The 72,089-nt window shown below is 38.5% G+C and overlaps 4 protein-coding genes and 1 long non-coding RNA gene across 15 annotated transcripts in view; 4 read left to right on the top strand and 1 right to left on the bottom strand.

The window, feature by feature from the left end:
• The window catches only part of epb41l4a (erythrocyte membrane protein band 4.1 like 4A), an 88,854-nt gene extending 81,853 nt beyond the window's left edge, over positions 1 to 7,001 (top strand). For all 3 annotated transcript variants that reach the window (NM_131223.2, XM_087268836.1, XM_087268837.1), the window contains 6 exon segments: positions 1 to 43; positions 2,027 to 2,074; positions 2,163 to 2,231; positions 2,579 to 2,689; positions 4,598 to 4,676; positions 6,396 to 7,001. The exon segment at positions 1 to 43 is cut by the window's left edge and continues 77 nt beyond it. In NM_131223.2, the coding sequence (NP_571298.2) occupies positions 1 to 43; positions 2,027 to 2,074; positions 2,163 to 2,231; positions 2,579 to 2,689; positions 4,598 to 4,676; positions 6,396 to 6,506 (461 nt within the window). In that variant the 3' untranslated portion in view covers positions 6,507 to 7,001.
• Positions 7,002 to 18,776: 11,775 nt separating this feature from the next.
• Positions 18,777 to 32,272, top strand: gal3st1b (galactose-3-O-sulfotransferase 1b). 8 transcript variants are annotated; one of them, XR_015500697.1, is made up of 4 exons: positions 18,777 to 18,960; positions 26,073 to 26,213; positions 30,287 to 31,513; positions 31,661 to 32,272. XR_015500697.1 is itself a non-coding variant. In XM_087270034.1 (4 exons), exons 3-4 carry the CDS (start codon positions 26,104 to 26,106, stop codon positions 31,431 to 31,433), a joined length of 1,257 nt encoding a protein of 418 aa, XP_087126160.1. In that variant the 5' UTR covers positions 24,673 to 24,773; positions 24,978 to 25,081; positions 25,450 to 26,103; the 3' UTR covers positions 31,434 to 32,272. The 8 variants fall into 8 exon arrangements, 4 of the variants coding, with proteins under 4 accessions (XP_087126157.1, XP_087126158.1, XP_087126160.1 ...); XR_015500696.1 differs by having other exon boundaries at positions 30,287 to 31,597; XR_015500694.1 differs by having other exon boundaries at positions 30,287 to 31,605.
• A 2,903-nt stretch (positions 32,273 to 35,175) lies between these two features.
• Positions 35,176 to 40,935, top strand: linc-epb41l4a (linc RNA epb41l4a). Its single transcript, NR_036690.2, is given in 3 exon segments — positions 35,176 to 35,434; positions 40,018 to 40,066; positions 40,156 to 40,935. It is a non-coding gene; the product is annotated as a linc RNA epb41l4a (long non-coding RNA).
• Positions 40,936 to 53,015: 12,080 nt separating this feature from the next.
• Positions 53,016 to 63,112, top strand: srsf9 (serine and arginine rich splicing factor 9). Of its 2 annotated transcripts, none has more exon segments than NM_001312899.1 (5): positions 53,016 to 53,150; positions 55,303 to 55,486; positions 55,575 to 55,753; positions 61,076 to 61,248; positions 62,462 to 63,112. In NM_001312899.1, coding segments are annotated over 4 exon segments (732 nt in total). In that variant the 5' UTR covers positions 53,016 to 53,150; positions 55,303 to 55,328; the 3' UTR covers positions 62,684 to 63,112.
• Positions 63,113 to 65,106: 1,994 nt separating this feature from the next.
• On the bottom strand, positions 65,107 to 69,607 carry triap1 (TP53 regulated inhibitor of apoptosis 1). Its single transcript, NM_001159820.3, is given in 2 exon segments — positions 65,107 to 65,895; positions 69,309 to 69,607. Coding segments are annotated over 2 exon segments (225 nt in total). The 5' UTR covers positions 69,456 to 69,607; the 3' UTR covers positions 65,107 to 65,817.
• Positions 69,608 to 72,089: the final 2,482 nt, after the last annotated feature.

Here is a 72,089-nt window from a genome sequence, read left to right as displayed (position 1 = left end):
CCAATGACCCGAACCAGCGGCGCTCTCGACACCGCTCACGTTCGTAAGTTTTGAGACCTGTGAAACCTGACACTCTAATGTCAAACGTTTCAAGACACCCCTCCAAATCCTCCAGGGGTGCTTTTCTAAAACAACAACGTAACTCGAGGCTGAACTAGTACAATGCAGCGTTTGGGAAAAGAACGATATAGTGACGAGTGTTTCCCAAAACCGTAGAACCACGATAGTTATAACGTAAAACAACCATAATGATCATTGTGGAAACGTAGCCCCGCGGACGTTTCTGCGGACCGCGTTTTACGTCCCGGGAGGTACGTATTCGAGCGTTTTTTGTTTTTGCGGATCGGGAGCGTGCGGCGTTCGTGCCCGCACCGTTCTCGCGCAAAAAGCCGCCGGATCAAAAAAAAAAAAAAAAAGCAAAAGCCCTCGTCTTCGATTTCGACCGTGTTTTCGGATCCCGCCGCATTCTCGCCCTTATTTTTTAGGATTCCGTTTTTCATCTTACCTGATTTCCGGAACCTGCTGTTCCCCGGACTCGATCCCGGTCGTCGTCCACCGCGGCCGGCTCCGGCTCCTCCTCCGGGGCCTCCGCTCCGCCGACGCAACACTGTGAGCTAAGCGGACAAACTGATTGCATCGGGAAAGCCCTCCACTCGGAGGCGAGCCGTCGGCCGGCGAGCGCGAAGAGGAGGGGCGGAGCGGCGCCACACCGCTCCGCAGCGTTCGCTCGAAAAAAACCAAACGCGGCCTTTACGTACCTCCTGCCACGTAAATCGCGGTCTCCAGAAACGTCCGCGGGGCTACGTTTCCAGAATGAACTTGGGTTGATAATGATGCTCTAAACGGGTCGGAGGAACTACTTCTTTAGAGAAGAACCCCTTCATTTCTTTGTGCAAATGATATTGTTTTACACGCACACACATAAAAAAAATCCAATATTAGTTTTGGTAAAAACATGCACTCGCTTTCTATATTAATTGAAATATATGTAAATGGCCTGTGTTTCCTTTACAAATATTATTGAGAACATTACATATTCTATTCTAAAACATAACATCACTTAAAAAAGTGAACACATACTCTAATATCATATATATATATATATATATATATATATATATATATATATATATATATATATATATATATATATATATATATATATATATAAATATTTAAAAAAAAAAAAATATATATATATATATATATATATATATATATATATATATATATATATATAAATAATGAGGCTATTTATTAAGATATAATAATAATAATAATAATAATAATAATATTAATCATGATGATGTTGGAATATCTAGCCAATTCCATGCATGTTCAATAAGAAACGGTCTGGAGAGGGTTTTCTTCAATGCCAAAAATATTAGTAATTTATTAGATACAAATAAATAATACAATGACAGCACTCTGGGTTACGTTACCCCAATGCAATACAAGAATTACATTCAAGAGGTTCTCAACTAACATACATTTCCCTGACTCCAGTATATATACACAACTGATATTAACAGGTGGAGTTTTGGTTTAACGTCACTTCTCAGTCATTCTGCAGTCCTTTGGCTCTTTGTAGCCCCTAGACATACTTCCTCTTTTTGCAACCCTTCTCTGCATACCAGAACTGAACAATTACATGCATCTTTAATATATTTCACAACATCTACAAAGATCATGCTCCTTGTGACATGTGCAGACAGAAGTCTGGAACAAACGCTACATTTATTCTTATTCTGCTTTTTCCTCGGGTCAGCCGTTTTTCTAAAAGTATGCAGCACAGTAAAAAAGAGGAAGTGCGTCTGGTCAAGATGTGTCATAATACAATAGAAAAGATTGATTAATCTGTTGTCTAAACATTTTTTCTAATAAATAAAAACACAAAAGTAATAAAAATAAATTCCTTTTCTCCAACATTAATGATGATGATGACAGTAGGCTTTTTGAAATTAAAATAAAGAAAATCAGTGATAGATTTTGACCCTTTTGCACTTTCTCTGATTGTCTATCCTAGACGCAGTCCTGATGTCCAAGCCAAAGAGCAGCTCTGGAAACACATTCAGTGAGTTTAACTTCACCCTTAACCATTGATCTGATTATCAGAGCAGAAAAGCAGACACTGATGCACACGTTGTGGTTTTTTTGTACAGGAAGGAGCTGGTCGATCCCTCAGGTCTCTCAGAGGAGCAACTCAAGGAGATTCCCTACAAGAAAGTGGAGTGAGTCAAATCAATCTGAAAAAAACATGATCGCCTATATAATATCCCTGAACCGAACACTTATCATTAACATCAGTAATTATCAGTAAACATTTGTGTACTCATGAATATTTGATAACAGGCTAAACAGAAAGAGTCTCTGTCAGCGTGTAAAAATCTCCAGTGCACATTGTCCATAATATAAATCATGCATTATTATTCTCACTGTCCCTGATGAGCCGCATGTAAATCTGAGGTTTGGGATATTAGTCTGCTGAATGCTGAGTTTGCAGGAACCCAGAGAGGCTTTTAAAGACTAGGGCCCCAGTGGCACTGAAGTGCAAATCTCTGGCTGTATCTGCTTTCAGAACACAAGGTGACCCGATCAAGATCCGCCATTCCCATTCGCCTAGGAGCTTCCGGCAGTACCGGCGCTCCCACTGCTCGGACGGAGAGAGGTCTGTGCTGTCCGAAGTCAAGTAAGTCCATCCGTAGTGTGGTTCGCGGTTCTCAGATCAGCTTCAGTTTAAAGTCGCCATGAAACGGAAGTTCAGATTGTCCGTTTTTCCTCCATCATGACGTACATCCTCTTGAAACAGTCCTAATATTAGTAAAAATGGAGGGTGGTGCATGATTTCATTCGTTGGGAACTGATTGGATTGTTGGTAGATGGGTGTTGCTAATAAAATGGAAAAGGACTGACGAATGGATGTAGAGATAGCAAGACATGCCTTGATAGCCCTGCGCTAAAAGATTGATAGCCCCTCCCTACATGCCTGATAACCCCGCCCTAAATGACTGATAACCCCGCCCCTAAATGACTGACAGCCCCTCCCTGCATTACTGATAACCCCTCGCCTAAATGACTGCTAGCCACTCCTTACATTACTGATGACTCCACTCGAAATTACTGATAGCCCCTTCTTAAATGACCCACACTACAGGACTGATGACCCTGCCCCTAAATAACTGAAAGACCCGCCCTAAATAACTGATAGCCCCTCCCTACATTACTGATAACCCCGCCCTAAATGACTGATAACTCTGCCTTAAATGACTGACAGCCCCGCTCTGACATTAGTGATAACCCCGCCCTAAATTACTGATTGCCCCGCCCCTAAATGACTGCTAGCCCTTTCTTACACTACTGATAGCCCCACCCTAAATTACTGATAGCCACGCCCCCAAATGACTGCTAGCCCCTCCATACATTACTGATAGCCCCACCTAACATTACTGATAACCCCGCCCTAAATGATTGATAACTCTGCTCTAAATTGCTGATAGCCCCTTCTTGAATGTCCCACTCTACAGGACTTACACCCCATCCCTAAAAGGACTGATGACCACGTCCCCACATGATGGATAGTCCTGCCCTTACAGGACTGATAGCCCCTCTCTAAAAGGCTGATAACCCCCCCCCCCCCCCCCTAAATGACTGAGAGCCTCACCCCTGAGTGACTGATAGCCCCTACATAAATGACCCACACTATAGGACTAATAGCACCTCCCTAATGGACTGATAACCTTGCCCCTAAATGACTGGTAACCTCGCCCAAACAACTGACAACCCTGCCCCCAAATGACTAATAGCCCCGCCCCTACATGACTGATAGCCCCTCCCTAAATGAACCACACTATAGAACTGATAGTCCCTCCCTAAATGGCTAACAGCCACACCCTCAATGACTTATAACCCCGCCCCCAAATAACTGATAGCCCCTCCCTAAATGAACCACACTATAGAACTGATAGTCCCTCCCTAAATGGCTAACAGCCCCACCCTCAATGACTTATAACTCCGCCCCCAAATAACTGATAGCCCCTCCCTAAATGAACCACACTATAGAACTGATAGTCCCTCCCTAAATGGCTAACAGCCCCACCCTCAATGACTTATAACTCCGCCCCCAAATAACTGAAAGCCCCTCCCTAGATGACTCACACAATAGGACTGATAGCACCCCCCTAAATGACTGATAACCCCGCCCCTAAGTGACAGATAGCCCCGCCCTCCCTGACTGATAGCCCCGCCCTAAATGCATTCTATGTGACAAGAATTAAAGAAAAGTTTGGGGAAAGTTATGATATTCCATTAAAGATTCTGAGAACAGTTTACTCATTCATTCATTTTCTTGTCGGCTTAGTCCCTTTATTAATCTGGGGTCGCCACAGCGTAATGAACCGACAACCTATCCAGCAAGTTTTTACACAGCGGATGCACTTCCAGCCGCAACCCATCTCTGGGAAAGAGAACAGATTAAATTTAGGAAAATAAGGAAGTGCACGATCGCATCGTCTATAACAAGCACTGCGATACACATATAAAAACAAGAAGAGTACGTTTTGATTTCATTCTGACTTTAACATTGTCATCATGTGTGCAGCTCTCGCACTGATCTGGTTCCTCCTCTGGCTGTGACCCGCACCGCAGACGTCCCCGGATCCAGCTCCACCCCTGCTCAGGTCAGACCTCCCCCGTCTCATTATTAACCAATCATCTGTTTATTCCTGAATGGCGAGGCTACTACCACTCATCAAATTCATTTCATATTCGAAGTTTGGCCTGCATTGAATTAATAATATGGTATGTTTACACTTGTGTTCAAAATAACAGCAGCGTGTTGGGAAAAAAACTAAACGTGCAACTTTTGTTTTACTTTCATACACAAAATGTTCTCTTCTAATAATATATGTCATTACTTTTATATATTAGATTCCTCTTCTGCAAGTTTTCTATTGGGTTAATGTTTGGACACTGGGCTGGCCATGCCATAGCGTTAATCTTGATGGTCTAAAACTAATATGCTGCTTGCTCTCTGGTATATTTGGTGTGGTTGTCTTGTTAAAACACTCATTTCTAGGGCATTTCCTCTTCAGCATAGTGCAACACGACCTCTTTAAGGGTTCTGATCTACTCGGATTGATCTCTGGAATGTGATAAATAAGCCCAACACTGTCGTAGGAGAAGAATAACCATATCAGGATGCTTGCGCCACCATTCTTCGCCATCTTCATAGTGTACTGTGGATTGAATTCAGTGTTTAGGGGCTACAGATGGATAGTTCAGCCGAACTCATGGGGAAACATAACTGTTTACGTTTTGTCAGTTTAGTGCAGAGATGGCCAAAGTAGGGCCAACCATTTTAACCTTTGAATTTGCCCACCATCACATCTGAGAAGAGAGTGAGAATGATAAGAGAGGGCTGGGGTTTATTTATTTAGTGGAGGAAGTGTCTTGCGAGAGGGAAGTCTGGAGTTCTCACCTAATGCTGTGTTCACACCAGACGCGGAGCGCGCGGATAAATCAAGCTATTTGCGCGTAAATAGCCGTGTGAACATTTGAGTTTACTCGCTTTATTCGCACGTCAAACCCCGCTTCATTCGTGTGTCAAATTCTCTTCAGAAGAGACGCGGATTCGTGTGATGAGCAGGGCTTCTGTCTGCCCGAAGACTTATAGCTAAATGGCTAACATGGATTTCATGAAGAAAATAACAGTGTTTATGTGCTTTATGAAGACTGAAAAACAGCATTGATACGTTTAGTGGTTGTGTCTGAGTCCACTACATGCTTTCAGAGATGCATCCAGCTCTGTGAGCTCATAAACTCCTCCAGAAACTGAACCTGGATGACGGAGGCTTTCAGCGGTGCTTCTGACTGAGCCAAGCCCAGTTTGATGACTTGTTGTCGGTGAAGGCTGGAGGATTTCCCTTGGAACACCGACAACAGGTTCTACGTCACAATCACGCCCCCACAAGAGCAAGCTTCTGATTGGTTAACGCGGCGCAAATGTACGCTGAAGTTCAGATTTTCGAATTCGAGAGATTCGCGCGAAACGCGCATTAAGCGTGCCAAACGCTCAACTCGCCCCGCGCCATTCGCGCAATTTGCGCTGCGCCATTTGTGCGTATCGCGCTGCAGGATGTCTATTCGCGCGTTTGCATTGACTTAACATGTAAATTGCGTCTGGTGTGAACGCAGCATAAGACTGCTGCCCCCGCGAACCGGCCCCGGATAAGCAGATGACATGTCATGACTATTTACTGTGAGCCTTTCAGTAGAGTTTACAGATGCATCTTTATTTTTAGCGTCCACAGTTTATTCCTCAAATGTAACCTTTGATGTCTCTTTTAGTCACATAAAGCAAACTAAATGTGTGCCCTTTTTCAATTTGCTGCTTTCAGAAGAAGAAAGGCTCTAAAGACACCCTGTCAGAGAGCTCCGAACAAGACACAAAAAGCAGCGCCAAGGTGGTGAAAACCGTACACACATCTCGAATGAAAGCGGAGACGTGACCAAACGAAAAGTCAAGCCTGTAGAGAAACACTGAACGAAATCTCCTGCTATTCTTCCATGCCATACTTCAGTTTATTACCACAGTATATGTCTTTCTTCAGCAGTCTGGGGTCGGCACACGAGTCTTGAATGTTACGCAAACACTTAGACATTAGATTAATTTCCTACTGACAATCAAATGAAGGACGATGGACGGGTCGGCACAAACACCTCAGTCTGATATTGTCAAACAAACACGTTTTCAAACAGTATTAAAGTGGAAATGATGGTAAACAGTGCTTCGTATTATTATTATTATTATGATTATGATTATGTATGTATGTTGTGTCCTCAGATTTTAGAGTCGGCTCTGCTGTAAGTGTTGCTGCTGTATTTCCACTTTCGTTTTTTTGCACATAGACTCATTTGTGTTTATTAGGGATCACTCTAGCTGTAACTGGAAGCTCAGTTGTTAGGTTTTAACAACAGCTTGTCAATAAAAGCCTTCTAGCCTATTTTTGTTGGAGTTGTTTTGGCTGTCTGGTGTTTTTAGAAATGCACAGTGAGTGTTTAATAAGCCATATCTCGTCCTGTACGCAAAATAATAGCATGCTGTCCTATGAAGTGACACCCTGCAGCCTGTAGAGGGAGGCAAACCGCTGGAGTTTTGGACCCTTGGTAAGTAAATTTAAGCCTATTATTTAAATTTCATTAAATTGATTGCTAATATATAATAGATTGCACATCTTTAAGCATTTCTTTCATTGAATTCATAGTTTTTATACAGATTTGGCCAAACATTATATTATATGGCCTTAACTAATATGTATTAGTTCATTCATTCATTCCTTTTCTTGTCGGCTTAGTCCCTTTATTAATCTGGGGTCACCACAGCGGAATGAACCGCCAACTTATCCAGCAAGTTTTTCACGCAGCGGATGCCCTTCCAGCCACAACCCATCTCTTCCAGCTGCAACCCATCAAACATACACACACCCATCCACTCATCAAACATACACACACACTCATACACTACGGACAATTTAGCCTACCCAATTCACCTGAACCAAATGTCTTTGGACTGTGGGGGAAACCGGAGCACCCCGAGGAAACCCACAAGAACGCAGGGAGAACATGCAAACTCCACACAGAAACGCCAACTGAGCCGAGGATTGAACCAGCGACCCAGCAACCTTCTTGCTTTGAGGCAAACGTGCTACCCACTGCGCCACTGCATTGCCTAGATGTATTTGTATTGACATTAATCATTGTACATTCATCAATGTACTTATTGTGCAAATACATGATTTTACATTGTACTTATGATTGAATAAATACATGTATGTAATTACATCTGTAGTTCATTACATTTCTTTTTACACTGTTGATCACCCCCTACACCTTAACCCACCCATACCACCAAACCCGTCCCTGACCTGACCCGCATCCCTCTTCAGTAGTGCTCTGCAATACATTATGACCACAGTAAGTACATTGTATTTATGTTTTGATGCAAGTACACAGGAGTTAAAGCCACTTAATATACAGTGGGACTTTTTTTATTTTATTTTAGAATAAAATAGGGCTTTTATTATTATTATAACCTTACTTTACTAATTAAGTTAATTTCATGTTACATTATAATAGTGGTGTTCATAACTTCGCCGCCAAATGCAGAAACAGTTTCTGTTTGGATCAGTATATGAAAACGTCATCATCAAAACACACAAACACACACATACATTTCCGTCTTTCGGATGAGACGTTAAACCGAGGTCCCGACTCTCTGTGGTCGTTAAAAATCCCTGTAAAGTGCTTTAAGTACCCAGAAAATGCTATATAAATGTAAGGAATTATTATTATTTTTATTATTATTATTATATAACCCCAAATCAGAAAAGCTTGGGACAGTATGGAAACGCAAATAAAAAAAGAAAGTAGTGTTTTCTACATTCACTTTGACTTAAAAATTATTTGATGCTGTGTCTGGTCAACTTGATTTCATTTGTAAATGTACATCATTTCCGATCTGCAACACGCTCCAAAAAAAAAAAGTCAGGAGCAGTTTAGGGCTAGTAATCAGGTCAATTGCATTGATGAGATGTGAAACAGGTGATGTCAACAGGTGATTGTCATAATAATCTGGTACAAAAGCAGCATCCAAGGAGCTAGAGCAGGGGTCACCAATCTCATTCCTAGAGGGCCGGTGTCCCCGCAGGGTTTAGCTCCAACTTGCCTCAACACACCTGCTTGGCTGTTCCAAGTATACCTAGTAAGACCTTGATTAGCTCATTCAGGTGTGTTTGATTAGGGTTGGAGTGAAAATATGCAGGACACCGACCCTCCAGGAACAAGTTTGGTTACCCCTGAGATAGATGATCACCAGTTTGCCAACAAATACAGGAGAAAATGCCCTATGTTAACAGTGTCCAGGGGTGTTGTCACCTTTTTTGGGCTCGAAGGCATCTGGGACGTGTACTGTGGTTGGATGAATCCGTATTTCCGGTATATTTTGAGAGAAATGGACCCTGTGTGCTCTGGACCAAATAAGATGATACTATGTAGAACGGCCATAAATGAGGTTGGTGTCGTGATCTCGTTCTTTTGGGGTGCGCATGTGCATTAGCTCTGGTTCCTGACTCTCTGTGGTCATTAAAAATCCCGTAGGACTTCTGGTAAAGAGTAGGGGTGAAACCCTGGTGTCCTGGCCAAATTCCCTCCATTGGCTCTTACCCATCATGGCCTCTCAGTCATTCCCCTCCACTGAATTGGCTCTATCACAGTCTCTCCACTCCACCAATAGCTGGTGTGTGGTGAAGCACTGGCGCTGTTGTCCTGTGGCTGTCATCGCATCATGCAAGTGGAGCTGCACACTGGTGGTGGTGTGGAGAGACCCACTACATGACATTACACAACAGGGTGATAGCGCCAACTACTGGCCTGCCATCAGTAAAAGAGCATTTTTGGCAGATCTTGTATGCGTAAACAAATCATTTTAAAAAATGTTGTTGTGTATACAAGAAATTACAACAAAATGCAGGTCAAAACACTTCAGTGTTAGACTAGGCTGTTGTGTAAACATAACCCTGACAGACATGGCCTTGATACTCCCATTACCTTTTACCTGATGACAGGAGCTGGAATTTGCGCGTGGGGAAAATGTCCAGGATGGAGGAGAGAGGGGGACTGATGATCTTTGCAGTGGTGTTCACTATAGACCCAATCCCAATTCTATTGTTTTACTCCGACGTTGGCCCCTGAAACAGAGTGTGAAGAGGAAAGGCTTCAAATTTACCCATAAGAAATGAAACTCTACTACAACACACACATCATCAAATGTCGTCGCAAGCTCGTAAAAGATCGACGATGGCGACCGCTGTAGTTATTCCAGTTGTGTAATTTGTTGGCATTTGTCTTCAGGAAATCACTGGAGGCATATATCATGTCATCATGACGAGATAAGAGTGGCGCAGTGGTGGTGCTGTCGCCTCACAGCAAGAAGGTCGCTGAGTCGCTGGTTCGAGCCTCGGCTTAGTTGGCGTTTCTGTGTGGAGTTTGCATGTTCTCCCTGCGTTCACGTGGGTTTCCTCCGGGTGCTCCGGTTTCCCCCACAGTCCAAAGACATGCGGTACAGGTGAATTGGGTAGGCTAAATTGTCCGTAGTGTATGAGTGTGTGTGTGAATGTGTGTGGATGTTTCCCTGAGATGGGTTGTGGCTGGAAGGGCATCCGCTGCGTAAAAACTTGCTGGGTAACTTGGTAGTTCATTCCACCGTGGCGACCTCCGATTAATAAAGGGACTAAGCCGACAAGAAAATGAATGAATGAATATTAAGGGGGAAGGGGAGGAGGAGGGGGGTTACCGTAAAACACAAAAGCAGTTATGAATATCTTTAAAAATATGCTTGTTTGTTGTGAATAAAATGTAATAATGCCAAACTTGTGCACCTCCTGACTCGCGTGTGCAGCCATGTTGCTATTGTACAGTAGCTGGTGTATTCTAGGAAATGTTTGTACCCTTGGTTTCTAGTGTGGTCCTGGAAAATCTCAGGTTCGAGGGCTATCCGGCCCCTCCCCTTAGCCCTATGCCTTCATGCTACAGAGAATTGAGAGGTGACAGAATTGAACCTGTGGGACTCCACATGTCCACCTCGACCAATGGTCACCTTTACTGACATAACCTCTCCCTTCAAGGTAAAATCTGAACCATTTGAGGACCATTCCAGACAGTCCAACCCTGTTTTCCAGCCTATCCAGAAGTATGCTGTGATCGACAGTGTCAAATGCAGCACTGAGATCAAGCAATACCAGCACTGTTAGTTTGCCTGAATCTGCATTTAGGCGGATATCATTGATTATCTTTATAAGAGCGCTCTCTGTACTGTGATGTGCTCTGAAACCAGATTGAATATGTTAACCTGGTTAAAAACAACTTTTTTTAATGATTTTGCCATTGAAAGGGAGATTTAAAAACAGTCTGTAGTTACCCAATAAGGTGTTATCCATGGTTGCTCTTTTTCAAAAGTTTAGAAAAGCCCCTGAAAGAAGTGAACCATGTAGTTAGTGATGGCCTGAATGAAGCAAGGGTTGTTTTGCCTTCTTGATGCCATGAAAAAGATTAGTTCCGTCCCAAATGACACACTATGCACTTATACCCCTAATCACATACTGCATGAGTTTAAGGTCGTCACAGATACGGTAACGCTTTTTACCAAACGGAACTTCAAACCGTTTCCCAGTCGAAATTTAATTGTGTCCAAATTAGTGAACCAAACTAGCAAATAATTCCTGTCATGAGTAGAACCGAAAGCGTTGTAGCGTCCACACTTCTTTTTATAGGTTAAAGTGCATCAACAAGATATATGTAACTCAGGGCTTCAAGCAAAAGTCCACTAAAGGAGGTCGAGCATTCTTCTTTATGGCCCCTAAACTTGGCAATAGCCTTCCTGATAATGTCCAAGTCTCAGACACACTGTCTCAGTTCAAAACCAGATTAAAGACCTATCTGTTTCAGTAAAGCATGCACACAATGCATCACATAACGGTATGATGCATGAGTGTGTGCATGCAGGTGAGTGGGCTTTACAACCACCTGTAGAACACACTCCTCCTCTCCTAATGCACCAGATATTTTGTTAGAAATACTTATATGATTTTTTTATAAATTTTTTTGTTTGTAGTTTTGCCTTCTTGATACCGTGAAACAGATCAGTTGCATCCCAAATGACACACTATGCAACATGTACACGCATTACTGTTGTCCCGGATGGGGCACTAACTTTTTATGCAAAATGAACATTCAAACCATTTCCCAGTCGAAATCTAATTGTGTCCAAATTAGTGAACCAAACTAGCAAATAATTCCTGTCATGAGTAGAACCGAAAGCGTTGTAGCGTCCACACTTCTTTTTATAGGTTAAATAAGTGCATTAACAAGGTATATGTAACTCAAGGATTCAAGCAAAGTCCACTAAAGGAGGTCGAGCATTCTCATTTATGGCCCCTAAACTCTGCAATAGCCTTCCTTATAATCAAAACTCAATTAAAGACCTATCTTTTTATTAAAGCATGCATACAATGCATCACATAACAGTGTGATGCATGAGTGTGTCTATGCTGGTGAGTGGGCTTTACAACCACCTATATCACTCACTAAATGCACCGAACATTTTGTTAAAAATACTTATATACTTTTTCATACATTTTTTTGTAGTTTTGCCTTCTTGATGCCATGAAACAGATCAGTTCCATCCCAAATGACAAACTATGCACTTATACGTCCAACTATAGTGTATGTGTTTTAATGTTGTGCCAGGTGGGGCACTAACTTTTTTTGCAAAATAAACATTCAAACCATTTCCCAGCTGAAATTTAATTGTGGCCAAATTAGTGAACCAAACTAGCAAATAATTCCTGTCATGAGTAGAACCGAAAGCGTTGTAGCGTCCACACTTCTTTTTATAGATTAAATAAGTGCATCAACCAGGTATTTATTTATAACTCAAGGCTTCAAGCAAAAGTCCACTAAAGGAGGTCGAGCATTCTCATTTATGGCCCCTAAACTTGGCAATAGCCTTCCTGATAATGTCCAAGTCTCAGACACACTGTCTCAGTTGAAAACCAGATTAAAGACCTATCTGTTTCAGTAAAGCATGCACACAATGCATCACATAACGGTATGATGCATGAGTGTGTGCATGCAGGTGAGTGGGCTTTACAACCACCTGTAGAACACACTCCTCCTCTCCTAATGCACCAGATATTTTGTTAGAAATACTTATATGATTTTTTTATAAATTTTTTTGTTTGTAGTTTTGCCTTCTTGATACCGTGAAACAGATCAGTTGCATCCCAAATGACACACTATGCAACATGTACACGCATTACTGTTGTCCCGGATGGGGCACTAACTTTTTATGCAAAATGAACATTCAAACCATTTCCCAGTCGAAATCTAATTGTGTCCAAATTAGTGAACCAAACTAGCAAATAATTCCTGTCATGAGTAGAACCGAAAGCGTTGTAGCGTCCACACTTCTTTTTATAGGTTAAATAAGTGCATTAACAAGGTATATGTAACTCAAGGATTCAAGCAAAGTCCACTAAAGGAGGTCGAGCATTCTCATTTATGGCCCCTAAACTCTGCAATAGCCTTCCTTATAATCAAAACTCAATTAAAGACCTATCTTTTTATTAAAGCATGCATACAATGCATCACATAACAGTGTGATGCATGAGTGTGTCTATGCTGGTGAGTGGGCTTTACAACCACCTATATCACTCACTAAATGCACCGAACATTTTGTTAAAAATACTTATATACTTTTTCATACATTTGTTTGTAGTTTTGCCTTCTTGATGCCATGAAACAGATCAGTTCCATCCCAAATGACAAACTATGCACTTATACGTCCAACTATAGTGTATGTGTTTTAATGTTGTGCCAGATGGGGCACTAACTTTTTTTGCAAAATGAACATTCAAACCATTTCCCAGCTGAAATTTAATTGTGGCCAAATTAGTGAACCAAACTAGCAAATAATTCCTGTCATGAGTAGAACCGAAAGCGTTGTAGCGTCCACACTTCTTTTTATAGATTAAATAAGTGCATCAACCAGGTATTTATTTATAACTCAAGGCTTCAAGCAAAAGTCCACTAAAGGAGGTCGAGCATTCTCATTTATGGCCCCTAAACTTGGCAATAGCCTTCCTGATAATGTCCAAGTCTCAGACACACTGTCTCAGTTGAAAACTAGATTAAAGACCTATCTGTTTCAGTAAAGCATGCACACAATGCATCACATAACGGTATGATGCATGAGTGTGTGCATGCAGGTGAGTGGGCTTTACAACCACCTGTAGAACACACTCCTCCTCTCCTAATGCACCAGATATTTGTTAGAAATACTTATATGATTTTTTTATAATTTGTTTTGTTTGTAGTTTTGCCTTCTTGATACCGTGAAACAGATCAGTTGCATCCCAAATGACACACTATGCAGTTATAGGTCCAACTATATAGTGTACACATTTTAATGTTGTCCAGATGGGGCACTAAATATGAAAGACGAAAGTGTTGTAGCGTCGACACTTCTTTTTAGCAGTTAAAAAGGTGCATCATCCGGGTAATTAAAGTGCGCTCATTCATTCATTTTTCTTTGACTTAGTCTCCTTATTCATCAGGGGCCGCCACAGCGGAATGAACCGCCAACTTTTCCAGCAAATGTTTTACAAAGCAGATGCCCTTCCGGCTGCAAATCCAGAGGAAACCCACACCAATACGTGGAGAACAAGCAAACTCCATACAGAATGCCAACTGACCCAGCCGGGACTCGAACCAGTGACCTTCTTGCTGTGAGTGTACTTATTCCTTTTAGAAATTTCAGTGTTTCATTCTTGCTACACACTGGAATAGAACAGTGAATAAGTGTGATTTGGGATGCACCTATTGACTCTTGCTGTTGTGGAAGCTTCTTTATCTCTGTATCTGGATACCTCCATGGAGTGACTTGTGCAGGGTGACCTGTATGGCACACTGATCTCCAGTCTCACGGTGGAGGTACGGGATGATAAAAAGTGAAGTGATGACAGAAAAGGACGAGAGAGGACCAGGCCTGGCACATTTGTTTGTTTTTAGCTTGCAGTCATCCACACAGTCTTGTATTAACCCCGATGAACTTAAATACACCGGAGATGATGATTAACTAAACTACAAACTGGTCATACCGGTGAAGGGTAAATGCTGGTGGGAAACAGAACAATGGAAATCTAAACACAACAGAACTGGCACATTAAGCCTCTCCTTCTTCAGGAACGTAATGTGTATTAAAGTGTTTTTAAACTTGTCTAAATGCATTGAGCTGCTGGCATGTGATTGGCTGATTAGAAAGTTGCGTTAACCAGCAGTTGGACAGGTGTACCTAATAAAGTGGCCGGTGAGTGTGTAATGAATGGGGAAAAGATAACTTTAAATATGTGAAACGCAGCCAGTGTTACTCTCTCCCTCTCTTCCTCAGAGATGCACTGAGCTCTAAACGCCCTCCCCTGCTATTGGCTACACACGTGCACTGTTGATTGGTCTACTTTTCAACAGTGTTCACTTGGAAGATCACTTGGTGTGCCTTTAACACATAATGGCTGTAAACACAAAGCACATTCAGCCTTGTAGGCACATTTCTCTGTTGCATAAACAAGTCCGGTGTGCTGTTTCCCCTGATTGCGAAATCTTTTGTCTTCACGTTTGTGTAATTGAAGTCATCAGTGTTGTTTGATGGTTGTTTGCTGCTAGCTGTAAAGTTAAGGGAGCGTTCACACAGCATCAATAATAAATATAGCTGCAAGCAGCAATTAAGGGGCCAAGCACTTTTGGCCAAAAGATTGCGCTGCTCCAGAAGTTGAGTACTTTCAGGGCATGGGGTTGAAGATGCATACCATGTTTTGTAATGATATGTGAATATGTCGGTAAAATATAGCATTTTTGGCCTAAAATGGAAATGGGCGACGCCCAAAATGGCTGACCTGTGAAAATCAGACATCATTCGACTCGACGTGCTCTGCCGGATGTAATGAGACCAATTTTATGAGTTTCGGACGAAAGGTTGAGACGTTATAAGCCAAAAAGTAATTTTTTTTGTATCTCCGGACCACTAGGGGGCAGTGCGCCGTAACTCCGCATATAACCTCAAACCCTAGTTGTCATAACACACACCAAGTTTGGTGTGAATCGGTGAATGCGTTACGGAGATATCTTCTCAAGTCCATTTTCGCAAGTTCTTCGTAAAATTTGATCGCAAGTTAAACGAAAACGGTTGGTCAAATCAACTTGAATTCCATAACTTTTGGTTGGCATGGTCTGTAGATCATGTGATTCAATTTTGGTGAAAATCGGAGAAACGGCCTAGGACGAGTTTGATCAAATAGGTTTTTCGAAAAATTTTAAATAGCGCGAAAAAATTCATGACGGAAAATGACGTCATAGGGTGCGTTTAAATCGGACTGAGCCAAGGAATCAGAGGAAAAAAGAATTTTGATTGTAGCCCATTCGGTTCAAAAGTTATCATGATAAAAATACGTGAAAGTTTGACAAGTGGTGGCGCTAGAGAGTTTGATTTTGAGACTTCATATTTGGTCTTATTAATGTTGAGACTGGCCTCTATCATTGTGCCAAATTATACAACTTTCCCGCATACGCCTATATGGGCTGCCATTCAAATCCGGCGGAAGAAACGGAAGAAGAAGAAGAAGAACACTAACGGTGCTTGGCCCCTAATGACTGTAAAGTCCATCAGCAGATGGAATGGTCAATACTTCACAAACATCCAGCAAACACTGATTTCATCTTAAACATGCGTAGGGTATTCAAACTCCTAACAGGTGACTCTACAATCACTTTTGAGAAATGATTCTCTTCAAATGGTTCTGTTTTAAACCTCTGTAAAGCGCTGTTGATATTTGATATCAGCAAAACAAACATGTCTGTACTCTAACGCAGTGGTTCTCAAACTTTTTTCTATCAAGTACCACCTTAGAAAAACATTGTCTTTCCAAGTACCACCAAAATGAGCAGCATTGAAATACCATAGCGTAGTTGGACCAGTAAAGCAGCTAAAACTCTGCACAGTTAAAAAACCTGGCAGATTACCTCAGAAATATAGCCTATATATAATATATGGCATATTATATACATCATTTTTAATAAATTTTGAATTATATGTAGCATGTATATGACATATTTCATTCCTCCGTGTACCACTAGAAGGAAGCCCGCGTACCACTAGTGGTACACGTACCACAGTTTGAGAACCACTGCTCTAACGGATGACACCCCTATCTACAGTAGTAGCTTCCGCCAGCTGTTTTACTTGAAATGGAGGAAGTTTCCAGGCTTTATAATGCAATGAGATGAACTTCTGTTTTTTCCAGTGATGGGTTGCGGCTGGAAGGGCATCCGCTGCATAAAAACTTGCTGGATAAGTTGGCGGTTCATTCCGCTGTGGCGACCCCGGATTAATAAAGGGACTGAGCCGACAAGAAAATGAATGAATGAATGAACGTCTGTTTATCATAGAACCTGAACACCCGGAGCAAACCCACGCCAACACGGAGAGAACACGCAAACTCCACATAGAAATGCCGACTGGCCCAGCCGGGACTCAAATTAGTGACCTTCTTGCTGTTGAACAACAGTGCTGACCATTGAGCCACCATGCCGTCTTATACAATTTCAATAAATCCAGAATCTACACATACACAAACATCATCCACACAAGGCCGAAAGTGACCAGGCAATGAGTAAAGTGGAACAAGGGAACTTAAATATATTGGAGTCAATGATTGATTAAATCACAAACCGGTCGTACCAGTGAAGGGTAAATGCTGGTGAGAACCAGAGCAAACGGAAAACTAAACACAACAGAACTGGCACAGTACAGCATACTAGAACAAAGGTAATAACATTGTACAATCTCACACAGCGCAACAAGCAAACTGACACACAATATATTGAAGGAAAAGACAGCTAACTTTGAGTCTATAGCCCCTTTCACACATACAGACCTTTCCGGAAAATTACCGGCAATTTTCCAGAAAGCTTGTATGTGTGAACAGGCCCTTTTTGAAAATACCGGTAAATTCGTTCTGGCTATTTTCCGGAAAGAGATGTTGTAACATTATTGGTAATTTGCCGGAATGCTGCGCTGTGTGAACGCAGAAGGAAGATTGCTGGAAAGAGCGCGTGCACGTCTAGAACGTGCTGACGTGAGACGCCTGATTTAGCCAATCAGAACAGTCAGGCGCATTCACGTCCGGGCGGTTTATGAGAATAAAAGCCTTTAAATATGTTTCCAGACACATTTAGCTGCTAGATGTTAGTCAGATAATGTTTATATGATTATCTTAATGCCAACTGTGTAAATAATCATCGATAAAATGTTTATGATATGTTTGTTTACCTTCAAGCTTTGCGTGTGCCTGTGAAACAGCCCATGAGCGCCAGCACACACACATATCATGTACATCTCGACATGCGAAGTGTTTCTCCATTTGTTTTCATCGGAGTTGTACTCAATACTGATCATCCACAGAGTTTGTGATGTAGTCAAATGTTTACAAATGCAAGTGCAGCCGTTTAGAGCTCATTTCTGGTTAATGATGTCAGAATTTACCGGTATTTTGGAATGGATGTGTCAATGCTCTTTTCCGGAAAAATTCCGTAATGTCCTCGCCTGTGTGAACAGCACTTTTTTGCACTTACCGGTAAAGTCGTTCCGGAAATGTTCCATATATTTACCGGTATCACTGTGTGAAAGGGGCTTATGACATATAGTCAATCGCCCCTTTCACACCGGTAAATATATGGAAAATTTCATTCCACTGTGGTGACCCCTGATGAATAATGACTAAGCCGAAGGATGAAAAATGAATGAAATTTAAGTGAATTGAACACAAAACCACGAAGATGTCCCAAGAAACCTTCAGGAATTGTGTTGTTTTGGCTCATTTTGTATAAGTCATTTGAACAAACAGCAAATGTCATTGTTTTGAATGCCAGACAAATACTCTAAGAAGGAAAAGCATGTGTTTTTTGCAGTGTGCTCATCATGCGCTAACAGAAACCCGCTGTCAGACAAACTCCCTACAAAGATCAAGGTCAGCCTCAGCTTTTCACCCAGATCCAGGTGTGACCTTCCACTGCTTTATACAGACAGAAACTGAACTACCTCCAGACATCGGACACTATAACAGATCCCGCCCCATTCGTGGAAAAGAGAAGTGTGTGTTTCTTTCTCACTCGTAGGACAGGTTCCCATGAATGGTGGACTTGAACGAGGAGACATGAATGCAGCAGGCATCAATGCAGATGTCCGTCATTTTAATGGATGCCTTTACGCCACTGGAATGAGCATCTCAGACAGGACAGAAGGTTTTGGGATGTTTACTGTGGTAATGCAGTACTGCTTTAACAAAAACTGATCAGGTAAGGCATTCACTGCTTAAATCTGTCCGTTTGATTAGTGTCCATGTTATAAATACAAGGATAAACCGCACGGTAAAAATTAAAAAGTTAAGTTAACTTAAAGTTTTTAAGCAATCAGCTGCAAAGACATTTTGAGTTTATGAAGCTTCAGTGGTTGAAGTTGTGCAAATTATTCTGTAAAATATTTGAGTTAAACCAGCCTTTTTAGTCAACTTTAAAAAAATAATAATAATAATTTGGCACAACTTCAACCACTGAAGCTTAATAAACTCAACATTTCCTTCTAGCCAGCTGATTTAAATTTTTAAGTTATCTCAACTCTTTTAATGCAGTGTACTTTGAGTTTTTGTCTTGTTTCTAGTCCAGAAATCTAAAAATTCCTAAGTCAAGAAGATTTTTTCTAGATGACAGTATTTTATTTCAGTAATCAAGACAATAAACCTTTGATTTCAGAAATCATGAGTCAAAATCAAGTGATTGTTTCTTTAAAACAAGCTCAATAATCTTATGTCAACTTAAAAAACAAGAGTATTTTGCTTACCCCATTGGCAGATCATTGAGCTAGTACTGAGTGAAAACACAATTCATTTGGACTTAATATTTCTAAAAAAACAAACAACAACAGCATTTTAACCTGTCTAATGCTAAATATTTAGATATCTGGACTAGAAACAAGATTAAAAACTCATATTTAGCAGTGTATTTCATCATGTGATCCCAGCTTAAATGTACATTATTAAAGAAAGTGTTTTATTTACCAGAACATCTGACTTCTGTCTTTTGAAAAAACATGCCATTCAGCACTAAAATAGATTAATATCTGGTTATTTATATGATTTTACCAACTTTAAGATTCTTTAAATTCTTTGATTTAAGCATAGACTTACTTCTAATACTTGTTATGCATCACTGGCACTGTGTAACCGACATGGCATTACTGTAAATGTTATTTAAAGATGGCTGAAATGTTTTGCTGGAGATTAAGACTTTGAAACAAGAGTTGTACTTACAAACACTGGCATACGCCTGTTTAGGGTGTAAACACGAAGTAAGAAACAGTTTCTGTATAAACTATAGATCCTAAAAGTACATTTCTACCAAGACAAGTGTCACTTCATGCTTTAAACATAAATCAATTGATATTTATAAGAATATTCATGATTATGCTACTATAAATGTCTCTACGGTGGCTCCTGCACACTCAGAAATAAAGATATACGCGCGTCACTGGGGTGTACCTTACACATTTGTAGCTAAAAAGTCAATATTAATACCTCAAGAGTACCTAAACAGTACAAAAGTGTTCCTCTTAATTTTTCTCAGGTGCTAATATATAGTTTTGAGGTACCAATATGGACCCTTTAAGTACAAATGCGTACCTTTTGAAAAGGTTTCACCCCAGTGACAGCTCGCATTTCTTTATTTCTGAGAGTGCGTAATCCAATAATGCTCTGAAATTCTGAAAAGCTAATTTTATTATATTTTTAGTTTGTTTATAGCCTTTTTTTATCTTTTATTTGATGCATGTGGAGAATTAAGTTCATCTGATGTAAATCATGAGGTTTCATTCATGCTTTATGTGAAATATACACTGTAAAACCCCAAAAGTTAAGCTAACCACTTAAACTCTGCGGACCCGGTACTGTGACATCATCGACTTTCGCTTTCAGATTTAAAGGGCTAGCGTTGCACCAGACCCCCGTAAGGGGTGTCGTTTGAAAGTGTAGAATCTATATTTTATGCACATATGCATCACTTTGGTTTTCATTCTACTGTATAAAAGTTATTTACACTTAAATACACAGTATTTTAGATACCCGAGCTGGGTATTTTACATTGGTTCATTTTCATATTTTTGTACATGACACATGTACAAGTTATAGCTCAAATGAAAGCTCTTGCCGGTGTTATACAGTTCTAGCATTCTTTTTGCTGAATTATATTCATATGCCAAACAGTTGTTGAATGAATCGTGGTGTTTCCATGGCGCAGAAATGTAAACAATACATTCATGATCAATAAGCAGCCCCAGATAGCACAGACAGCTGTCATCTCTTACCTTATGCTGTGCGCTTCAGGGCCATTCTCCTCTGTTTTTGAGGTGATGTGCATAAGTAATCCTTTTATATGTCTGACGTGGTCCAAACACAATAAATTATGTTTGATCAAACAAAAGAATAGTGAAATATGTAAACAATGATCGCTCCCTGTGGCTTGTACAGCACCTCTCATCAGTTGGAGTACAATAACTTTAGCATAGATTATGGTAGAGACCTTTTTCTTTTTTCCTATGATTACAGACATGTGCAGGAACCACCAACATTAATTACAGCCGGTAGACCACACACAACCTAAAAGGCACACTTTCACATTTGAGTTTATAAAAAAAAAATACAAAAAGCGCCTCTTTTTTTAGGTGTTTATTATAACACAGACAACATATACAGATATTTTAAACACTTTCAATAGTGTTTTATGAAAATTCAAAGGGTTTTCTTTAAAATGATACCAAATTTTTGCATTTACACCTCTGCATGTGGATTTGGGAAGCTTTTAAATTTGGGTAGGCAAAATCCAGGCGGAAATCCCCAAATAGCAGCAGAGTTTAAGTGGCTAACTCAAACCATTTGTTCAAGTTCAAAAACTAATCCGAATGAGTGCTGTGAACTAAATCCATTTGAGTAAACGAAGCGATTTGAGCACAGTAAAACCCAATAAATGAAAAGAAACTCAAACTGAGTACTGTAAAACCCAATAAGTTAAGGCAACTCAAACCATTTGAGAAAACCAATTGCAACAAACCATTTATGTTTAAAAAGTAATCCTAATAAGTACTGTGAACTTAATCCATTTGAGTAAACAAAGCAATCTGAGCACAGTAAAACCCAATAAATAAAGAGAACTCAAACTGAGTACTGTAAAACCCAATAAGTTAAGGCAACTCAAACCATTTGAGGAAACCAATTGCAACAAACCATTTGAGTTAAACTAATCTATATGAGTACTGTGAACTTACTCTATTTAAGTTGAATAATGAGGTATTTAATTAACTCATTACCGTCAACACTGAGTTTAAAACTCTTTTCAAATGAGTAGAACTAACTCTCAGTCAATTTTGAGTTCACTACACTCATTTCACTTGATAAAGTTGACTGTTGGGTTTTAGACTTTATGTCCTCCAGTAATCTGATCTTAAAGTTTCTTATAGGTTTTTTCCAGTCAGTTCTTTCTCCTCTGTCAGCTGATCGAGTGTAAAGATATGAGCGCACAGACTTCAGAAAGTAGTCTACTACTAGTGAGTCACTGCTCATTTAGGAGATATACAGGGCGTGTGCTATATTTCTAATAGAGTCATGTTGTAATTGGGGTTTTAACAGCGGCAAGCTGATTTTATTAGATGTACTTGTGTAACTTCATTCTTCAGTAGCTCAGACTCATAAAACAATGCAGAACTTCCAGTAGCCAACTAATTTATCAAGCAAATAGCGGTGCAGCTTGAGAATAGATAAAGTAGATACTGTAAAAATAGTTTATTACAGCCATCTACTGGTACTGGCCGCTTTAAGACAGATTACGATCGATCTGTGCAGCGCTGCATGAAGTCGATGTTTTGGATGCTGTCTATATTAGCAGCTTCATTAATAATTAATGTCAGTCTGTACATGCTCCGTATTGCCTTCGAAGGACACAGAATGTTTGCTGGGAGCTGTTATTTAGCGGAAGCAGAACACAGTTGACACATTTCGGCGCAACATTTCAACGAAACAGAAAGTAAATAAACGACATGCTGATACGACGCAGGTAAAAGCATCTTACGTGTGTGTACATGCGCAGAACATGAACGAAAGTGTTGTTAGTCCTTTTAGTGACAGAAAGAAGTCAAAATAATAATAATAATAATTACTTACATTTATATAGCGCTTTTCTGGACACTCAAAGCGCTTTACACATTGAGGGGAATCTCCTCATCCACCACCAGTGTGCAGCATCCACCTGGATGACATGACGGCAGCTATTTTGTGCCAGACCGCACGCCACACACCAGCTGATTGGTGGAGAGGAGACAGAGTGATGAAGCTAATTATGATATGGGGAGGGTTAGGAAGCCATGATGGGCAGAGGCCTGAATTTCTCTTTCAGAACTCTTTTCGAAGGACATGCTGGGATTTTTAATGACCACAGAGAGTCGGGCCCTCGGTTTAACATCTCATCCGAAAGACGGCGCTCACTGAGCAGTATAGCGCCCCCGTCACTATACTGGGGCATTAGGACCCACACAGACCGCAGGTTGGGCGCCCCCTGCTGGCCTCACTAACACCACACCTAGCTTTCCCATGTGGTCTCCCTAGGTACTGACCGGGCACAGCCCTGCTTAGCTTATGTGGGCGACCATGTGAGAGTTGCAGAAGTGTGGACATGGAGCGTTTCAGACAAAAGCACCATTTTAAATGCATCTGATTAGCGTAGATATAGCCTGAAAGTGAAAAAGTGCTGATGAGGAAATGTTTTAATGAAGTATTTAATTCTTAAAACAGCCAAATACAGTTATGAGGTCAAAGCTGTTATTTTCACACAGTTCTCGAATTTCTCAAACAGCCTAACACACACACACACACACACACACACACAGATCCAATTGCAGCTTCATTTTCGTTCCCAAAAGTAATCAAGGTTATGACAAGCCAAAGCAACAGTGCAAAAAATTCTGAGCACAACTAGAAAAATACTTTGAAAAGACTAAGAAGCAAACTAACAGTAAAATCTGGCCAACTCAAGAGGCGTAAGTGCACACAAAACTAAACAGGTTAATGATACACAGCTCATTACAATGACTTAAATCAGATGAGTAAAGCATCTGGGGATCTGAAATCCCCTAATATGTAAGATGCATTGCCCTCTAATGTCCACCATGAGCACTGCTGCCTATGGCTATATATAGTGTATATAACAGGGGTCACCAATCTCGGTCTAGGAGGGCTGGTGTCCCTGCAGGGTTTAGCTCTAACTTATCAGGTGTGTTTGATTAGGGTTGCAGCTAAAACCTGCAGGACACCGGCCCTCCAGGAACAAGTTTGGTGAACACTGGTATATAATATACACTCACCGGCCACTTTATTAGGTACACCTGTCCAACTGCTTGTTAACGCAAATGTCTAATCAGCCAATCACATGGCAGCAACTCAATGCATTTAGGCATGTAGGCATGGTCGAGACGATCTGCTGCAGTTCAGAGTGAGCATCAGAATGGGGAAGAAAGGGGATTTAAGTCACTTTGAATGTGGCATGGTTGTTGGTGCCAGACGGGCTGCTCTGAGTATTTCAGAAACGGCTGATCTACTGGGATTTTCACGCAAATGGCTAACAGAAAGATTATGTATTAAATACATTCACAAAGACGAAAAACAAAGGAGGTTTTTGATATAATTTTAGTTAGTTTCAGTTAGTTTTGTATGTACACAACACACTTTCGGTTAGTTCTAGTTTTTTTAAAAACTCTTGTTTTTATTTTAATTTTAGTTAACGATAATTATTTAAAAATTTAGTTTTCGTTCGTTTTTGTTAACTATAACATGGTTTCCGCTACATTCATTCTTCCGTGGCAGAGCACCACACCAAAATTCATCCCGTCACGGCTACATTACAGCTTCTTAGTCAAAATATTCGGTCGTTTTTTAAATAGCAGGTTAAAATCGCACTGAAAAAGTAAGTGAATAATAACAGCGCAAACTTTTCTGTGAGCGTAGTAGTGCTTTGCGTTCTGTTAAACCCTTAAAGGTGACGTGCTGACAGTCTGACTTACATGTGCGTGATGCGTGAAACCAGCCAACACGGCGTAGCTTTCAGTTATGATGAACACAGTTTCCATAATTATACTTTATTTATAGATAAAGGTATGTGGCTCTGCATATAATGACTTTATCTTGCTGGAGTTTATAGCCGTTTCACTTTACTTCAGGACGCTTTAATGCCGCGGTCTGCTCTGCAAGTCTGTCGGAGACATTCATAAATATTCCTAGCAAATCTAATAAATGTTGGAGACATACTCGCTACATAATCACACTCAATCACACTTCAGCCACGTTTATTTGAGGGCGCACAAGAAAATCTGCACTTGAGTAGTGTATATTTGAGGGCGCACAAGAAAATCTGCACTTTAGTAGTGTATATTTGAGGGCGCACAAGAAAATCTGCACTTTAGTAGTGTATATTTGAGGGCGCACAAGAAAATCTGCACTTGAGTAGTGTATATTTGAGGGCGCACAAGAAAATCTGCACTTGAGTAGTGTATATTTGAGGGCGCACAAGAAAATCTGCACTTTAGTAGTGTATATTTGAGGGCGCACAAGAAAATCTGCACTTTAGTAGTGTATATTTGAGGGCGCACAAGAAAATCTGCACTTTAGTAGTGTATATTTGAGGGCGCACAAGAAAATTTGCACTTGAGTAGTGTATATTTGAGGGCGCACAAGAAAATCTGCACTTGAGTAGTGTATATTTGAGGGCGCGCAGGAAAATCTGCATGAACAGAGGAAATCGGCGCTCAAGCAGAGATTGACATGCACGTAGGCTATTACATTAATGCGATCTCGACTGAATACTTCACCCACGACATCTGTCAATGAAATAATGCCACATGTAGTGTAAAATGGCCAACAGAGTCTGCCGCCACATCTAGAAAAAATCCTAGAGGAAACACTGTATTATAAGCTTGGTTTGTGAAAACAGAAACTGCATGAAGATGTATGACACGTAAACTAGTTCTCAAAAATGTTGCCCTGTGCACATATTCTCCTTCGATGAGCCTGACTCTCACGGCTTGTTAATTTAAGCTTTGCATGTGTACCCCTCAAAACCCCAAACCCCTGCGCCTCATCACACGCAGAGACAGACAGACAGTGAGGAGATTTGTTTTGCAAATCATTTCCTCTAAACACATTTCCAGTGAGCAAATATGTGATGAAGGCATTATGATGCATGACCAATCACTGAAGAACTGGCTTGACAAATTGGCAGTCAGTCAAAGGGTAATCAGTCATATCAGACTAGCCTCAGTGGTTTAAACAAGCAGCCACTAAGTGCTCTCATTTGTTTGTATACAATTGCATTTTCAGGAGAGCAAGAGAGTGTGGACGAGTGGATCAGATGGGGACCCGAGCAAAACGAAGGACGCAGAAGTTGTTTTTGGGAGCTTTTGTGATTTGCATCATGGGTTTCTACTCCTATACTGCACCGACCCTCCTGGCAACACACAGGTATGCCGACAAGACACATATACATTAATATAACGTTGAAGTCAGAATTATTAGCCCCCCTGTTTAATTTTTTCCCCAATTTGTGTTTAACGGAGAGCAGATCATTTTTAACACATTTCTAATCATAATAGTTTTAATAACTCATTTCTAATAACTGATTTGTTTTATCTTTGCCATGATGACAGTAAATAATATTAGACTAGATATTCTTCAAGACACTTCTATACAGCTTAAAGTGACATTTAAAGGCTTAACTAGGTTAGGTAGGTTAACTAGGCAGGTTAGGGTAATTAGGCAAGTTATTGTATAACGATAGTTTGTTCTGTAGACTGTTGAAAAAAAAATATGGCTTAAAGAGGCTGATAATTTGTCCATAAATTGGTGTTTAAAAAATTAAAAACTGCTTTTATTCTAGTAGAAATAAAACAAATAAGACTTTCTCCAGAAGAAAAAATATTATCAGACATACTGTGAAAATTTCCTTGCTCTGTTAAACATCATTTAGGAAATATTTAAAAAAGAAAACCAATTCAAAGGGGGGCTAAAAATTCTGACTTCAACTGTAATTAAAATAGCAGTATAGCAGAGTTATTTTGTGATTCTTGTTTTTTTATTTTCCCCCATTTATTTCTGCTTTTGAATTTCTTTATGGGACCTTGATCATTCTAGCAACAACATTTAACCACGAAAAGTAAAAAAAAAAAACTTTTTATAGCATTTTTAATAGTTTAAAGTGCTATATTGTTTGAGTTGGAGTTGTATAATACGCTACAAAAACTTTGTAATAACCTGCCAGCACATTTTCTGTTATTTTACATACTTATTTATATTACCTATTTATAGTATCATATATCCATTATATTGTATATTACAAAAATACAGATTATTTGAAACTACTCAATAAGTCACTCGGTTAAACTGTAAGGTTGAATTTTCAATATAAAAAGTCAACAGAGCAGAGATCAACATCCCATAATCCCATTCACAACTGTAAATAAACAAAAAAACACAGAACAAGTATGTATATTATATACAATTAAAGTCAGAATTATTCACCCCCCTGTTTATTTATTTTTTCTTCAATTTCTGTTTAACGGAAAGAAGATTTATTTTTTTCAACACATTTATAAACATCATAGTTTAAATAACTCATCATTATTAACTGATTTGTTTTATCTTTGTCATGATGACAGCACATAATATTAGACTAGATATTCTTCAAGACACTTCTATACAGCTTAAAGTGACATTTAAAGGCTTCACTAATTAGGTTAACTAGGCAAATGTTTTTAAAAAAATAAAAACTGCTTTTATTCTAGCCAAAATAAAACAAATAAGACTTTCTCCAGAAGAAAAAATATTATCAGACATACTGTGAAAATTTCATTGCTTTGTTAAACATCATTTAGGGAATATTTAAAATAGCAAACAAATCAAAGGGAGGCGAGTAATTCTGACTTCAACTGTATATAGTTAAAATTTGAAGTGGATCGCAACCTTTCTTCAAAGAAGTCTTAAACTATTGAACAACACCCATTATGTCTTGTATTAGGACAGTTTTGTTGTTATTGATCAGCTTCAAATGCTGTATACACACACACACACACACACACACAGATGAAGTCAAAATTATTCGCCCTCCTGTCAAATATTTCTCTGATATTCTCATTGATATTTATTACTGTAAGGAATATTCAAATATATTGATATTTTTGACAACAGTATAAATCATTTTTAAAAATATATATTTATTTTTTATTTATTTATAGTTTTTTTCCCTGTAGAAAATCTTATTTATTTCTATATATAAATTTAATTTTGCTTATTTATTTTGTTCCTGCCTACTTAACATTTTTAATCAGTCGTTAAGTGTCACTTTAAGCTGGTAAAATGACCAGGGAAACATTCATTCATTTTCTTGTTGGCTTAGTCCCTTTATTAATCCGGGTTCGCCACAGCAGAATGAACCGCAAATTCATCCAGCATATGTTTACATAGCGGATGCCCTTCCAGGTGCAACCCAGTACTGGGAAACGTCCATACACACTCATTCACACTTATACATGGACAATTTAGCTTACCCAATTCCCCTATAGCACATGTGATTGGACTGTGTTGGAAACCGGAGCACCCGGAGGAAACCCACACCAGCACGGGGAGAACATGCAAACTCCACACTGAAGCTCCAACTAACCCAGCCTGGGCTCAAACCAGCGACCTTCTTGCAACAATTCTGTCTGGTTCTTGAATCTAATTGGCTGATAGCCCTGAGATATTTTGCCAGCAACAGCACACAAAGGCCTCTTCACCTTTGTGTATTACTCCGCCCACATACAAGCAGAGGACGCTCCAAAGTGAAGAGTCCTGGCTGGGCCGGCGAGGGTTTCCTCCGGGTGCTCCGGTTTCCCCCACAGTCCAAACACATGGGCAATAGGTGAATTGATCAACTAAATTGGTCAATGTGTATGAGTGTGAATGAGTGTGTATGGGGGTTTCCCAGTGCTAGGTTGCAGCTGGAAGGGCATTCCCTGTGTAAAACATATGCTGGATAAGTTGTGTGGTGACCCCTGATGATAAAGGGACTAAGCTGGAGAATATATATAGGTCATATATTTTATATATGTAAAAGCCTTATATGTCATGTGTGTCAGCATATATATCCATTAGGAATGGGAAGATTCATCGATATGTATCAATACGCGGTCATGCGCGTGCACGATGCGAGTGGATCGGTAGAGCAGCAGAGGATGAATTAAATTTTGGAAGCAAATCGAGATGCATCGGTTTTTGCGAGATGCATCGGTTTTTCCAAGATATAGCTCATATTTTTAATATAGAATGTATTTTTTATTTATTAGCAAGTGTTGTCAACCTGTTTTTGGCGCATAATTTAATCGACCTACATAAAGTAAGCCTTAGCAACGGACTTGCGGATGTGCACACACTACAACTCAGTGTATCAGGTGTGCGGATGAAGCTAGTGGAGCGCCCTCAGAAAGCGCAAGAAGCAAAACAAACATTTTATTCCCCACTGAGTTTTAAATCTAAAGTATGGCAACATTATGGATTTAAGGATGGACGACATGACAGGACAGATGCAATTTGCAAAATGTGCTGCGCATCTATAAAATACGCGGGCAGTACGACTAATCTGAAATCTCACTTGAAGCGGCGCCACGGTGTTGTTGTGGAAGCATCTCCCAGTGTTCCTGCATCCCCGGCTTTCGCACTGCTTCAACTGTAGCTACCAGCACCAAAAGTGGTGAGAACAGCATTGCAAGTTTTTTTTTTCCATGCGCAACAGTTTTGTGCGCTCTACGCCAATAACGGATGTTACTGCATAGTTCATCTGCAAAGATATTCAGCCTAGTGTCACGGAGAACGAAGGTTTTAAACACCTCCTCCTGTTAATTTGTATTTAGTTATATTTTTATTAGCCTGTTGTTTACAGTGACAGTGATGTTTCAAAGCAGCATAACACTGCTAGTTCACCACCTTAAATTTTGAATATTCAGTGGCACAATATATCTCTGTAAAACTTGTTTTCATAGTTGAAAAGTTAAACCACAATTCTTGTTGTGCAATGGTAAACCTTTATGTTGAAAGAGTGCAAATATATATATTTTAATATATATATTGCACTTATAAATTCTGTTTATCTTGAAAATACTTCAATAATATGTGTTATATGTTCTAAAATGGCCCTCTACTGTAAACTGACACTCTGGCTCTGAGAGAAAAGCCAGTTTGTAAAAAAAAAGTCTTGGTTTTGATTGGTTAATAAATAATCAAACTCATTCACAGCATCCTCTTTCACATCATCTCATAAACTTGATCTAATTAGTTAGTGCTGCATTATCGCATCGTATCGTGATATGGGTGTGAATCGTATCGTGTTGCATCGCAATATGTCACAAATGTATCGCTAATATATCGGATCGTATTCTTTGTATCGAGATGCGTATCGGATCGGCATTATAGCTTAGATGCCCAACCCTAATATCCATGTGTGTGTTTCTAAGTGTGTTTTTGTCTTCAAAGCAAGCTCAGAGATTTCATTTCTCTCTCTTCAGTGTGTCTCTGGCTCCATGTGCCCAAGTCAGCGACACGTGGAACGGTTCTCGGAGAACTCTTCAAGAGCACAGGTCCTGCACACCTAAAGTCAACCTGATGTTCATGAAGACGCACAAAACGGCCAGCAGCACTCTCATGAACATCCTCCTGCGCTTCGGAGAGAAGCACCAGCTGAAATTCGCCCTCCCCGACGGCCGCAACGACTTCTTCTACCCCTCCAGCTTCTTCCGAACTCAAGTGAAGAGCTACCAGCCGGGCGTGTGCTACAACATCGTCTGCAATCACATGCGTTTCAATGCACCAGAGGTAGAGAAGCTGCTCCCAGCAGACGCCTTCTTCTTCACCATCCTACGAGATCCTGCCGAGCTTTTTGAGTCGTCCTTTCACTACTACAAAGGCTACGTCCCGCAGACATGGAGAATCCCGGGAGACAACCAGTTCAAGGAGTTCCTCAGCAATCCAAACCAATACTTCAACCCGACAGGAATCAACGCTTTCTACCTCAAGAATCTGCAGTTCTTCGACTTTGGCTTTGAGAATAATCTAAACTCCGACGATCCGAGAGTTCGACAAGGCATCGAGTACATTGAAAAGCGCTTCCAGCTGGTGCTGATTTCCGATCACTTCGAGGAGTCGCTGATCCTGCTGAAGGACGCTTTGTGCTGGCAGATGGACGACTTGATGTTTTTCAAGCTCAACGCTAGAAGCGTTTCGTCTGTATCTCCCATGAGCCCGAAGCTGAGGACTCAAGCTCGCCAGTGGAACGGCGCAGACTGGCAGCTCTACCAGCACTTCAACAACACGTTCTGGGCGCGTGTGGAGGCGTATGGGAAATCCCGTATGGAGGAGCATGTGAAGGAGCTGCGCAGGAGGAACGCGGAGATGGAGGCCATCTGCATCGACAGAGGCAGAGCTGTGGAGGCTAAAGACATCACGGACACACACATGAAGCCCTGGCAGCCGCTCGGGAAGGCCTCGATATTGGGCTACAACCTGAGGACAGACATCGACCAGCACTACCAGGAGCTCTGCAGGAAAATGCTGACCCCGGAGATCCAGTATTTGACTAATTTAGGCGTCAGTCTGTGGGTCACGCGGCTGTGGGGATGGTTTAAGGATAGTGTTGTGCAGTTTGGGTTGAGCTAGGTTTATATATAAGATGTTTATATTCGTTATGAATGTGACTATGAGTAGTCATTTGTGGTGTTTTGCTTTTATAATTATCAGTGCTGCAGATTCATCACAATTATTCACATTCAAAATAAAAGCTTATGTATGTACAGAATATATATATGGGCAATATCACACGAGTAGCAGGGTGCTATGGCTGTATATCAGCACTGGCGGGAGGCGTGCGTGGTGCATCCCACCAGTGCTGATATACAGCCATATCGAACTGCTACTCGTGTGATATTACGTTTATACAACAGTTCCACGGCACAATCGTGTATATAAAAAAGAAAATCAAACGCAGGGAGTCTAAAACCCTTTTGTATGAGGAACTACTTTCTTCCGCCATTCATTCACATCTGCAGCTGACGTCAGAACAGCAGAAGCCGTTACTAATCCACCAACGTCACTTTAGAGCTAGTGTTTGAATGATTCTCTAGCGTAATGTCTAATTGTGACAAAACTGCAGATTTTGCTTACATTTTAAGATTAAAAGGCTGAACGTGACATGAAATATGTCTCCAGAGATATCTCCCTACAGTTTATTACAGTCTACAGTATTTCTCTGTTGCTGTTGGTATTGAGACGGACGCCAGGTGTCCCGCGTTTACCCGGAGACAGGAATGAAAAAAGGAGACAGAAACTATTTCGCTCTTCCTATTGGCCTTTATGCGTTTCTTCCAAGTTCTGTTGACTACATACACGCTAGTCAACGACAATGAGGAGGCAAAAGGAAAAGAAAAAGCCACTCAAACATCCATCGCAATATAAAATGTAACATTATTGAAATAAAAGAATGATACTGCGACCTGAAATGAACTGTGCTCCCATATATGTGTGCTTACCAAAAAGTTGCTTACATCTCAAAGGTCCTCTTAAAGGGGACATGACATTCATACACAATGCATCAAACATTAAGCCAGTGGTTCTCAAAGTGGGGGTCGGGACCCTCTGGGGGGTCGCGGGACAATGACAAGGGTTCGCTTGGTGATATCCAAAACTCAAATAAATTTTATTAAACTATTAGAATTACCATATTTTATTCATAACCGACAGAATATAGTTAATAGTTGCATTAAAGAAACAGCAACATAAAAATAACAATCAGCCATCAGCCTTTAATTTTAAAAGTAATTTTAAAAGTTTAATTTAAAAGTAAAAATGTAATTAAATCCATAAATTACTTTAAAAAACATTATATGGCTAATAGACTATTGCATTTTTGTGTTGTCAATAAGCTCATGTTTATATTTGCCTATAGTTGTGTCTGCAACGTTTACATATTTACAGTACAACCACCTTGAAAAATGGGGGTCGCGAGCCACTGATATGATTATTTTTGGGGTCGCGGGCTGAAAAGTTTGGGAACCCCTGCATTAAGCGACCATTACAATATCACAATAATTAACCCCGGAAAAAAGCAGCGCAGCCACCAGACTGCTGTTGTGTTTGCGTTAAGGAGGGACGAGGCTGAATCCAACTTCTTATTCGCAGCTTCTTATTGGCTCTATCTGGTCCACCTTAAAAACCGTGATGCTTCCATTTTTCAGCTTCTTATTTGCGCTCAACAGTTGTAATCTTCTAAGCTTATTATGCTGTCCTGGCGCCATCTTGTGGATAGACAACGTCAACCGTCTTTACTAATGGACACCGATGCGCTGTCTCTCAGAAATGATATTTTAAAATAGGCACTATCCTTGATAATAAACTGCATAGTTGCAATCTAAACAAGTACATTCTTGACTAAAATAGCCTCGAAAGTACATTATGTTGCCAAACAGCAGGAATATTTGTCAAACTGTAGTGTCTCTCCGCTTGTATGTGGGCGGAGTAATACACAAAGGTGAAGAGACCTTTGTGTGCTGTTACTGGCAAAATATCTCACAGCTATCAGCCAATCAGATTCAAGAACCAGACAGAACTGTGTATATATATATATATAGGTTCAGTGGGTAGCACGTTCGCCTCAACGCAAGAAGGTCGCTGGGTCGATCCTTGGCTCAGTTGGCGTTTCTGTGTGGAGTTTGCATGTTCTCCCTGCGTTCACGTGGGTTTCCTCTGGGTGCTCCGGTTTCCCCCACAGACCAAAGACATGCGGTACAGGTGAATTGGGTAGGCTAAATTGTCTGTAGTGTATGAGTGTGTGTGTGAATGTGTGTGTGGATGTTTCCCAGAGATGGTTTGCGGCTGGAAGGGCATTCGCTGCGTAAAAAAACTTGCTGGATAAGTTGGCGGTTCATTCCGCTGTTGGACCCCTGATTAATAAAGGGACTAAGCCGACACGAAAATGAATGAATATATATATATATATATATATATATATATATATATATATATATATATATATATATATATATATATATATACACACATTTGCAGATTGATTTGCCATTGTGTTCACATGCTCAACAGAAATGACTGTGATTGGCGGCGAAGGTCATCAGTTCACCGAACTCACCGCTGTTTACTGAGTGTAACCACAGATACAAGGACACTGGGGTGTTTCCTATGCAACCCATACTGCCAAACCACCAGGAGACGCCCCTTACTCTTAACTGTGAATATGTTCTGTGCTATCATTTTATTTAGGCATGAAAACACTTTAATAAATATAAAAACTGAGTGATTCCTCTCCTTTCCATTACAGGCGCCGTCGCCTCCCTATGCAATCCTCAAAACAGTCATGTAACGATAGCGGTGACTGTCAGACACACTCCATAGTTATGAATAGACGCTGTTTCCCAAACGAATTCTGTACATTTGAAGCGGAGCAAAAGTCTGGGTTTGGGTGTTTGTTTGAATAGACATATACACATAATTAATAATAATATTAATATCTAAAGATGTCAATTTTGGTGGGTTTTCTTTCAAACACAACTAATTTTGTCTTAAATGAGCATAAAAATTTGGGAAAGCAATCGAATGCTTTCATTATAATGTTAGATGTGTGCATTTTTTAAAGTGACACCTCTGTTAATCAAATGAAAAATCCCAATGAGATATTAATTTGCTGCTCTTCAATCAGAATGTTTAAGTTATACAGTGAAGAAAAGATTAATGAGATTTGATACCTTGACTCTATTTCTTTAAAATAGCTATTAATTTTAATTGTTAAACTGTTTGCTAATTTATTTGCAGCTTTTCTAATGTATACTACTTATTATATATTTCGTAAATAACAGTAATAGTTATAATAATAAAACATATTACTGACAGCACAGTAGCGCAGTGGGTAGCATGATCGCCTCACAGCAAGAAGGCTGCTGGTTAATAGTCAGAAGTGTATGTGTGTGAATGGGTGTGTATGGATGTTTCCCATTGAGGGGTTGCGGCTGGAAGGGCATATGCTGGATGAGTTGGCGGTTCATTCCGCTGTGGCGACCCCAGATTAATAAAGGAACTAAGTCGAAAAGAAAATGAATGAATGAATTACTGACTGTTTAACTCTTTAATCACTATGAAACAGCTCCAGATGAACTTATTTAGTTATTTTGATAGAATATTTAATGTAATATTAATTTGGTGATTTTTGGGGGCATATACCTTATTTTTACATCCCAATGTTGACAGATATGAACTCACCCAAACCCTGATCATGTCAGAATTAAATTTTTGGGTGAACTATCCCTTTAAAAAAGTCGATTTCCGCGGACTTGGCAACCCTGAATCCGACGCCCGCACGCAGAAGGGGAGGAGCCTCACACGCCCCCGCCCACCGTCGGGTAATCATCGGTCTGTCTGAACCGAACTGCAGTGCAGAGCCGGAATGGGGGGCTTGGCCCCGGTCCAGCACGGTCAAAATTAGCTCTCTGTTGAATTACATGCAGTCAGCCAGTGGAAGCGGCTGAGCTCCAGTCCGGCAGCCTTGTATGGGGAGTCCAAACCCCGCAAGGCTGCCGCTCGGCTCCGCGTTCGTCCACAGACGCCTTTTCCAGCAGCAACTTTACAGCGACAGGACAAGAACAAAGGCTTCACCAGTAAGTAAACCTCCACACATTCGCCAAAAGTTCAGAAACACACATACTAGTCGATTTAGGCTAACCGGGAGTTGTTTAATGCTAGCTAGTGAGTCTTTTAGCACTCCTCGAATCGAAGCTAATGTGATATTCCCGCTCCAAAACTGCACACAGACCGCATGGAGAGCTGCTGTTAAACCCCGAAAAGCAGGAATAACGAAAGTGCCACAGCAGATGTGCTGATGTATCCCAGCAGCGCCTCCTTTGTTCTGCTGCTGAGCAGGAAAGTCTCAACTTGATCTGCTAGATTCAGTTTAATAAACGACAGAAAACTGCTGGAGAGATGAGATCAGGAGACCACTGCAGGAACTGAATGTACCATTTGTACCCAGACACACACACATACACACACACAGACGGGCTGTATTCCCCCAGTCTGCCACCTACACACACACTGCACACACACACACACTCCAGCTTTAAAGCATTATCTGGGTTTTTGAGGTTAACAATAAGAAACTTCAGCCTGTTTTAGCATTGCACTGTTAAAGTGAGCTGTAGATAATATTCATCTGAGGGGGGAAAAGCAGACATCATCTGCAGTCTTTCGATGCCAGACTCATTTCTCGGTTCATGTTAGGACAAGGTGTCTTTCCCCCCCTCTTCTTCCATTTCCACCCCATTCAGCAGAGCCAGAATGCTGCGTCCTCCGAGCAGGAAAGCCACATTTCTCCCAAACGCCGGCACTGTCTGGGGAGCTCCGAAGCAGTTGCAATCATGGCACAGTCCTAAATTTAGACACAGAGATGAAGTCATGCATACGGGCATCGGTGGAGACGTGTCTCCTGTGCTGTTAGTGATTTCAGCATCATGCAGATCCGCTTCTGCCAGGCATGAGAAATGATTAATGTGGCATTTCAGACTTTAAATCACAAGATTCTGCTTTATTGCATTGCATGAAATCAGTATGCATGCAGTTATGCTATATCAGTGCATGCAGTTATGCTTGATTTTTAGGCTCTTATTTTATTATATAAATTTTTTAAAAGTAATATTAATGTGTGTACATGCAGTGCTAAATGAATGATCTCTCTTTTAAATAAATATGCTTTACAGTAATATATTTGTGCATATGCATCCTAAATTGGAGCTGATCCAAGCTCATAGTCTAAAAAATGAGCACACCCAAATGAACATGTTAGGTAAAAATAAAAAATAACATTTAAATAAACTAATAAAATCAAGAGAATGTCAAAAATCTCAATTTTAGTTGTAGTTTTGTGGTTTGCATCTTAATAATTTTGTATTTAAATGCATTACTTTTCTTTTATATTCCTTCTATTGTTATTTTAATGCATATAACTGTTTAATAAATCAGCTCTGATCACTGATCAGTGGTTAAAAGTGTGCATTTTCAGAAGTGTTTATGCTGAGCACTCTATATACAAACATCAGCAGACGTCTAATAGGGTAGCATAGAGTATGCTTGGCATGTCAGCAGGGGCGTGTTTCCACAAAATCGCTCTGTTCTGCAGCAGGCGGACGGGTGGGTTCATCGGGTTCATGCGCGCTCAGTATGGCGGGATGAGGCGGGGGAAAATGTGACCTCGTTTGACTGGATTTGGAAGCGCTCCAAGCTGCAGTCAGGGAAGCGGAATGGGAGGCAGGTGCCTGGCTCCACTATTGCAGCCATGTGCATTTACTTAAGAGAAATGCGTGTGTTGCAGTGTTGTGTGTGTTTGCGAGTCAAAAGCCCGGCCCGGCGGTGGTGCATGTTGCAGGCTTGCACCGAGAATATCAGATGGATTTTTTTTTTTTTTTTTTTTTGTCATCGTCTGACTCAGCAGGAATGTGGGAGGATGACGCTTTCGTCAGAGCTTCAGAGATTATGACCGGAAATTTATTACACATTATGAATGCATCTAACCTGCTTTATTGGGATGTTATTCTGGTTGTGGAAGGGGAAAAGTAAATCCAGTTCAGTTTTTTACTTTTTAATTTTTAAGTTATTAATTTTTTTGTAAAAAGTTAAATTAAGCATGACATTTTGAAGAGTTTTTATTGTAAAAAAAAATTAACTACTAAGTTTAAAATATATATTTGTTTTCTGTTGGATTAAAGATGACCTGTTATGTCCATTTTACAAGGTGAAATAAGTCTCTGATGTTCCTGGAGAGTGTGTGTAAAGTTTCAGCTCAAAATAATAATGTTTTCTAACTCTCTGAAATTGACCCTTTCAGGCTTTGATCCTGATTGTGGCGTTTTGGTGACTGTCACTTTAAATTCAAATGAGATTGTGCTCTTTTCACAAAGAGGGCGGAGCTATAAACAGCATAGTGGTGTGTGTCAGCATAGTGGCTGATTCAAAAACATGACAAAAGTCCTATGCTAATGAGGGAGAATAGTCATTAGTGGGCGGGGCTTTCCCCCTCTGATGACACATACATGTAAGGGAGAATGTCAATCAAAGTGTTTCTGCATGTTTTTATCAAGGCTGACTTTAATAAATACAATTAATACATTTTTACCAATAGAAGCTTATATCCACACTGCTGACACACAGTTGTGTTTAAACCCCTTATAAAAGTCATTAGATCCTCTTTAAAGTATTGTGTCGTCTTTATTATTGAAATAATCAAGGGACTTTAGAAGTGACTTGTTAGAGGTCATTCAGTGTGACAGGATCAAGAAATATTAATAAGCATAAATATTTGATCATTTCATCTTTGCATCATGTTGTGGTAACTCAAGTTACAAAACCACGTTTTATCTTGAAGTTTAACATAAGGTGCCTGATTTATTTTTAGGTTTGGTCTTTTTAGGTTATTATGTTAGACTTTCGGTGTAATGCACACTTGCGGACTGCATTGTTTTAGTTGATACAAATACATTATCTAGTCATCTCAGCTTGCATTAGTCAAACTGTATCACTTTAAAGATAACATTCAGCATTTTAATAATAATAATTATCTATGTATGTGTGTGTGTTTGTGTGTGTGTGTGTGTGTGTGTGTATATATGTATATATATATGTATATATGTATATATATATGTATATATGTATATGTGTGTGTGTATATAATATATATATATATATATATATATATATATATATATATATATATATATATATATATATATATATATATATATATATATATGTGTGTATATATATATATATATGTATATATATATATATATATATATGTATATATGTATGTATGTATGTGTATATGTATGTGTATATGTATGTATATGTGTATATATATATATATATATATATATGTATGTATGTAAAAACTCACATATATATTATATGTGTGTGTGTGTGTATATAATATTTATTTATATATATATATATATATATATATATATATATATATATATATATATATATATATATATATATATATATATATATATGTATGTATGTATGTATGTGTGTGTTCTGTCTGGATCTCGAATCTGATTGGCTGATAGCCATGATTTATTTAATTAATATTTAAGATTTAATTAATATTTACTTAACCCTTTGTGTATTACTCCGCCCACATACAGCCAGCAACAAGCAGACACCACAGCTTGGCAAATATTACTGTTGTTAGACCACCAAATATACTTTTGAGGCTTCTTTAGTCAAGAATGTAGCTGTTAAGATTGCAACTATGCAGTTTATTTGCAAGAATAGAGCCTATTTTACAATATTTACAATCTCTGTGACAGTTGACGTTGTCTATCCACAAGATGGCGCCAGAACCGCATAATAAGCCCCTGCTCAGTGTGTTCTCTTGAGCGCGAATTAAAAAGCTCAAAAACGGAAGCCTCGTGGTTTTTAAGGTGGACCGGATAGAGTCAATAAGAAGCTGCGAATAAAAAGCTGGATTCAGCCTCGTCCCTCCTTATCGCAAACACAACAGCAGTCTGGTGTGAAAGCTCTGTAGACGGATGGCACGTTGGATGGCATTTCATGTCACGTTCAGGCTTAAAATCTTAAAATGTGAGCAAAATTAGCTGTTTTGTCATCACCTTAAGGGGGTCACACTCCAGAAGTGCCGCATTACATTACGCTAGAGAATCATTCAAACACTAGCTCTAAAGTGACGTTGGTTAATTAGTAACGGCTTCTGCTGTTCTGACGTCAGCTGCAGATGTGAATGAATGGCGGAAGAAAGTAGTTCCTCATACAAAAGGGTTTTAGACTCCCTGTGTTTGATTTTCTTTTTTATATACACAATTGTGCCGTCGTACTGTTGTATAAATGCAATATCACACAGGTAGCAGTGTGCTATGGCTGTATATCAGCACTGGTGGGGTGCTAAGGCTTATTCTATTCACCTGTACTGCATGTGTTTGGACTGTGGGGGGATCCAGAGCACCTGGAGAAAACCCACACCAATGCGGGGAAAACATGCAAACTCCACACAGAAATGCCAACTGACAAAACCGATGCTCAAACTAGTGACCTTCTTGCTGTAAGGCGATTGTGCTACCCACTGCGCCACCATGCTGCCCCTGTAAATGGACTTGTAAAGTCATTTTTGGCTAATCTAAAGGCGCTTTGTTTTGATTATAACATATTAAAAAATGCACTCTTTCTCCTGCAGGTCCCGTTTTCAGGATGACGTCGACTGGAGCAATGGGGGATCCCATTAGGTAGGTGGATTGGCCTGGTAATCTGAGGGTTTAATGACCTCACAGTGCCCGATCGGTGATTTCCATCTATTGTGTGTTCACTTCCTCAGAGTCGACAGCTGTGTTCCTGAACCCGCCGGAGCACAGAGGAACGTCCACCAGACATCCACATTCCCTCTGTCTGATGCTGGATAAAGAACGGCCCTCGGGAGGGGGGGAAGCGTATTCTCCGTGTATATTGTTTTTTATTTCCTAAAATCATGTATATCCTTATTTTGTATGGTTCTGGCGTGCGGTACAGGTGAAATATGATGCTGGGGCTCTTCCCTCATCTATGTGATTAATAACATTTAGACAAAACCCGGGACTCTAAGCCTTGATGATATGCTCTTCAGAGGGAACGGCAGTAAAGACACAAAAGCACCTCAAGACAGACCTGACAGACTGGAGCTTCACATGTCTGTGTTTGCAAACTGCGGGGGTCCGGGACCCTCGTGGCGGCGGCAGCAGCACGTCTTCCACTTGTCCACTTCTACTTTGCACGGCTGGACTCTTTCATACCTCTGTGAAAAAACACAAAACAAAAAAAAAAATCATCCACCGGTGTTTAACAGTGTTCATGCGGTAATGATGCGATGTGGGAAACACGAGCAGTGTTTTCTTTAGGAGGCCGATTCCAGTGTCAGGGTTCCCATAGAAATGTTAATCGATTCTTAAAATGAGCATTTATAGATCTGGTATGGTCACGGAATTTATTAGATTTGCATAAGGAGTCATGAAAAGTGCACCTGATTGGGAGCTTTTCTTTCTGAGTTTGTGCTGCTCTCAGTTATTTAATCAGCGTGACGCTAGATTTGTTTCAAATACAAAAAAAAATTGTATTAAATTAATGCCGAAGTCCACGTGAATTAGAAAGTAGAAGTACAGAAACTTTCATCTCAGTGTGTTGATGCATTTCCAACTGAAACTGAATATTGAGTAGGGGGTGGAGCTTTATTTCATTGTGTTGATGTACTTCCAACTGAAATGGAATATTGAGTAGGGGGCGGGGCTTTGTTTCATTGTGTTGATGTACTTCCAACTGAAATGGAATATTGAGTGGGGGTGGAGCTTTATTTCATTGTGTTGATGTACTTTCAACTGAAATTGAATATTGAGTAGGGGGCGGAGCTTTATTTCATTGTGTTGATGTACTTTCAATTGAAATGGAGTATTAAGTAGGGGGCGGAGCTTTGTTTCAGAACGTACTTCCAATTGAAATGGAGTATTGAGCAGGTGGTGGACCTTTATTTCAGTATGTTGATGTACTTCCAACGGAAATGGAATATTAAGTAGGGGGCGGAGCTTTATTTCAGAATGTACTTCCAATTGAAATGGAGTATTGAGTTGGGGGCGGAGCTTTATTTCAGAATGTTGATGTACTTCCAACTGAAATGGAATATTGAGTAGGGGGCGGGGCTTCATTTCAGAATGTTGATGTACTTCCAACTGAAATGGAATATAGAGTAGGGGGCGGGGCTTCATTTTTGCATACAATTCCCTTGTAGCAAACTAACTCTAAAAGAGATGTGGCTAAGAATGTCATTTCTGAAGCGTCAAAGCATACCTGCCAACATTCCCGTTTTTCCCGGTAGTCTCCCGTATTTCAGACCCATCTCCCGTATTGTTCTGTCTCCCCGAAATAGACCCCATCACCTCCCCCCACCACAAATGTTGGCAGGTATGCGTCAAAGTGATGTCAACAAAAGAACCGCCAATCAAAACACAGAAGCAAATGGTCAGATACTGCGATACTGGAATTCAATACCTGTACTGATATTTTAAAAATGTTGATCTTAAACAGTGCTGATGATCTTAAACAGTGCCGATTTGCCATTGTGTTCATGTACTCAACAGAATTGATTGTGATTGGCCATGACGGTCATCAGTTCACCAAACTCACCGCTGTTTACTGAGTGTAACCACAGATACAGGTATACTGGAACGTTTTAAAGCCACGATTCATCAGCGATCGCTCATATGTCAGCTTATAAACAGACCAGCTGATCTTCATGGCTTTAAAATGCTCTAGTGTTCATGTTTCTGCTTACAGCGGTGAGTTTGGTGAACTGATGACCTTCAGGACCAATCACAGTCATTTCTGCTCAACAGCGCTCGAATTAAATAGACGTTTTTAAAATTCCATTACTGATCGTTATCGAATTCTAGTATAATGACAACACTACGATCAGAAAACAAACAGTTTTTTTATTGCACACCTTGGAAAATAAACAAATTAAATTTCGATTTCACACAGACTTTAAGTTCTGTGGGAACCCTGCAGTATTGAATGTTGTTTTTGTTGCCATTTTTGTTTAGTTCGAAATCTCTTAGAAGTATTTGAAATCAAAACTCGCACCTTAATGTTAATTGATCATGTGGTTATCGACTGGTGACCATTACCAAGTCATTGCCAAACATGGTGGGCTTTCACTACCAAGTAAGGCACACTGACTCAAGCACTTTGAGGTCCCTCCTAGATCCTCCATTCTTACGTCGTTTTCATCACTAAAACGCATCGCCATCAGTCAAAACTCACACCTTACAGTATTTACTAAGGCTAAGAGTCCCCACTTCTCATGCGGTTACTAAAAACTTAAAGCTACAGAGTTCATCTTTTTTCGATTGGTTGATTTTTGTAGGTTTTCGCTTCAGTTTAGCTTTTTAATTTTGATCGTTTTTGTTTGCTTTGCCAGTATATTAAAGTGTAATCATGTACGTTGTGCTATAGAAATAGCTGTACAGACGCATTGTTTCCTTGTGGTAAGTGACTGAGATGCTGCCACGGATTTGAGACACTGATGAATGGTGCTATTTTGGACTTTAATCTGCTCCTTGGTAAGGAAGCTCAGATGGGTTTTGTTTTATATTTTCATGTTCGGAAAAGGAGGTTGTTGGTTCTTTGTTGTCTGGTTGTCGTAATTCGGATCGGATCGACTTTATTCCCCCCTTGTTGTTTCTGTGTGGCTTTCTCATTGGACAGACAAAAACTGATTTGTTGAAGAGTTGGCGTTTCGTTTTCGTTTCTTTACTTTAAATTAAAAAAAAAGACAAAGGGTAACACTTTACAGTTGGGTTGCATTAGTTAATGCTAATTTACTAACACGAACAAACAGCAGTCAATGCGTTACAGTATTTATTAATTAGTTAAAGTCGTTCATTGTTGGCTCTTGTTAACTAGCAGTATATTAACTAAAAGTGAAAGTTGAACTAATATTGAAGGTGCTGTATGTACGTTTTTGACTCTTTTAAAGCGTAAAAATACCTTAATATGTTTGCAGATATTTAAGGTGCTTTTACACCTGTTAATCGATTCATTTGTTCCGAAACAGGGATTAAAAGCGTCACATTGTTGCTCTTTGTTCTTAGTGCGGTTCATTTTCACACGGCAAAGTTTTTAAACGAACCCAAATAGCTAAAACAGCTAAAACTCGCAATTTCCATGAGATTATCACTTGTTTGCGGGTATCCGGGGGTCTCTGCATTTGTGGGAGACTAACGGAAATTCCAGGAGACTTGGGATGTCTGGAATGACCTCCCGCCCTACTCATAACTCTCTCTTCATATAGCCATATGCCTCTTACAAATCCATAAACCACTGTGATATAGCCGGGCTTGAATCGTATCACTTTCTCACAACAATCAATCCACTCCGGAGTTCGTTTCAATCGAGCTGAGACCTCCTCATTCAGGCGATTGTTTAGGCGCGGATCCAAGCGCAGTTGCTGGATTCACATATCACAAACGAACCGCGCTAACAGGGCAAACGAGACTAATCTAGGTGTGAAAGCACCCTAAGAAACATGATTAGCTTTGGAAATGTGCGTTACGTGGTGGAACGTCTGCCTTCGTTTTGGTTGATTTACCCGCCCAATGCCAGTTTAGCCAATTATATTTCAGCAGCCCGGGTTACCTTGATGGAAAACAGCATATTTCGTTCATTCAGTCATCAGGGCTTAAATACAACCTCCGATGGACACTAAACTCTCGGAAATGAGAAGCAGATTCAGGGTTCCACTTGAGGTTATTTATTAGCGTTAATATAGTTATTACAAAAGTAAACATTAAATCAGCAGGTTACATTGTAACCCCGTTCCCTAACAACAGGCAATTTGGCGGTTTTCACCAGATAAAACATTGTAGAAACATTTAAATACAGCTATTCAGAAGCACAGAATAGTGCACTCGCTGCACTCCAACGAGATAGCAAGGTTTATAATCGAATGAATACATATTAATCCTTTAACATTACTATATGTAGATGCTGAATGATTGAAGTTTGTTAACTAGGCTTGCACTGAGTGTCAAACGTACACACTGCACCTTCATTAAATACTGTAACACTAGTATTGATCATGAGTAAATCCATTACCTAATGAAAACTGTAAATTGTGACCCAAACGTTTTCCTCTAAGATGATTATTTGCGAAATTCAGAAATCCAAGACGGTCGGAGCAATCACAAAACTGCAATTAATAACACTATTTACCCTTTAATGTAAAGGTTTAATTCAAGGAGTAGTTACAGTTCCTGGCACTAGTCACTTCGGGATTTAGCGAACTCAGTCTATAGTAGATCTCATGCATACAAAAGCGGGAGCGAAGTTCATGATTTTCGTTCCTTAAATACATCGAGGACGCTTTCAGATACATGAAACATCGCTGCAAAAACACGAAGGACGTCTGTGATTGCTGTTGTATTCCGCTGCGCACGGCCCCAGAGCGACGGCGGTCTATGTAGTGTATATAAACCAGTGCAGATTTCTCATCAGCTGTTTCCTACACCAGCTGGGAATGTCTTAATACGCATTAAAAAAAAGAAACAATCATCCGTTTAGCGACACCGGGTCCTCCGATGTATTTTCTACCGCAAAAAAATGTAGCATCGAAGAATAAACAAACCATTGACATCTATAGCAACTGGTTTTCTAAACGAGTTAAACGCCTAAAGCGCTCTGTTTATTGTTTATTTGTTCGTTTAATTTAAGTAGCATGATATCGTCACTTGGTATTTGCAGTTTTGTCTTTGCTTCCAGTTCACATTTAACAGTCCTAATTCAAAGACCAACTGGAAAGCCCACATTAGTTTCGTAGTCTTCCATTTATTGTTTATTTCCACTACAATGGGAACCGTCCCAGCTTGCTCTAGTCTTTCCTTAGTGCTTTACGGCATATCGACTGCATGCTCTCGGCTCTTCCTTCTTTCTCTTTTTGGTTTCTGATCTGAATAATTCTCCTTGCGTTTTTTTTTTTTCCTCCATAGATTAGGTATTGCCTACTGTGTTGTAAATAGCCAGTGAATAGCTTTTAGTATGTTGAATTATTCTGTAACAAATGTGTATGATTGGTGTACAACACATGAAGTCCGGCCTGGTCATCTATATGAAGATGTACTGGTGGTTCATGTCATTTTTGCAACTTATGCTGTAGTTGAATAAATATGCATGCTCATCGCTATTCTGGGTGGTGTTTATTTTGGTTGTATGATTATAGTCTTAGCTGTTCAGGCTGCAAAGTGACCAGCTACAACCATCTAAAACTAGCTTGACCATCCTGGACCATAGCTGATTTTGGCTGGGCTCCCAGCCTTGCTAGGCTGGTCAAGCTGGTTTAAGCTGGTCATCTCCCAGCCGGTCCAGCTAAAACCAGGCTGGAAATGGCTGGAAACCAGCCTGAAAGTGGCCAAAACCCCTCTAAAACCAGCCTGGTCAACCAGCTAAAACCAGCCAACCATCCTAGGCTGGTTTAAGCTGGATTTTCCAGCAGGGCTTATTTTCTACAAGTGTCTCCTGATCAGCAAAGTGGTTAAGGAAAAAAAAGTGGCTTGATTCAGTTCTGAAACACACTAGAGTTGATTTCAGCACACTCATTTTAAAGTTGGTTCACCTCATCGAGACGCCAGCGCTCAAGTACAAGCCTGACTATGGAAAGTCTGTGATTATGTCTATTAGAGAGTGCTCATAGTCTGAGGCCATGAGAAATCTTTTCACAGTTGTGATCACATGGAAAGAGCCTCCGAGCGGATTTGGGAGCAGGATTCCGGAATGTGGAGGCTCAGATCCTCGAATAAGCTGATCATTTAGACGTCTGAACCTAACACAGTGAAACACACAGCCCATCACTGACCACCACGAAAATGAAACGTACAGCTGAACCGCCCTCACGGACTTTATCCCAGTTTCACATCAGTTCTCTTCACCATCTGTTGCTCTTAATGATCTCTTTGCACAAAAAGGCCTTTCATTAAGCATGCATCAGTGGTCATGTGCACGCTATGATCATATAACCCCGCTGCTTTCAACCACATTTTGGCAGAATCAGGAGGTGTCCAGTTCTGCGGAAATGGGCTGCAGGATTAACAAGATCTACTTTAATCTGTTTCTCACTGAAAGGAGACTAGAACAAGCCTCTGTCGCATTTATTTTAGACTTTACATTTGTTAAAGCATTGAAGTATGTGGAGATTGCTCCAACACTCTAAAAAACGATGAGTTATTTATTTAACCCAATGGTTGAGTTAAACATCTGGTGCTTTGTTGGGTTATTTTGAACCTTTATTAGGTTATTTATTAATAACTCAACCAGTTGAGCTGACTGTTGAAATTCAAATATTTAACCCAACTGGTTGAGTTATTGATAAATAACCTAATAAAGGTTAAAAAATAACCCAACAAAGCACCAATGATTTAACCCAACTAGTTGAGTTATTAAATAAACAACCAAATAAAGGTTCAAAATAACCCAACAAAGCACCAAATATTTAACCCAACTGGTTGAGTTATTAATAAAGAACCAAATAAAGGTTAAAAATAACCCAACAAAGCACCAAATATTTAACCCAACTGGTTGAGTTATTAATAAATAACCTAATAAAGGTTAAAAATAACCCAACAAAGCACCAAATATTTAACCCAACTGGTTGAGTTATTGATAAATAACCTAATAAAGTTTAAAAATAACCCAACAGACCACCAAATATTTAACCCAACTGGTTGAGTTATTAATAAATAACCTAATAAAGGTTAAAAAATAACCCAACAAAGCACCAAATATTTAACCCAACTGGTTGAGTTATTGATAAATAACCTAATAAAGGTTAAAAATAACCCAACAAAGCACCAAATATTTAACCCAACTAGTTGAGTTATTAAATAAACAACCAAATAAAGGTTCAAAATAACCCAACAAAGCACCAAATATTTAACCCAACTGGTTGAGTTATTGATAAATAAACTAATAAAGGTTAAAAATAACCCAACAAAGCACCAAATATTTAACCCAACTGGTTGAGTTATTAATAAAGAACCAAATAAAGGTTAAAAATAACCCAACAAAGCACCAAATATTTAACCCAACTGGTTGAGTTATTAATAAATAACCTAATAAAGGTTAAAAATAACCCAACAAAGCACCAAATATTTAACCCAACTGGTTGAGTTATTAATAAATAACCTAATAAAGGTTAAAAATAACCCAACAAAGAACCAAATATGTTTAACTAAACCATTGGGTTAAATAAATTATTCAACGTTTTTTAGTGTGTTGATTTATTTTAACAGTCTGGAACTAAAATATAATTAAAATAAAGCATTTTTAAATATTTTTGTAAACTATGTTATTTATTTACCCAGCCATAATTATACAATTATTAGTCGTACTAGTAATAATAGTAATACCAGAAAATAAAAAAATTACATTTAATCAAAATAACCCAATGCATTGGGTTAAAATAACCTAGTTTAGAAGGTGCTACAATAACCTATAGTTGGGTTGTATGTTATGGTATTTTTAACCCAACTATTTTAACAGAGTAAAAAGGTTTGAGAACTACGAATTGATGTTGTCATGATTACAGTTTCGAAGTGAACCATGGTAAATCTTCTGACGGTTAGTATTACCGTTTCAAATTTTGTTTATCAGCGTGATTATGATTTTGATCACTCCAGGTATAAATACTGTCTGTCACACTGTAAATATCTAATTGCGTAAAGCTGCAATGTTATGCATGTAGACAGTTTATATACACTACCTGACAAAAGTCTTGTCGTGGATGTCAGTTGTAAGTAACATAAATAATAACTTGACTTTTAGTTGATCATTTGTAAAAGTGAAGGTGGATTTTTCTGATGGATCATCTGTTGAACTGCACACCGATCATCACTAACACTGCAGAAGACCTACTGGAACCCACATGGACCAAGATTCTCACAGAAATCAGTCAAGTTTCCTCTCAATTCCTTCATGTTCATTCATTCATTCATTTTCTTGCATGTCTTTGGACTGTGGGGGAAACCGGAGCACCCAGAGGAAACCCACGCGAACGCAGGGAGAACATGCAAACTTCACACAGAAACGCAAACTGAGCCTGGGCTTAAACCAGTGATCCAGCAACGTTCTTGCTGTGAGGCGACAGCAGCACCCACTGCCTCGCCCTTCCTTCATGTTGTCCAACACAAATCGATAGTTAAAACCGTTTTAAATTTAAGTTAAATCGTTTTTACGTTGAAGCAGATTGAACATTAAACATAAGTTGAGCATAAAGTGAATATAAGTTGTCCCTAAATAAACTTAATAGTTGTGCGGATTCAGCTAAATTTAAATAAGTAGTTTGAACAAGCAGCGAAGTAGAATTTACAGTAACTTACTGTAAATCAATTGCAGCTAAAATACTGTATTACAGTTACAGCACCATGCTGTATATCTAATGCGATGCGATCGCGATGACGCAGCGCCCTTTGAATGCATCCTTCGGAGGATGCAGCCTCTAAAATAAGATGCAATTAAACATTGTGTCATCGTTAACAGTACACCAACACAATGCCTTCATGTTGTCCCAACACAAATCAATTCCATTCACTTAATTTTTCACTAGTGGACTGAACATAAATTCTCCAAAGAAATGACAAGAATTGTGTTGTTTCAGCTCATTTTAAACAAGTATTTTGAATGAGCAGCAACTATCTTTTGTTTTTTACGTCTGTGCTGCAGGAAGCTGCGCGGGATTTCACCACAATGGTATTGAAGTTCTCTTTGTGTTGCACTTCAGTCGTATTTAACTCAATGAATTGGTCTGGGAATGCAAACCAGATTATCTGCGTGCAGCGCCCTGTAAAGCTTCCTGTTTTCTGAGCTTGATGTAAACAGGAAACTATCCTTCCCTGCAAATAACACTGTTATCCAATTATTACAGATGACTGTCATTGCTCTTCCGAACAGATGTGCGTGTGTGTGTGTGTGAGAGTAACTGGCCTGGACTTTAATTTATAAACATCATTTCACTCCTCACACATTTTCTATTTGGAATAACCAAAATATTTTATATATATTTTGTTTTTCAGTGAATGGTTTAACTACGGTTTACTTTTAGTTAGTCAGTTATTTAACAACAGAGGTTTTTTAATGAATTACTTTGAATTTATTTCTGCGTATTACATAGCAGTAAGTCCAGAAGATTTCGCCATTGTTATGGGAGCTATAACATCAGGTGTGTAGAGTTACTGAAGTTTGCTCTGCGCGCTTGCGGTGTTTTTAGTTACTTCTTTGGTTTGGTGCGTCAATCTTATCAATGCTATTATTAAAAAAAAGGTAATGATTCACACAGTGTCTTTTAATCACCTGTAAAATGTAAGAAAAATAAATAAATAAAAACAGTACGATGCAATTGAGTGCGAATCATTACCGTTTTGTGAGCTATAACATCAGGAATTACTTTGCTCTTTAAATAGCAATCATCTCCCTCCTAAATAAGCAAACCTTTCTGATCCGACAGAAACGTTTAAAGGTAAAATTTGTTTTTCTAACAAATAAGATAAAAATTACAAAATTAGATCTCTTTTCATTGAAAACGTTGTTACGTTGTCCCCTGTAATCTCTTATTGCAATAATATATAGAGAGATTTAATATGGGGAAAAATTAGGTCTTTGCATCAAAGATATTTTCTCACCAACAAGGTCAAAGAAGTGTCTGTTAAATTGATGAACAAATTTCATTTATTTATTTTCTTGTCGGCTTAGTCCCTTTATTAATCCGAAGGCGCCACAGCAGAATGAACCGCCAACTTATCCAGCAAGTTTTTACGCAGCGGATGCCCTTCCAGCTGCAACCCATCTCTGGGAAACATCCACACACACATTCACACACACATTCATACACTACGGACAATTTAGCCTACCACCTGTACCGCATGTGTTTGGACTCTGGGGGAAACCAGAGCACCCGGAGGAAACCCACGCGAAGGCAGGGAGAACATGCAAACTCCACACAGAAACGCCAACTGAGCTGAGGTTCGAACCAGCGACCCAGCGTCGTTCTTGCTGTGAGGTGACAGCACTACTGCGCCACTGCCTCGCCATCAACAAATTTTTTCCTATAAAATAATTTTTGAAAAAGTTTCATGCTAATGTTGATGTAAAATGTTCATTTTGTCAATTTCATACAGAAACTTTTTCATTTATTTCGGGAGTGTAATTATGCTGTACAGTTTTGGAAACATATTGGCTCATTCATTAATGATAATATACAACACAATGTTTCAGTTACATTTAAAGAAATTATTTTTGGTTATGGCGAGGCAGTGGCGCAGTAGGTAGTGCTGTCGCCTCACAGCAAGAAGGTCGCCGGGTCGAACCTCGACTCAGTTTCTGTGTGGAGTTTGCATGTTCTCCCTGCCTTCGCGTGGGTTTCCTCCGGGTGCTCCGGTTTCCCGCACAGTCCAAAGACATGCAGGTACAGGTGAATTGGGTAGGCTAAATTGTCCGTAGTGTGTGAGTGTGTGTGTGAATGTGTGTGTGGATGTTTCCCCGAGATGGGTTGTGGCTGGAAGGGCATCTGCAGCGTAAAAACTTGCTGGATGAGTTGGCGGTTCATTCGGCTGTGGCGACCCCGGATTAATAAAGGGACTAACCCGACAAGAAAATGAATGAATGAATGAATTTTTGGTTATCATGAATCTGCCTCTACTAAGAGAAATGCTTGTTTTGTTATAAATTTAATTTATTTTCTTTGTAAATTCCATAATCACAAATGCAAATTTACTAATACTAAACCATATTTTCCTGTTTTTCTGCAAGAATTTAGTCTTTTTAAACATTTAATTTCATTATCTAAAAATAAGAAAGCAAACAGAACTATTTCAATTTGTTATGACCCTCAAGTTTATATCATGTTCTTTATTCTTTTTTTTCTTCTCTCTTTCTCTATCACAGTGTTGCTCAACTGGTGGGTCGCGACCCAAAAGTGGGTTGCGGGAACATTTTCAGTGGGTCATTTTGAGTGTGTGGTAAAAAAAACAACAACAAAAGTTAAAATTTTTACTTATTTTGCTTATACTAGACTTTTATTTTGAAATGCGTGCCCGACAACCCTACTGTTTGACATCTGGAATTTCATTTAATTATAGCAACAAATATGTCGAAGCCCAAGTATGACCCGAACATGTAAAGTATGGATATATATATATATTGACGACAAATAAGACTTAAAGCCTTAGTGTCATATGTAGTGAGGTGCTCTCTAAAGAGAGCATGAAACCTTGTAAATAAAACAACATTTAGAAACCAGAAAACATGTTTTATTAACAGTTTATTATTAACAGTATTTGTCAATTTTACTTTGTAATAATTATATTATTTGATCCATTTTGTTAAATGACAGCAATAAAATAGTGTTTATTTGTAAGTCTTGGTGAATTTCTTATTTATCTGTCACTACTTGTGTATGTTAACAAATAAATACAAATGAAGTATAATTCCCAAAACTGTATTATAGTTCCCAAAAATTTGGGTCGCGGCTTGATGACCATGTAAAAATTTGGGTCCCATGGCCAAACCAATTGAGAACCCCTGCTCTATCATATCTCTTTTTGATTGACAATGTAATTCATATTCTGTATTGTACATAAATATTGCTACAAACTTGTCAACTGTTTTTTTTGCAAATAATAAAAAAAAATGTGTGTGTGTGTGTGTAAGTTTGTACCTTATATTCCTTACATTGTGGGGTCTGAACCCTGAAAAGCATATCTTTGCTCTCCGTGATGAGTGCGAGATCTGTTGTGGAAACAGTCACAAACACAACGGGATTGTGTATTGGCTTTCTTGTTTCTTTGTCCTAAAATCCCTCAAAAGAGGTTAGTGAGTGCATCTGGCACACTGTCCGGGCCGTCTGCCACAACTCGCACAAATCTGTTGCAGCTGAGGGTGAAATTCAGATGAAGTCGCTCACCGAGACCAGAAGAAGCTCGGAGGAACGATGAAGCAATTAGAGCCGATCACACCGACACAACAGAGCTTCAGCTGTCATTTAAAGAGACACACCTTAACCTACATCTCAGCACACAAGTCACTTTACCAGACCAAACATGCTCCAGATGCATTTGCAGAGGATTGAACTGCTTTTTGCACAGCCTCAACACTTTAATCAAACACTGAACAACAAGAGAACACAATTCACAAACTTCTCCTCTGGTTTAGAATACATTTATTAGATTACAGAGGATTTAATAACAATATAGTGCCTAGCTAACTAGTTTAAATTATAGAAATGTTCTTGTAACGTTGCCATTAAGTTGTAAAAATGTTGTGTTTAACATTTACGTTGTGTTAATGTTCATGTTTGGTTATAACGTTATTCAACACGTTTTACAACGTTTCATTGCGCTGTTTAATGTGTTTTCAGAACATTATTGAAAACGTTATAAAACTTTGCGTTATATATATAGTAGTTAATAAATAAACGGTACATTACTTGCCCAACCTGCATTTTCATTTACTTTAGCGTTTCAAAAATATTTAAAAATTGAAATAAAGAATAACTGTTTATACATCTAAATAACTGTAGCTTTGTATATTTATATATATTTAAATTTTATTTATTTATTTATTTATTTTGCTGCTCATATGTTTTAGTGTTTCGTCCCTTTATTTTGTAGTGACTGGCTTTAGCCGTTTGGTGTAGTTGCTTGTATTGTCCTGAAGGGGGCGGGCCTTTGTGTCACTTCCTGATCCGGGGAGGAGAAGCGCGTGCGCTTGTTTATCCTGTGTTTTTATCACGAGCTGCAAATTATACAGGTAAATCAAACTAACAAATACTGATATATTCGACATCTAAGCTGATTTGTGCACAGAGGAAAAAACACTGACACCATTATTCCATCGTGTTCGCTATTTTCTGAACATATGCCTCAACAAAGGAGCTAGCATGCTAAAGTGATTCTGTTTTATTGTTCTGCAATGTAGATATTATATATTTACACGTTATGGCTATTCAGCTTATTAACACATGTTTATATTATCGCAAATGAATTAATTTAAGTGAACATTTGGAATTGTGTGCGGAATTGGCAGGATTAGAAGAGCTGAGGTATGCTAGCACTGTTAGCAGCTGTCATGGCTGCTCCTTTCATTTGCATTTGACTCCTTTATTGATAAAAGACTGTAATATAAGAAACAATTGCACATTTTATTGTCAAATACTCGCATGTTTTATAGATCTGTTATTTATAAAGCTCATAATATCAAGAGTTGATGTATCAGCTATATATCTGCTCATAATAGCCTGCTTATAGCAAAAGATTCTTGAGACAATTGAGGTAAATTAGGTTTTATATTCGCATATTCGCTAATTTATGAGCAAAATGGCAATTTGTGACACGTTCCTTAGATTGTTTACAATGTTACTTTGAAAATTCAGTCCGAAATTTCATGCAAGTATGACTTAAAACAGCATTAGCACTGTGAAGGTTGTACTTCTAGTCATTATAGATGTAAAGTTGCTTTATATTCGGATATTCAGACATTCTGCTTAATAATATAATTGCAGAAGAGTCTTGTTCGCAAGTTCTAAATTGGGAAATCATATTAGCAGCCACTGACTATCAAAGTACAACAGAGCAATTCCATGCAAATGTCAACCTTGCCATGAAAAGAAAAATGTTTTCACCAAAATAGCGAAACCATTTTCATTTTTTTCTATAGGCAAGTGTTTTACAGTACTTTAAAATACTTAAAAATATCTCTGTCAATGTTTTCAAACTATTATATTTGATTTACCAAAGTCACACAAATGGCAATTTCACATCCATAATGAAAAAGTGTTACATCCATAACAAAGCTTTTACCTAAAAAATGCAAAAATGTCCAAATAAATTAAAACCAATCATTTTTGTTTAATAAAAAGCCAACTCTGATCCTTTTGATGAGCATTATTTATTTTGGGTTGTGCATTTTAATTCACAGAATTTCTACAAGAAATGTTGTATACTGTAAACTCGCAGACTTTTTTTTTGGTCACATCCATAACACATGTCTATTTTCCTCATTTAAAGTAGAACAAATGTTCACAGATTGAAATGTTTTGATCCCATAACTCTGAGGTTTGTTTTTTTGTGAAATATAAACAGATGTTTCAATATAATGTTAACATACACTTTCTCTGTACATTTATGTTTAAAAGTTTTACTGCAAATGTCACGTCCATAACGCTAGAATCAGCCAACAATATTTGGTCAATTAGATAGTGTTGATGTTGTTTTGAAGTCATACTTGCATGCTAATTCTGATTGAATATTCAAATTAGCATGGAAAACAATATAGAGACAGTTAAATGAACGAATGTGCGAATATTCACAGTGAGTGCACAGTGAGTATATACACAGTGAGTGCAGAGAGCAGGTAATGAGAGAAGATTTTCCTCTATGTAATCACTCGCGGATGTTGGGTTATATCGGGCGGATACAAAGAAAAGTGTAATAGGATGATAATAATAGTATAAAATATGTGTCACTAAAACTTGGGCGGACGTTAATATACCTGTTCAGCCCGCCCAAGTAAAGTCTATGTGTGGGAAGCACTGCAATATGTCAAAACGAGATGACAAAAGCATCTACTGTAATAATAGATTGTGTATGGCAAGATGGGTCAGTCAAATGATCATTTAAATGTGGCTTGCAAACGTTATTCAAATGTTTGGTGATGGATTTGCGAAGCGTCAGGCCCTTTGTCCTGCATGTCTGTTCAGGTTGATTGATTCTCCTGTGTTTCTAAGTTTTCAGACTGTGGTCCTGAAGAGGATCCTGTGCTGGCTTTCTTGAACTCGACATGTGCCGCGTCCGGCAAAGTTTAGAGTTGTAAATAGAAATTTTTGTAGACGGACGGACTAGAGTTTGGATGTTCTGAAAACACCCCTGACGTGGAAAAAAAAAAACGCTCTATTTCCTCGAAGGCTGCAGGTTTTGCGGAGTTTAAGCCATGTCGGACGGACGGATCTACGTGGGAAACCTTCCCATGGACGTCCAGGAGAGGGACATTGAGGATCTCTTCTTCAAATACGGAAAAATTCGGGATATTGAGCTGAAGAACAACAGAAGCACCATCCCGTTTGCCTTTGTGCGATTTGAGGACCCACGGTGAGTCGCACGGCCTCAGAGAACACAGGGGACGAGGCTTTTTCTGGTGTAGAACGAAAATTAGGAGCACTTTCCTCTCTTCCTCTAGGGATGCGGAGGATGCCGTCTTTGGAAGGAATGGATATGGATTTGGAGACTGTAAGCTGCGTGTGGAATACCCTCGTTCTTCTGGATCCAAATTTAGTGGACCTGCAGGAGGAGGAGGAGGACCAAGAGGAAGGTTTGGACCCCCGACTCGCAGATCTGAGTTTCGGGTTATCGTGACGGGTGAGTTTAGAGGTCGATGCTACAGCTAAAAAAATGTATTAATAAACAGACAGATCGATTTGTTTACTCGCCCTCATGTTGAACACACATGCAGATATTTTAGTGAAATCTGAGGTTTCTGTTACTCAGTTGAAAATAAATCTATATCCCATTGTAATGGTGCAACAAATCTCATGGTTCGGATCACATTATGGTTTTTAATTCACAAATCAAACCATTTTTTGGATCAGCCAGGAGAGAAATGTCATTTGCTTTTCATTTATTACAAAAACAGCACTGCAAAAGCTGTAATTTAATTAAAAATAAATAAATATGGGTTGTATAAATGATGTTAGAATGAAGTAATTAGCTGAAAATATTCAGCTGAATAAAAATAAGCTAAAATATTCAGTGAAAAATGATAATGTTAAATGTAGAAATCTAACATCATTTGTACAGCCCATATTTATTTATTTGTAGTCTCATCTTCAATAAATGATTCAGTTCTTCACTCATAAATCTTCATGTTTCATTGCTAGATGATCATTTTTAAAGAATTATTCAATGGCAGATTTTTTATGGCTGGTTGTCGCCACCTACTGGTTAAATAACGTAACTGCTGCCTACAACTTTCGTTTTTGAGCATCAAGTTAATGTGCTTATGACAGTGATTTTAATCTTTACCATAAACATCAGTGACTTTATCTAAACTATAAACTGTTCTCCCAGCACTTCCGTGTTATTTGACTTTACCTTCATAACGTACTCAGACTTAAGACTGAATCTCTTTCTTGATTTTTGCATTTTTCAAACAGATCTGAAATCAGCGATTGGAAGGATAAACATATTTAATAAATCACCATCATTTATAATTGATGTTGCGTGGGTGTTGAGATCCTGATCTTTTAATGATTAATCGTGCAGCTTACACTGAATGCATTAATGCAGGCTAAACAAGTCGTGACAGAAAACACCTTTAATATCCGAAGAAACCCACCACATCCCCTATAACCCAGCACAACTTCTTTCATCATCATTACATTTGACAGGAAAGTCTAAATGCTTTCATACATGAAATTTGAATGGCACGAGGGGGATCTCTCTGAGATCGTTACAAATTTAGGATCAATCTACTAGTAAACAAAATGTATTTATCCGCGGGTGTTCAGACGCGTGGGTTGTGATCCGTACGAAACATAGATCAACCGTGAATCGTTACACCCCTATTCCATTGTAATGTAATGTGTATTTATATAGTACATCTATCATGAGTAGTCATACACCCTAAGAGCAGCCACAAAGACCGTTAGACCTCGGTTTACAGTATTACCGCGCATAATAAAAGATTAGTAAGGCTCAAACAGTGTCACCAAACTGATGGCTTGTGGCTAAACCATTTTGAAACTAAATGCCGTATGTGTAGCATTAGGTTTGGAGTATTTTCATCTCTCTCAGTCACCTTTTTGTTGCACAATTTGCAAATTGCCTCATTCGTGTTTACCACCTCTCGCTTCTCATTCGGTTGAAACCCGAAATACTGCCAAACTGCAGAAGTTGTGTTCTTTTTCGAGACCACTTGGTGGACTCACCATCTTTCCCGTGATGATAACCTCGTATAAGCGTACACAATTTTAGACATTAAATAAATTATATTTAATCCTTGTCTCCTATATAAGAGCATTGTTTTTTATGATGGTATAACGCTATTTTTTTAGATCACCCTATCCGCTTGTTAAGTGTGACGTCACACGAAGTGGCTTCTGCATCCAAGCGCTCTATTAAACTGTATGGGGAGACTCATCAAATGGTAATAATAAACGTTTACAAAGTGCAAAAATGCTTTCGAAAATCACGATCGCAATATATATATATATATATATATATCCTTGCCTATTATTCGATGTCCAGAAAGTGATACATTTTTTGTAAATTGTTAAAATTTTTGTATTTTGTGATGCAGCAAGCCCAGAGATTGTTGTGTACACTATGATTTTATTAATTCATATATCCATTCATTTATATTATATTAATTTATTAACTCACTTTAATGTTTGATATGATTAAAAAGTGGTCATAAACGAATATTTTCTCCACTGAAATGAGTAGCAGCTTGGACCCGGAAACAGTATTACATACATAGGACTTAACAAACGAATTACCGCTCAAGCCTAACAGAGTCAGGACCTCGGTTTAACGTCTCATTTGAAAGACTGACAGTATAGTGTCCCCTTTACTTAGGACCCACACAGATCGCAAGTTGAGCGCCCCCTGCTGGCCTCACTAACACCACTTCCAACAGCAACCTAGTTTTCCCATGTGGTCTCCCATCCAGATACTGACCAGACTCAGGCCCCGTTTACACTAATGCGTTTCTGTTTTAAAACGCATAAGTTTTGCTACGGTTACGCCATCCGTCCACACTACGCTGGAGTTCTCGAGCGCCGAAAACTGACTGTTTTGAAAACGCTGGAGAAGTCGTTTTCATTCTGAAGCGCTGCTGCTCCGTCTCAGTGTGGATGAGGGAAAACGGAGACATCTGAAAACGGAGGCGGGGCTGCTGAGATTCGCTACCTGATTGGTGCTTTTGTGTCATTGCGTATCCTTCCCTTATTCGTCAAGCCTCTATCACATGACTATAACCATGGCTTTAACGCTACCGGAAGACAGCAGACCAGCCTTCACTGTAAACAACAACATGTGCACAGAAATGGGAGCGTTGTTTGCACTATTGTCTGTTTTAGGCGGCATTGTGCAGTTATTCATTTGTTACGTTTAGTAACAACTCGACCTCGTCGTCTGTCCACAAGAATACCTCTCTTGCTTTCTTTGCCATCGCGTTCATTGTTCAACCGGCGTTTGTCGACTAACATTAACCAAATGCCGAGCGAGACACATGCTTCCTGTTTATACTAGAACGCGCATGCCCAGAGTGCGCGAATGATCACGTGATATACGTTTTTGGTGGCGAAGTGTTGACGGAGATATGTTTAAAACAATAGTGTGGACGCGGATCGTTTTTGATCTATAACGTCTTTTTAAAACTAAAACGCACTAGTGTAACGGGGCCTCAGTCCTTCTTAGCTTCAGGGAGTAACCGGTCTTGGGCTGCAGGGTGATATGGCTGTGCCAACTATCAATAAAGGATAGTTCACCTTAAAATAATCAATCATTTATTCACTCTCTCTAAATTCTGCAAAAATGTTTGAGTATTTTGTGAACAGTTATTTTTTTAAGAAAGTTTGAAATCAATATTTATCGACTTTCATAGTATTTTATTCCTGCTGTGGATCTCAAAAGCTGCTTGTTTCCAACATTCTTCAAAGCATCTTTTTATCCTAGACTTTTATCCCCTCCCTGAACCCAATATATTTTATTTTAAGAAACATTCAAAATATTATGTAACAGTAAACATGTCAGGCTAAGTAACTAGAATGAATCATCAACTTCTGCTGTTTTCATTAGTTTAAAACTAGATTTCTTTACAACTTAAAAAGGCGTCTTTGCAGATTTTCCTTTTCTTTGGATATAAAGCAAGCCACTGCACTGTGCAGGTCGATAGCATGCCTGGGTATTAGTTTATAAGCTAAACAAAACTAAATAAAATAGTAAAAACGTAAAAAAATAACAACAACAAAAACTTGCATGTACAGTAGGAACGGTATAACAGAAAATGTTAGCAGTTTTAAAACCTTGACTTTTCCAAACCATGGTAACCCTTGAAACCGCTTATCATCCCATGCCTACTGACTTCCATAGTTGGAAAAACAAATGCAGTGAATGCAAATGGCTACGATGTCCAATAGGGCTAAACAATATATCGTTTGAGCATCGATATTGCAATTGTGTATCTGCACTAGTCATGTCATACGATTATATTATATATATATAAAATGATTAAAAGCTGTTATTTAAAGAAGCATTTATGCAGGGATGACCATTAGGCCTGTCTCAATAATCAATATCTGCACAACACATACACATGAGCTAAATCATTTTTAATAATGCAATATTTATCGCCCGTACATTAAAATAAATTTAACCACATTTTAGCTGATTGTGCGACATCTCTATCTCTATTGGAGATGTCAGTATAGTTAAACTGAAGTATATTTTCATGTGGGTGTCTGTCATCTGAAAGTAGATCTGCTACTTTTTTCTAGTTCTTTTTTACCACTTTTGTTGACATTTAGTGTTGTTTGTTTGTTTGTTTAGGATATGCATTGTCACATTCTGATTCAATACCTCATTATTAAATAGTTAAAATTACTATAAATAAATGAAACGTTCTCAGGAATAAATTATTATCTGTTCTTTGGAGGAGTGTTCTTGCATTGTGGTGCTATTATACCGTCAAAATGGTCTTAAAATGACAATAATATTATTTATTGCAATACTTTTTGTTGCTATATATCGCACCACAAAAATAGATATCATAGCAGGCCTAATAACCATGTTATTTTACATTGGATTGTTCAATATCTGTACTTGAATACTGTTAGACTGCCCAGGAAACCACAAAGCACAGTTTATTCCACTTCTATTTTTGCCCTGTCGTACTTTAGGTGTTTGTAATTGTTATATTATATAAGATTTGATCATCTCAGTCGATATAAATGAATGAAATATTTCCAAATAGAGCTATTTGAATTAATTATATTCATATTGCAATATATGTTGCAGTAAAACAAAATATGGCAATATCAGATTTTTCCCAAATCGTGCAGCCCTAGTTTTAAACTATCTTCATTTGTGTTCAACAAGATTAGTGTTAGTAAATGATGACCGAATTTTAATTGTGTAAACTATGCCTGTAATGTCATTTTAAAAATGTATTTGGACTTTAAATGGAAGGACTGAAGCCTTTCAGAAAAACTGTATGCGCTGCAATGGATAAATCATGTGTGCTGAATAAAATCTAAGTGAATTATCAATTTAAACCACCAAGAAATTACAACAGTCTGTTTATTATCTCATTATTTAATTTATATGGGAATCACTGAATTGTTCTCTTTACACATCTGTTGCCGTGCATATGCATTTTAAAGGGATCCGTCACCCTAAAAGGATAAATACCTGATCATTTAGTCACCCTGCTTGCTTATACATCTATAGTAGGTAAACTATGTGTCCCAGCAATCAGCATTCTTCTAAATATCTTCTGTCATGTTCAGCAGAAGAAAGAAACTCATAAAAGGTTTAAACCACATGAGGGTGAGTAAACGTTGAGGTAGTTAAAATTTTTGGGTGAACTATCCCTTTAACACACATTTACAATTTGTTGTATGTTAAATAAGGCAATGCAGTAGATTAGTGTGGATAAATGTCCTCATGTTTTCCATGCAGGTCTTCCTCCCACTGGCAGCTGGCAGGACCTGAAGGACCACATGCGGGAGGCCGGAGACGTGTGTTTCGCAGACGTGCAGCGTGACGGTGAGGGGGTTGTGGAGTTCCTCAGGCGGGAGGACATGGAGTACGCACTGCGACGTCTGGACAGCACAGAGTTCAGATCCCACCAGGTGAGACTCAATTGTGAAACGATCTGATTCTGCGTTCACACCAGACGCGGAACGCGCATCAAGCGCGAGTGATTTCCATGTTAAGTCAATGCAAACGCGCGAATAGACATCCTGCGGCGCGATACGCGCGAATGGGGCGAAGCGAATGACTCGAATTGCACAGTGCGAATACACTTAACGAGTGTTTCGCGCGAATCTCTCGAGTTCGAAAATCTGAACTTCAGCGGACATTCGCACCGCGTTAACCAATCAGGAGCTTGCTCTTGTGGGGGCGTGATTGTGATGTAGAACCTGTTGATGGTGTCCTGGGGGAAATCCTCCAGGCGACACCGACAACAAGTCATCAAACTGGGCTTGGCTCAGTCAGAAGCACCGCTGAAAGCCTCCGTGATCCAGCTTCAGTTTCTTGAGGAGTTTATGAGCTCACAGAGCTGGATGCACCTCTGAAAGGATGTAGTGGACTCAGACACGGCTCTAAACGTATCCACGCTGTTTTTCAGCCTTCATAAAGCACATAAACACTGTTATTTTCTTCATGAAATCCATGTTAGCCGTTTAGATATGAAGCTAGAGTCACCAGGCAGACAGAATCCCTGCCCATCACGCGAATCCGCGTCTGTTTTGAAGTGAATTTGACGCGCGAATAAAGCGGATTTGACGCGCGAATGAAGCTGGGTTTGACGCGCGGATAAAGCGAGTAAACTCAAATGTTCACGCGGCAATTTACGTGCGAATATCACGATTTATCCGCGCTAACCTAACACAGATCAAGTGTCAATCACAAGTGATTGCAAAGACACGATCAGTCATCCTGTGGTGTTTCCTAAATAGGCTAGTTAGGTTAATTAGGCAAGTCATTGGATATTAGTGGTTCGTTCTGTAGCCAATCAGGGAAAAAATCTTAAGGGGGCTAATGAAATTGGCCTTAAAATTTGTTTTAAAATGTAAAAAGTGCTTTTATTTCAGCCAAACTACTACAAATACAAATCTCAGAGGAGGGCGAATAATTTTGATGTCAAATGTTTGCATGTTTTTAAACGAAAAGCAAAATAAAGCGTAAAAAAACTGGTGTGGGATCAGTATCTGCACTGGCCAATACCCAGAATGTTTTGATATAGATGGATCTGATCTGAAACGTATCTTCACCATATTGTCCTCCGTCATCTGTATTTCTGTCATCAGTGATCGCGATTGTTTTGGGGTTTTTTTGCAGGGAGAGACGGCCTACATCAGAGTGATGGAGGAGCGAGGCACAAGCTGGGGCCGCTCGCGCTCTCGGTCCAGATCTCGAGGACGATACACGCCTCCGTATCAAAGCAGAGGGTCACCGCCGCCCCGCTACCGCTCACCCCCGCGCCACATGACCCGCCATAGCCCACCGTCCCGCCGGCCGCCGCTCCAGCACCACAGCCCGCCGCCACGCCACTATCGATGAGCGCACCACAGCCCGTCACCATGCCCTTGACGTCTCTTGATTTCGTAATTTACATTCCATTGTAGGAACCCGAATGGCCTTATTCATCGTTTATTTCATGGAGAGTGTGTAACCGATGCGCCAGCGACGCTTGTCGGAGATCTGAAGATGAATAACCCGTTTAGTCCTTTGTGATTATTTACATGAGGCAACAAGACTAAGGATGTGCTGTTTAGTACTTTATCTGGTCCATTTCATTGACATGACAGTTTTATTGCTTTGTGGGGGGTTTTTATATATAATTTGAGCAGAAGGCTGAAATTTTAAACAGAAGTTTCTTTATTGAGTCTCCCCGTGTGATTGTTTCTTGTTTTGTATCGTGAGGATTGTATGCTTAATTTTTATTTCTTTTCTTTTTTTCAATTAAAGCTTTGAATCGGAGAGACTGAATCGAGTCTTTTTTTTGCGCATTCGTGTTTTTCACAGGAGAAATAGAAACATTACAGATAATGGAAACTTATTTATAAAGTATATACACTACCTGACTGAAGTCTTGTCATCTAGCCAAGTTTTAGGTTCAACAAATAACTTCTAGTTGATCATTTGGTGTCAGTAGTGGCTTATATGAAAGGCAAAGGCCTCTAGATTTACCTTTGAGCACAATAAAATAAGATTATGTCTTGATGTTGACTGATTTCAGGACAGTGCGGTCTGACTCTGCTCAGACTAAAGTCTCATCACTGAACAGAAATAATGTCCAGTATAGAATATAAAGTCCTTGTCCGTAGTGTATGAGTGTGTGTGTGTGTGTTTCCCAGTGATGGGTTGCGGCTGAAAGGGCATCCGCTGCGTAAAAACTTGCTGGATAAGTTGGCGGTTCATTCCGCTGTGGCGACCCTGGATTAATAAAGGGACTAAGCCGACAATAAAATGATGATGAAGTTAAAATGTTAAATTAATCCAGATTTTGATTTTAGGCCAAATCACCCAGCTATAATATATCGCAATGTCAAAGTTTTCCAATATCATGCAGACCTACCTTTTATAAAACAAAACAAGCCTTAATACAGTGGTTCTCAAACTGTGGTACTTGTAACACTAGTGGTGCGCGGAGGAATTGCTGAATAATTTAAGTAAAAAAAAAAAAATGAACACACTTTTAACCCTTTGACACATACAACACCAATGTGATCAGTAAATTGATTTTAATAGGCTAAAACTTTTATTTTATTTTCTAATGTTTGTTATGTATTCCATCATTTGAAGCTAATCTCCTCCATATATTTGTAACAGTTGTTGTTGAGGGATTATCCTGTATTTTTATGTCCCAATGTTGACAGGTATCGTTTAATCACTTGCTTTTGTGACATACAAAGCCCATAACTTGCAATAAGCAGATCTAATTTCTAAAGTAAATATGTAAATCCAAATCATACATTTAATGTTTAGATTTCAAACACGTTATAAATATGTGCAACATCAATTACAAAACCTTTCAAAAACATTTTATATATGGATAAGATCACAAAAGAGGCCCAAGGCTGCTATATATTAATACTTTACATTTAAGTACAGCAATTTTCTTTTTAAGACCTATTAATTTTTAAAAGACCTATTAACCTTTTCATTTCTAATTAACTTTTAGAAGCACATTTTAACCCTTTCAAGGCAGGCGTTGCTGATTTGCATTAGTTAAAAATTAACTACCTTATTACTCCTGATACAGTTTACTCAAACGTACCACTGCAGGACTTTGTTGTCCATTAGCAACAAACAGTTTCCCAACTTGCTCACCATATGACACACACACACACACACACACACAAAAAAAAAGTTCTTGGAGTAGCACATGACAAAGTGACTTGGAAACATGACCTACTCAATGAGGATTTGCGATATTGGGTTTGGATCCCATATTGTTTTTGTTGTTGTTCTACCACTGAAAAGCAATTTGGTACATTGTTTGAAAAGTTATGGTATATAAAAATAAAAAGTTATGGTTCATATCATATACAGTCGTCAGTGTCTAATCACCACACTGAGCCAATGTTGCAAAACTGCAACATCCCAGAATGCCTTGCATGTGAAGGTCTCTCTCTAAAAAAAATTTTTTTTAAAAAGTCAGAATTCTATTGTTCTACCCCATATGATAATTTTCCCCAAATATCAGATTTTTCCTGTTTCTAAAAATTAATTCGAGTCTGAGAGGGTTAATTTAAACATTACTAATTTTTTTAACCTGTAAGCACAGGGCAGTGTTAATGTTCAAGCTATTTATTATGTTTAAAGTTGCTGACAATAATAAATAATCATAATAATAGAAATTAATCTGCCTCATTTCTGAACTGTCCAGAGCTTTAGCTGCTTATTTAGGCCTACTACGCTACTGTATTTTAACACTGGTCGTTATGGTGGGACTATTTTTTTCTGAGGTGGTACTTGACGGAAAAAAGTTTGAGAACCACTGCCTTAAAATGTACTAAATTATATATAACACACATAAAATAGACAATTCATATTTAATCATTACATGCATTTCATAGATAACACCTTCAAAAATCATCTGCAGTCGATTTGCAAAAGGCATTTTATGCATGTTTGAGTTCACCAGACATTTCAGAACTATCATTCGGCAAGCTTTATTTCAAGTTCCAGAAAGCTTTGATTCTCCTACTCATAACTTAAATCTGTTAATTATCTCTTGAATTATTTATTTAAATATAAACACCATTACACTCCCTCTTCCCAATATGCTACAGTGTCCAAATCACGGTTATGGAAGCAGAAATAAAACAATTGCTCTCATCTACGATTAGTCTGCAATGAAAATAAAGCACCCACACTTCATCTGTACACCGTGCCTTACTCTACATTAAAAATAATAATAATAATAATTCAGAGGCACATGAAACCCAAACACACAGCTGATCGAATGAACTGAATGCATTTCCCCACATGCCAAACGATCCCTCTTTTATAATGATTGAACAGGCAAATAACCAAATGTAGAGTTTTCAGTCTCATCAATGTGCACTTAATCCAGATGTCCATCAGAAGGCCAGCGCTGCAGTCTTTGCGTCCTGATGATGGCGCCACATCTGTCTTTATCACATTAAAACAAAGATAACCCAACATCAGTCACAGTGAGATGAGCATCAGCTGTCTGCTTTCTCGCTGTTCGGGCCCATGAACTCCACACCCTCTATAGGGATGTCCTTCTCCTTGATGGCTTTCTGTAAATTAAAAGTAAGTGATTTAAAAACAACTAACACACGTTTAAAGATCGTCCGTGAGCTCTCAGAGTTTGTTAATCACTCGTAGATGAAATCATTAAAACCTTGACTTTTCTAAACCGCGGTATATCTTGAAAACAGTTATCATCCCATGCCTAGTGCAGGGAGTGCTCAGGAACTCAGACTGGGCCGAAGGTTTACCTTCAAACAAGACAATGACCCTAAACACAGATATAATAACGGAGTGGCTTCACAACAACTCTATAATGGCTCAGCCAGAGCCCTGACTTAAACCCAATTGAGTATCTCTGGAAAGACCTAAAAATGGCCCACCAGTGTCGACCATCCAACCTGATGGAACTGGAGAGGACCTCCAAGGAGGATTGGCAGAGGTTGGACAAATCCAGCTGTGCTGTGTGTACATTAATGAGGAAATGAATGAACATTTTAGCAAATGACTGCATGATAACAACGAGAGAAACATTTAAGGGGGTCTGAATACTTTCTGTACACACTGTGTATCGCATTGATTGTAAATACTTGTGTTTAACTCATCTGGTGACATTAATTTTACTTATCTTTACACAAAAGTCCATGTTAAATAGCAAAAGAGGTGCAGAAAAACTATTACCCATGGCTAAGTACAAAATACACCAATTATGACTGCTCAATATGACGGATATATCTAAAAAAATGTGCTTTATATTCACACATTCAGATTTTCTCCTTAATAATATAATAAATAATGACAATAATGATTAATTATATTTTCACAAATATGCAAAATAACACAGTTAAAAACAGAATGCAAATATTCAAATTAATAAAATTGAATATTCATGACAGCAATGTAAGAAAAAAACTAAACATTATGGTCATATTTGTTCTACAGCCTGTCATTTTTACAATAATGATTTATTATATTTTCACAAATATGCAAAATTCATAATGGTGCTGAAAACAAAACGCAATTATACAAATTAATTAAATAAAATATTCATGAGTGTATTATGACTTAAAACAAAAACAATTCTTAACGTATTTATTATACAGCCGGTCATTTTTTTGTCACGTCAATATATTTTCACAAATACGAAAAATGTTAAAAACCCTGCAAACTATGCAAATATTCAAATTAAAACATCGAATATTCATAAGCGCAATGTGGCATAAAAGCGTTACATTTATTCTACAGCCTGTCAGTTTTAATCACTTCAATTAAAAAAATGCCAATAATGACTTATTAGATTTTTAAAAATTTGCAAAATAACACTAAAACAGAATGCAAATATTCAAATTAATAAAATTGAATATTTATGACCGCAATGTGAAAAAAAAAAACTAAAACAATTTTCATATTTATTCAACAGCCTGTCATTTTAACTTACTTCGATAAAAACGACAATAATGATTAATTATATTTTTACAAATATGCAAAATTCATAATGGTGCTGAAAACAAAACGCAAATATACAAATTAATTAAATAAAATATTCATGAGTGTATTATGACTTAAAACAAAAACAATTATTAACATATTTATTCTACAGCCGGTCATTTTTTGTCACGTCAATAAAAAAATGTCTATAAAGATTTACTATATTTTCACAAATACGAAAAATTTTAAAAACCCTGAAAACTATGCAAATATTCAAATTAAAACATCGAATATTCATAAGTGCAATGTGACATAGAAGCGTTACATTTATTCTACAGCCTGTCAGTTTTACTCACTTTAATTAAAAAAATGCCAATAATGACTTATTCGATTTTTAAAAATGTGCAAAATAACACTAAAACAGAATGCAAATATTCAAATGAATAAAATTGAATATTTATGACCGCAATGTGAAAAAAACTAAAACAATTATCATATTTATTCAACAGCCTGTCATTTTAACTTACTTTGATAAAAACGAAAATAATGATTTATTATATTTTCACAAATATGCAAAATTCATAATGGTGCTGAAAACAAAACGCAATTATACAAATTAATTAAATAAAATATTCATGAGCGTATTATGACTTAAAACAAAAACAATTCTTAACGTATTTATTCTACAGCCGGTCATTTTTTTGTCACGTCAATAAAAAAATGTATATAAAGATTTACTATATTTTCACAAATACGAAAAATTTAAAAAACCCTGCAAACTATGCAAATATTCAAATTAAAACATCAAATATTCATAAGTGCAATGTGACATAGAAGCGTTACATTTATTCTACAGCCTGTCAGTTTTACTCACTTTAATTAAAAAAAAGCCAATAATGACTTATTAGATTTTTAAAAATTTGCAAAATAACACTAAAACAGAATGCAAATATTCAAATGAATAAAATTGAATATTTATGACCGCAATGTGAAAAAAAAACTAAAACAATTATCATATTTATTCAACAGCCTGTCATTTTAACTTACTTTGATAAAAACGACAATAATGATTTATTATATTTTTACAAATATGCAAAATTCATAATGGTGCTGAAAACAAAACGCAAATATACAAATTAATTAAATAAAATATTCATGGGTGTATTATGACTTAAAACAAAAACAATCCTTAACCTATTTATTCTACAGCCGGTCATTTTTTGTCACGTCAATAAAAAATGTCTATAAAGATTTACTATATTTTCACAAATACGAAAAATGTTAAAAACCCTGAAAACTATGCAAATATTCAAATTAAAACATCGAATATTCATAAGCGCAATGTGACATAGAAGCGTTACATTTATTCTACAGCCTGTCAGTTTTACTCACTTCAATTAAAAAAATGCCAATAATGACTTATTGGATTTTTAAAAATTTGCAAAATAACACTAAAACAGAATGCAAATATTCAAGTTAATAATTTAAATTATTCATGATTTAATTGACTAAAATTTAAAACAATTATGGTGATATTTATTCTACAGCCTGTCATTTTTACTCATTTCAATTAAAAAAAATTATACAAAAACCAATTATAACTGCTCAATATGACTATATATATCTTGGATATATCTAAAAAAATGTGCTTTATATTCACACATTCAGATTATCTCCTTAATAATTTAATATCAGAGCTGTATTGTTTGCAAACTCTAAATGGTGAAATCATATTATCAGCCAAATGACTAGCAAAGTACAACATTGTTTACAGCCAATTAAATATTGCTAATGTTGTTTTGAAGTCATACTTGCATGTGTCACACCCAATATTCAAAGTTGCATGGTAAACAATATAGGGAACATGTCACAAGCTGACTTTCGGGCCGACACACACTGCTACTGTCTAGATAGGGAGCTCAGTGAGGTTTTAAGACGCAGCCACGAGTGTTTATGTATTCCAATCGCCCTTGCGAGCTGATTAACAGATGTGACTGTTCATATAATACACGTATACACCGATGAGATGGGTTACCTGAACACACGTGTGGTATTTGTTGAATAGCTCGCTGCAGGGATCCGCGCTTCGGTCTCCCTTCAGGAATTTCTCAGCAAACCAGCGGTTAAAGCACTGGTCATATTCGCGCTTGAGCTCCGTGCAGCCCTCGCCGACACTGTTCATCTTCACGCACTTCTCACACACAGTTTAGCGTATTAAGCTGTCGGTTGATATTTCACTGCCTATCTCGCTTGACTTTGCCGTTTTACCACCGGGCTCTCTCTCTCTCGCGCGTGGCGCAGGACGATGACGTCACACCGGCAGTCGCATTTAAAAGTCCTCAAGGCAAAACGGGACTTGTGACAAATCATTTCACGCCCTAAAATATGAACGTATTAAAGCCAATATTTAGTAAAGAAACATTTAATTATTTAATACAGAAACATTAATTAACTAGTAACAGATTTCTTTAAGGAGAGCACTTTGATGGATGTTTTTAAAAAGAAGTTTAAGCTTTTTTAATCACATAACAACATAAAAAACATCATATTTAATGTGTTTAATGTTAAATATTTTAATTCATAAGTTTATTTATTATGTCAGCTTTAAAATTAAGTTATTATGTAATATGTTTTAATCTATATTTAATGAATACATGGCAACAGTACGAGGTCTTCGCTGTTGCATTTTGCGCTTCAAAATGCACCACACATTCTCTATTGGAGACAGGTCAGGACTGCAGGCAGGCCAGTGCAATACCTGTATCCACTTCCTCCGCAGCCAGGACTCTGTAATGTGTGCAGAATGTGGTTTTGCATTGTCTTGTTGAAATATGCATAGGAGTCCCTGGAGAAGGCAGCAAATATTGTGCACCAAAATCTCGATGTGCTGTTCTGCATTAATGGTGCATCATGGAAGTGCAAGTTACCTTTGCTAAGGGCACTGACACAACCCCCCATCCTGGTTTTTGGACTGGTTTCTACTAACAGTCTGGATGGTCCTTGTCTGGATGGTCCTTTTCTTCTGAAAGTACTGATTCATCTGAGCACAGTACATGTTTCCACTGTGTGATGGTTCATCCCAGATGCCTCCGAGCCCAGGGAAGTTGACGCCGCTTCTGGACACTGTTAACATAGGGCTTCTATTTGGTACTTGTGTATGTATGTATTGTGGTACTTGACAAAGGGTTGCCAAAGTAGTCCTGATGGGTTTCTGATAGATCAGAGTTTACGGTTGTCAAGCTTAGGCTTGCGCCCTTGTCCTTTACGCCCTGAAATTTGTCCAGATTGAATCTTTTAATGATATTATGGCGTTGAAGGTGAAATATCCAAATGGCAAACCTGGCTATATATATATATATATATATATATATATATATATATATATATATATATATATATATATATATATATATATATATATATATATGTATGTATATATGTATGTATGTATGTATGTATGTATGTATGTATGTATGTGCATATATATATATATATATATATATATATATATATATATATATATATATATATATATATATATATATATATATATATATATATATATATATATATATATATATATATATATTTATTTATTTATTTATTATTATTATTTTTAAGTAAATAGAAAGCTTTTCTTTAATCATATTAAGGGGGTAATTATTGCATTATAATTAACTATTGCACATGTTATTATTAACTTATAACAATAAAAACAAATAATTATAGCACAATGGAGTTCACTGCACATTTAAATTAATCTGATCACAACAATTAATTGACAGATTTAATTCAAGCTTGCTTTTTTGTAGCTCAACAATAAAACAAACGGCAAAAGGTTGCGTTAAATTAGAAAAGACGATCTCTATTGAGGCAATCCCCCCATCCCCCGACCTCCCCCTTCATTTTTACATTCTTCTCAAATGTGATGGCGGGCCAAATCAGGAGATGGGTCTGGCTGCAGACCTGGTGCAGTGCAATCTGGGCTGCATCCAATGCTTTTTAAGGGGCTCACCTAACCCCACCCATCACAGTGACGTCACTAGCTCCATTTGAGTGCATGGTGTCTGACATTGCATCGCTGAGTGATGCAGTCACAGCTTGCATCATAAAGGCTGCATCCAGATACTATTGCAAATCAGAGGTAATCATGAGCCAACTTTACCCCACGGGTCCTATATTGGGCATCTCTGGTCTAGATCTAAGTCTCGTACATATATTTTCCTACTAGTTGTTAAGTAAACCACAATAAATGAGCAACGGAAAAAACAGTCAACACATACATTTAATCAATATTATAGTACAGATTATAGCATATGCAGCACGCAGTCCTGACGATAAGTACTTTCACAGAGTACAATAAAAAATATATAGGTTTCCAATACAATTTCAATTCTGTGTCTTTAGTTGTCTGTAATTCGTGTCACTGAGGCTGTGCGCCGAATAAATCGATCAGCTGACGTTATATCGTTTTTTTTTTACAATTCACACGTCCAACATTAATAGATATGGTTATATCGTGAGCTACATACAGCGTCATTCAGTGTAAGCAAATGCTAGAGGGCGTAAAACAGCGATAGATAGAGAGCGAGAGATGATATACGAGCGTATGATGGGAAATTCATGTTAATAACACTGCAACCGATCGCTCTGAATTACAGCAGATACTACAAACACGTTAATAACAAGTGCTAAAAGTTCGGGACACCATACAAAAAAGTTTGGCTGCTGGTTGTAGAGCGCATCTGTACACACTCTCTCTCGCACACACACACACACACACATATCGATACACATGAGTTTATCTGTAATAAAC

Source organism: Danio rerio, chromosome 10 (genome assembly GCF_052040795.2).
Source record: "Danio rerio strain M-AB ecotype USA chromosome 10, GRCz13ab, whole genome shotgun sequence".
NCBI classification, from domain to species: Eukaryota; Metazoa; Chordata; class Actinopteri; order Cypriniformes; family Danionidae; genus Danio; species Danio rerio.
The sequence above is the reverse complement of the archived record's forward strand: the minus strand, read 5'-3'. Positions and strand labels throughout refer to the sequence as shown.

Excerpts from the sequence above, each read along its gene's own strand:
- gal3st1b (XM_087270031.1), top strand. The coding sequence starts at position 26,104 with ATGGGGACCCGAGCAAAACGAAGGACGCAGAAGTTGTTTTTGGGAGCT. Across the intron at positions 26,214-30,286 it reads ACCCTCCTGGCAACACACAG|TGTGTCTCTGGCTCCATGTG; the intron begins GTATGCCGACAA and ends CTCTCTCTTCAG.